The following is a 72089-nucleotide window of genomic DNA, read 5'->3' on the forward strand; positions in this document are numbered from 1 at the left end:
TCCGCAGCATGGGATCAATAAAATAAAAGGTCATAAGCAATTCTTATCTCACGCCAATATGCAGAGTTGATCAGTATGTGAACGGAGATTTGAGAATATTTCTTGAAGTAATTTCTTTCACCCTTGAGGTGGTCTCGTAAAAGGAAAGAAACAATGGTCCCGCACCAACTCTGTTGTCTAGAAAAGTTCGATGATGGAGTGATTCTTTATACTAATTCGATCTCATCTCCTTAAGATGATAATTTCATGCTCTGCTCTAGTCCTCGGCGGCCTCTGGTTGTCCTACAAACTCATACAATCTCCGAAACAATCACTCAAATTCATTCCAGCTGCTTGAGAATATGCATGGGGTAGAGTACTCTTCGCGAGTTCATCAAGATACATATTCGGGAAAACAAACAAGGTGCGACCTCTTAAGCTGCGTTTGGTCGTCGGGATTTCTGGTCAGAATAGGATTGGATAGGATATGATAAGAAATCTAGGGATTTGGCCATATCCTATCCTTTGTTTGGTGAATTGCGGATTTAAAGTCGGATATTCTCATATCCTATCATATCCCGCATTTGGTAAAATCTGTATATCAATATAAAGGACATATATGCCCCTACGTGATGCTCATGAAATATTCCGATCTTATTAGTATAAAAATAACGTTCTCATACACAAAAAAACTTGAAAATATACACATTTTATTAGATTTTCAAACCTCTTTGCAAAAAATAAAAAAATAAAATGAAAATAGAAACAAATGAAACAAGACAGTTGTCATCATTCTAAAAGTTAGCTTTTATATAATGGATAAGAGAAATCCTATCCGACTTTGTCCTACCCTCTTCCCTCGGATTTTTTTATCCGGATTATATCCCCTCTATATCCGACATTATACTATCGGGGACACCTACCAAACAAGGGATGCGATAAAACATATCATATCCCGAGTTTTATACGGATGACCAAACGCAATCTTAGAGATTTAGAAAGATCGTGGCCGGTGAAGATAAGGAGCTATCCAAAGGAGCATGTGGCGCTCTCCTCCGCCGGTCGGCGAGCATTTGCCACGGTTGATGGAGACAATGTAGTAGTGTTCAAAGTCCCAATTTCCGGAGCTCAAGTTTGCATCTAAATTCTTCTTAAAAAAATGACTACTTGACTTAAATCTAGATCTACAGTCATTTACAAATAAGGCAATTTTTCTAATTCCCTATCTACATTACCCCGCTAAATGTTAGAATCTGATGGACAATTCAGAGCATGGCTCTACTAATATGACGAAAAGAGTGATCTCGAATAATCAGCCTACTAATTCGTCATGAGCTAGACCTGATATTCTCGATGGGCCAAACCCATTTTAAGAAGGCGGGGACACAACAATGCTTTTAGGCCTGTCAATATAGGTAGATCGAGGTTCAATATGAGCATTTAATACACCAATGACAAAAAAGTTTATACGCATTTTGTTGCTTAATAGTAGGAAATTATAGAATGATTTCTTGTAACCCCAAATAGGATTAGCGAGTTATTTAGTCCTTCGAATTCATTAACCGATGTCTTTAACCATTATATGTAACCATCTGTAAATAGTTACAAAAACCTATACATTTCTTGTAAACTTCTCTCAATCAATTACAGAACTCAACGTCTTTTTATAATTTTATTTATCTTTACTTTGCTATGATTTATCTTTCCTTGCATTTACATGGCTAGCCACAATTGCGTCTAATCTCCGTATCTTTAAGTTTCTTGTCATTTACGTTCCTACCCCCTTTATAACCTTTGTCGATTCGTATTGATTCATCCATATTCTCGAAGGATCTAATAGAAGGAATTGAACAAGTTATCGGAATCTCAGTGGTGAGTAAGCTAGCCCACTTAGTCCCCATCGAAGTCAACTAGTTATTCTTGGTCTAATTTCGATCAACTCCCACGTCGTCCCACTTTTGATGCCTTCGATTCCCCATGCGTTCTTCTTAACGAGCTTTCTATATATCAATGACTTTTCTTCGTCGTAATGATGAGCTAATCTGGTTGTTGCCACTCGATTATTCTGAGCATGAAAAGCTTCCCGCAGGTAGTTGTCACGCAATCCCGAGGAACGAATGTCTTCTTCAAATAAATGCTTCATCTTATTAAATTGGCTCACATAAAGCCCCCACAGAACTATGCTATATTTAGATTGTTACACAACTTGTGCTCGAGGGATGACTTCTTGTCTCCGAAGAGACGATGAACAGCGCCGGCGAAGTTTTGCACCGGAGACACCTCATTTCTTCAAGATCATACTCTCTCACACACTTCGCACTTTAAGTTCTTTTCTTTAAGCGTTCTTTTGGATGTACCAAGGCTTGGAAAGCCGACGCGTTCTACGCGCTAGCCTTTTCTTTCGAGTCGGTTCGTGTTAAAACAGATCCAGCACCGCTTGTTTATGAGAAACTAGGGTATTCCGACTATGTTTATGAGAAACTGTGGCAAGTATCTTCCTGAAACGGTGCGTTTGAGGGTTACGAACGGCGGAAGTTGGAGTGTGGAATTGGAAAAATGGGATGATATGGATTGGTTATCAAAGGGATGGAAGGAATTTGCGGAGCATTTCTCAATTTGTGAGGGCCACTTCCTAGTCTTCGAGTACGTCGGGGACTTGGATTTTCACGTGCTCATAGTTGACAAAAGCGCAACAGAGATAGATTATTCGCTAATGAATGCTAATGACGGCAAGAAATCGAACCTCGACACTGTCGAATTTGTCCCGCCTAAAATGGGAGATGCTAATGATCACTGTAATCTCGGACTAGGTTCCAAATCGAAAGGCCTCCCAAGCGATTAAGAACCGAAGCTTTTAGCACGCGATTAAAAAGATGTGTGAATCTTAGCCTATTGGCAATGCATGTGCTTTGCCTCGTTTTTTTCTTACGTTCTCTGCTTGGGCGATTCAGATCGGATGGAAACTTCCAAACATAAGGTGTGCCCTTCTATGCTGGCTTCTTGTACCTTCACTTCTAAACGTTCGCGGGTAACTACGGCTCTCAAAGAAGCCAACAAATACGAGCTGCAGTATCCTTCCTTTACAGTAGTTATCCGGTCAAATAATCTAAAGCATGATGCAAGAAGAAAAGATCCCGAGATAATAGTTCTTACTTGCAAAATTTGTACGGGAATGAAATTTATTACCTCCTTGTAAGGGACCATCGTATTCCTATGTGGTTCGGGTTTTCCTATGAGATTATAAAATTATGGTCTGGTTAACATTTCTTGGGTTAGTCATCAATCATCATACGTTTAATGTTCTTACTTAAAGAACATTTGTTGATAAAAAACCAACTCTGCGGACTGTTCCGGGCGGTTTTTTGTAGGGACGCATCAATGGGAGCATGCAAATGGCAACTTTTAAGCATTTAGACAGATCATGGCCGGTGAAGCTCCTGTACTACCCACAGCATGGCTCGGGAAAGCTCTCTGCTGGTCGGGCCACATTTCAGAGAGGAACTTCCGTAAAGAAAGGAGATATCTGTGTGTTCGAGCTTGTTAGAAATGATGCTATTGAACTCAAAGTCTCCATTTTCAGAAAGAATGTCGAGACTCAAGCGTAAACTTTGGTATGCCTGCAGTAAAATCTCTGCTTCACTATGTTTTGTCTAGTTAATCAGATCAAAGAAAGCAAATCTTTATGCTGCAAGTAATGGAATGGTGATGTATTCCCTGATGTTTTTCTGGAGACTAGTGAAGTTGCGTCTTCCGAAATTCCTGGTACACATGCCTTGATCCGACAAAGTGTGAATCGAGCTCATACGTAGCGTGGAGAGTTGATCTAACAGAGATTTTAGTATATTCCTTCAAGTAGTATCTGTCACCATTGAGGTGGTCACAGAAAAGGAGAGAGAGAATGTCCTGCACCAAGCCAACTCTGTTTCCATGAAATATGCAAAAGACTCTAGATTAAGTATAAATTAGGTTCCTAATGTTTTCTAGTTAAAGTATAAATAGCCTTCCAAAAATGACTACTTGGTACTTTCTCGAGACATAATTGACTCCTGCAAAGGAACGATATTTTCATAGGGATCATAATAAGCAACGCTCATCTAGAAAATATTCTCTTCAAGCGGCTCCGATCGTTATTTTAGTGAAAGAATGGACAATATACTCAAATGTGAATGTGGATCAAGATCGCTTTTGGACAATCTTTCTCCGGCATATATTAGAATTTGATGGACGATAAAGAGCAATTCGCTACTAATATGAAGTAAAGATATGTGCAAAATCAGGAGATAGGGCTTCGCTTTTGAGTGGACGAGAGGCTGCGAACCAAGTCCAAATTGAAGATTGGTAGACTGATACAGTTTCACTTTGGGGCTTCGTCCGTGGACAAAGGCCCTGAAATCCGAAGCTTTCGAGCACTGCTTCCTTTGTGACACCCTAGGATTTCTATGAGCTCAAGACAAGGAATTCAGTGAGGTGGGGCCCATTCTTACCTCTTTCTTCTTGGTCAAAGGCGGCAGCAACTCTTTCCCTCTCTCTCTCTTCCACGTTTACTCCTCTGCTGCCTCTTCTTCATTTTGCTTCTTCCTCTCCTTCGCTTCTTCTGTAAAAAGCTAAGCGACGCCACTCCTGCTGCCACCGCCACTTTCTCTTCTTCCTCACCACTTCACCGCATCGCCAACCACCTCCCTTCACCACCTGCAACTACCACAACCCAGTCCCGAAGCCGAATCCCCTATTTTTGCTGCTGCTACGTGCTGCTACTTCTGCTTGGCTTTGGCTGCTATTGCAACCTCTGTTCTGCGTCGCCACTGCCCCGGCGACCTCCTTACACCTCCAGTTACCATCCCCTACCGCCTCAAGCCGGCTAAGCAGCCTTGGAGCCGTGAAACAGCTCTGCAAGCCCGACGCCCTTGTTTCGGCGTTCCTGAGCTGCAGCTTCTGTTCCGACCTTTCCAAGCCAACTCCGCCGTTCGCCAACCCCTTGCAGCGACCACCTCGACCCCCCGTCGTCGGCCAAGCTCGCGGGTGACCAGCCGCTGCACGTTGATCCCTGAAACAGATCCGAACTAGCTTCCCCTGCCTCCGATTCCCCTGTTTTTCGCCTACTGCAGTTTCTGTTGCTGCTGCCCGAGCTCCCTCCGGCCACCACAAACCACCTCCGACCATCCTCAGACTTCCCTTGATGTTATCCAGCCATCACCATGTCAGGCTGCCGCCATAGCATGCCAGAATAGCCACAAACAGCCCTGCACAGTCCTGGTTCCCCTGTTTTTCCTGCTCTGTTCCAGTTTCTGTTCGCCTACTGTTCAGCCGCCTTCCGGCCAACTCAGTCGACGTCCGACCACCACAGCCATTCTCGGACGTTGCCCAACCATTGACCTCCACCGCTCAGCCTTGCACCGCCTCCATCCAGCCACCACAGCAGCGAAACAGCACCGAATTAGCCTTATTCTGCCCTGTTCCCGTCGGGCGTGCCCTGTTTTGTGGGCCACCGACCTGGGCCGTGGCCGAGATTCTGGGCCGAGTGGGCCGAGAGCCTGGGCCGTGTGCCGGCTCCGTGGGCCAAGTTGGCCGAGTGTCCAGGTCCGTGTGCCGAGACCACAGGCCAAGTGGCTGAGAATTGGAGCCCAAGTGGCCTAATCCATGGGCAAAGTTTCCGGGCCAAGTCCAAAACTCGTGCGAAGGAATTTTCAAGGATCGCCAACATACTTGCCTCACGTAATTGACGGTGAGTCAATCTCTAATCCTTGGTTAGGTCGTTAATTATATTTGGATTAGTTTAATTAGATTATTAGGATGTTTAAGTAAATTAATTAGGGCCGGTTTAGGCTAGATACTCGGTTTAGGTTAAATGGCCCTAATTAGTTAAGTTAATCCGATCGTGGCTAGTTGGGATTGAATAATTGATTGATTGATTGGCCTTGCTTGATCGCGAGTGAACAATAGGTCAAGGATGAGCGTATGATTGATTGACGATTTGGATTTAATTACGTACGATTGAATTGAATGTTTGTCATTGAATTATTTATTTACACTCGATTATAATCTATATAGATTAATTGATGCAATGCCTTGGCGGATGGCTAGTCAAATTGATTGATTGGTTGGAGTTTGATCACTCGGTTTATGGATGCGAGGTCGCATGGATAACATGTGCATTTGTGTGATTACTCAAGAAGTCTTGCTATGTGAGCATATCGCATGAGCATTTGACTAAATGCGAATTATAAATTGGTTATTTGCTGAGTATGCTTGAGTGATCACACGATGGATTTATTCCTGGCAAGTTAAATGCTGTGCCGGTCGTACGGAATCATACGACTTGTCGGATGCCCGTTAGTCCGTGCCGTGCCGGTTGTACGGATCACATAGATTGTCGGATGCCGGTCGCAGCTTGTGACGGACTAAAGCCCCTACGGGGATTCCCGATAGTGCCGTATTGTGCCAGTCGTACGAATCACACGGGCTATCAGATGCCGTCATTGGAAGTAAAGAACGAAGCCTGGTCCCGCTAGTAGACACCGCCAATCGTAGTATAAAGTCACACCCGTCGTATGCAATTGGGCCATATGGCCGTTACTAATCGGACCACGTGTGGTGTCTGCGTATGCGATTGACATGATATCTATGGGTTGTTATGTGTGGCATATTATGTTGAGTATTGCATACCGTGTGATTTTCAGAAGGTGAGCTACATGTGATTGGGATATTTATATATCAATATGTGATTGATGGATAGGACCCTCTAAACGAATCAACGCCTTAGCCGGATTTAGGCGTTGACTCACCGAGATTTATATTTCACCCCATCGTTGTTAAACCATTTTCGGGTTCTAAGTGATGGAGCTAGTAATTCTTGAAAAGCTAATAAGGATGAAAGTGACATAGCCCTATTTGGAGTAGGTATGAAGTTGATCCTACCCCATCCCGAAGTATGAGACCAATTAGTGTGTCATTTCGGTTGACTCACGACGCGACCGCAAATAAGATCATGTTTTTGAATTAATGCTTTTTTCCTACTGATCTATCCCTATCTTATATTTTTGTCCGGAAATATTGTACGTTTTCGCATGTGTAGTTAATTTCATGAGTTGGTAGCGTGCCTGGGACGCTATCTTTTCAATCCGAGGGACGAGATGGCGGGGATGCCACGCGCTCGAAGATCGGGGCGTGACATCCTTAATATATGGGGAAATTACCGTGAGATGAGGCTTCCTGGCTATTGAGCTATCGGTTGTTATTACTGTCTTGCTTCGTCCATGATTCCTCAAACATCGCAGACGAAAGCATACAGAGTGTACTTCTGGGAATTATGGATAGAATGGAACTTTCATTAGCTGTTAACTCTAGTTTCACCATGTGTACGACCAGTTGCCTTGCAAAATAGGCAAAGTGTTTCATACTTTGGATTCTCGTTTTGACAATGGTGCTGATCCATCAAATGAGCGGCGGTACTCGGGGTCGCATTTCTTGCAGCGCTTTGGATAGCAATCCACGCAGCGACGAAGACATGTGAAATGCCTTTAAAAGCTGAAAAATTATAGCCATGATGTGATCCCGCAACTAAATTATAGCTATATAGAGGTTGATGACCTAGAAGGAGAATTTGAAGCAGAAGATTGGAATTGCAAATTCAACAGCAATGGACTAACTTAGTGAGGGGTGATATGTACAAATTTGTGCAAGTAGGGAATGATGTTGGAATTTCATTGCTGGTGTTGTACATGGCGAGGAAACAAGTCCTTATCGTTGGAGGAAGCTCGTCGATTTTGGTGACACCCCCATCTGCAACATTTCCAAAACGAGCATGACATTCGTGTCAATTTTATGTAAGTGCAAGTGCGAAATCTCGAGGAAATTAGGATACTATCGCGCACTAACCTCTCTATGAATATCGTCAATAGCTAAAGTTCTTCCCATTAGCCGAAAACGTCATCAACTTCGTCCATCATGCATGGTGCTCATCTCTCCGAAAGCTCCACATTGCGGTTCATAGACCATTAAAGCATTCAACAAGTAATGCTGCATCAGTTTATCTCGACAAAACTCTATTTTGCTCAACCCTAAATCCACCCACCACCTAAAAGAGATTGAAGAACATATTAGAATTCAAATTACTAAGCTTTTTATTGGTTGATCGCTCAAAGGACAGGCTTGGTACAAATAGTATTAAAACGTTAGTTCTTTTTTTTTTTTTTGGTCCAAACGTTAGTTCAATTACTTGAACTGAAGTCCGAAAAGGGTATCAAAAGAAAGTCACCCATGTAAATTATGGGTCATTAGAAAATACGAAGTAATAAAAGATAATGGGAATGGATCTGTTGGGCTCAAGAAGGCCCTCTGAGCCCACTAAATCTTTCAATTACAAGGCCCAATCTTGAAAGAATATTAACAAGACAGTAATTCGCTTCGCTTGACATAGTCATGTTGAAAAAATTCAGATCTAACAAGTTTTCTGAAAAATTAATCTCTATTTGAATCTTAAATTACGGGTCATTATAAATTTATAATAGCTCTCGTCCTCAAATTGTTCTCAACACTTGCAGCACCTCTCACAAGACCAGGCTTCGCTACCATTCGCTCGGTCCCTATTTCGCCTATGACAAGCATCCGTGAGAACAGTAAGCTGCTCATTTACCGGAATCTTTTAGGCAATGTGAAAAGAAATTGAAACACCCATTAGATGGTCCCGTAGTAACCTCAGCTTTTGTGACGATCCTCGAGCATACATCCGATCATATCGAGGGGCAATGCGCCTTGCTTGATAGCATTTGATCCTTTGGCATAGCCGACCCATACTTCAACTTCAAATGTTCCTCTAACGTCTTTGCAGAAAATTTAGAATGCCATACAAACATCGGTCGCTAATCTTTCACAATCCATTTCGTCGTGGCTCAACACGGTACCGATAGGCATCCTCTCCTTGTGGAGCAAGCCACCATAAACTGTCTGGGAGCATCCCTTTGACACTTGGCCTCCATAGTCTCTACAGTCCTGGGTCATTTGATGCCATACCCACTGTAAATTGCATACTTTTTTTTTTTACCTACCTGTTTAAAATTGAGATGGAGATTCAAAGTCTCATTACTCTTTCAAAATCAAGGTTCTCTCGATCAGAAACGGAAACGAAATCGAGCTCCATCATTCACATTCATTGCCTAAGGTCCTTCCCATTTTGCCGGACTCCTCTGTACATTAGCCTGGAGATCCAATTAATGATATTCTCAATATTATTATTAGTATTATTATTATTATTATTATTTTGGTTGCTTGCCTCTACTTTCGAATTGCTCGACGTCCGAAGCACCATTTCTATTTTTTTTTCTTTTTTGAATCTTTTTAAACTTGTCTAGTCATTGATGAAGGGAAGGGCAGATGCTACAAGTGGTGTAGAGATCTGGAAGTTACTGAGGCACCGCCAGAGGTAAGTGATTCTATTCCCAATTTCCCTCTTTCTCATTGACAATAGACCTTCCCGGAAAATGGTAGTCCGCATTAGCTAATAATTTAATGAAATTAGGCATAAACGACTTTTAAAATGATAACCGATTTCTAATTGATTGACCATTAATGTGCCAAATAAGCAAATCCTCTATCATTTGCCACGTCAGCATAACTACTTAGAACCCACCCTGAGCATCTCATTTGGTTTCTTTTTCCTTGTACTCTCTTATCGGTCGATATCCACTCTCTTCTTTTCTTTTCTTTTTTTTTTATTTTAGGAAATTGCATAAAAAAAATTCTTAATGATAGCTTAATGTACAATCAAGCTCTAAAATTTGAAAAAGTGCTATTAAGTCATAAACGATTTGAATCAGATGTAGTCGAGTCCTTCTCGATGACAACTCAACCAAATACGCTGACACCGCAAGCTTCAATTTTCTAACAGGTGTTGGTCTCTAGTGGCCGATACACAAGTAGATTTAGATTACACGTCGTTATAGCTGTTCTCAAAATTATTCTCGACACCTGCACCGGCTCTCCCAGTACCAGCCTCACTACCCATTCACTTCATCCCTTTTTGCCTATGCCAAGCAAGTATCAATCTGAACAGTGAGCTGCTCATCTACCAGTAACTTAAGCAGAATGAAAAGAAACGTAGATGTACGGCAGATGAACCTGCAACAACTTCGGCAGATTGATCAAAGAGCAACTAATGCACTTAAACTGCAACCAATTTCATAGTTTTCTTTTGAGTTGGGTTTTCACCATCATCGTTCTTAGCCTTTGGACGTGTTAGCATGTTTTCATCATCATAGTTTTCTTCCTGAGTTGGTTTTCTATGGCTCTGCAGTAAAGCCATCCTGCTGTTCTTGAATTAGCCAGCAAAATTTGAATTGGAACATCCCTTTTTTCAAGTTGGTGATGTAGCCGACTTGTATGAATAAACGCGTGCTAAGATCCGAAGCTTAACATATCACTGGCGTATCTCCAGTTCCATTACTGATGCCGAGATGATTTGGTCTGTGTAGGGAAGCATGTGATATCTTGCGCTTAATCCAAGATGCGCCTTTGCCTTGTTTCAGTAGCTTTCCTACGCCCAGAATAAGCCCTGCCCAATTCCCGCCTCTTCGGAAGACATATTAACGTCCAATTTCGGTAAGAAAGCTTGTGGCCGGTAACTAGATTAAGATCGATGGCTTTCATTAGCTAGTTTAAATTTGCTCCTTAAAACTACTCAAGTTAGCAATCTATATTGTTTGTGCTTCTCTCAGCAGCTTATACTAATGTCATATGGTTCAAAACATGCGCATTCCAAGGCTGTTGCTAACGGATTCATCAAAGCAAGAGAATCATGACACGTGTATTCAGGCGGATCATGGCTAGCATAGTTCAATAGCTATCCATGCGCCCCAACAGCTTTCTTCTCCATCTATTGGTCCGCATTTGTGAGAGAAAAACGTCTGTGTGTTTGAGCTAATTGATCGGGATGATATTGTGTCGTGTTCGAAGAGTCCCTGATCACCATTGATTGAGTTGAAAAATGAGAATTTTTCAATATCCTTAGTAAATTTTCTAGTAAATTTTATGTGGTTAGTGAATTTCATTATGCTTGGATGAGTGGCAGTGGCCATGAGTATTTGGAGTTAATTTTCGTAACTGATTTCCTCTATAGATTAGTCATCCATGGTTCAATTGTCTGGTTATCAACAGAAAAAAGTTGGGAACATCTTAATATGATGCTACAGGTGAGAGGTGACCTAAAATGAATTGGGCTGACCAACATTTTGAAGTTCGTAAAATGGATTGGGCTTTATCATGGAAGCTTAATTGAGATGACGGTCCAACTTTAGTTGTAAGGTATTTCATGCGACCCCTTTTGCTTTTCATTGATGCTTCTGGCCCACTTAGATTTCTGAGAAAAATATGTCCTCTTTCGTCTTCGTCTTCATGACTGATTTACCTTTATTTTATTGGGAACCAAAAGACGATGAACCCTTTTTTTTATATCATAATCCAGCTTGGTGCACATGGTCGCCCGACAATAAGTGAATCAGATCTCGTGCAAAGCATGTACCCTAGAGGAAAAGGTGTTGGCATTCGTGCGTTTTCACTAGGCAGTGGCGTTCCCACCAAAAACTAATCCATGGAATTGGGGAAACTAAGGTGCAAAAGGGAATCTTTCATTTAAGTATAATTATTTGAACCCCAAATCAAAGTTTAAGAAAAAGAAAATGGGCCTTAAAAGGCACAAAGAAACAAAGACCGAAGCTGGCTCGATAAACAACAAAAAAATTTAAGCAAAGTAAATGTCCTACCAAGTGAGAAGATCCGCATTTCACGGTCTAAAAAGATGGGACGCGATAATGCCAAAGGAAAAAAAATCATGTGACGAGCAAAGTCATTGGATATCACGTACACATTCACAATGATACCAAGATGTCCGTTTGTTGCATGAACTTTAGTTTTAATGTATTTTATCTTTGTTCCCTCGTCAAGTTAGTTATTCTTCTTTGTTTTTTAATTTTTTGAAGTTTGTTATATCATGATTATTTGTCAACACTTCTTTTTATTACGTACAAACTATAGAGGCATTCACGTTGAAATGGAGAAAAATCGACGATCTCATACTTTAACATCCCTATGACAAAAATTGGTACGAAATGAATTAGCGTGTGAGATATTGTGTCGAAATTACAATAAGGTTCGATGAAATATAAATTAAAACCATGCGGACTGTACTTTAAGTTTGATTTTTTTTTAGTGTAAAAATATGCGTTGGAATATTAATCTATACTATTGATTAAGAAAACCAATGACCACTTCAACCTCACATTAAAAAAAAAAACAAAAACCTCTGGGAGAAATCTGCACTTATATTTTAAAAGATTCTCAAGTTATCAGTAACTCCCTTACCTTCTAGCTCCTAATTCGAAATAATTGTCAAATATTCCATCAAATTCTCATCTATTCCAAATTAAAAAAAAAGTACATAATGCAAATACACTTATTCTTCGCAATGAAGATATTATACTTGCTTAGCATCTCTATCTTACAATTACTGAATATAAATGGTGATATGATAATCATACACTTCGTCATTATCTTAAGAAAGGATACACAGTGCAAAATTAACTTATTCTTTATGACAATAAAATTATGCTCTTAATCCCAGGATTGCGGGGCTGCAAAATTTGCAACTCAAGATTTAGAGGTTGCTCGTTCGAATCGCACAAAATACGTGCAAATTGGTTAAAGCACCTATACAAGCTAAAGACCTGAACTTAACCTATACATGGGACATAGATATTATGAACTTTTACTCATAAACTAGGAAGTTATTATGCAAAAGATCTTTATCAACTTAATTATAAGACAACACCCTTCGGGTATTTAATTAGTCAAAACATCTTTTTGTTAGAAATAGTCATAACTTTTCAAATAGTCATAATAAATATTCAGGTTTAGGAATAGTTTGACATTTTTTCTTGCAAATTGAGTTTTTCTTTCAACTTAAAGGGATGATTTGAACGATAATACAGGAAAGGTTAGGACTTATTTTCGAATATTGGACAACATTAATTCGATATAAGGTGTAAGTTAGCCCAAGTCTTAATATGTCAGTAAGTAGAACATTAACACAAAATGCTAGCCAATATATAGAACAAAAAACACAGATATTTTATGTTTTGGAGCTGTTTCGATATGTATAACATTTTAAAACTTACACTACAAAAAAACAAGGATTTACCGACGGAATTTGCCACGAAAATTTCGGCAAAATTAGTCGCTAAATGATTTTTGCAACGAATTTTTCCACGAAAACAAATTCGTAGCTAATTCGAGGTCGCACAATTTGGCGACGAAAAGTTTGAATTTTCATCGCTAAATTTAGCGACGAACGAAGAATTTTGTGGCTAATTTTAGCGACGAATTCAATGATTCGAAGCTAAATTTTAGTGACGAAATGACGATTTCGTGGCTAAATTTAGCAATGAATAGCTGAATTCGTCGCTAAAATTAGCGACGAATAGCTAAATTCGTCGCTAAATTTAGCGATGAAATTATGAGTCCGTTGCTAAAATGTAGCGACGAATAATTGATTTCGTCGCTAAATTTAGTGATCAATTGTTAATTTTGTCGATACATTTAGTGACAAATAGTTGATTTCTTGCTGATTTGCGACGAATAATTAATTTCATCGCTGATCTGCGACGAACGTTGCGACTATTTGCCACGAAAACTTTTTGTCGTTAATTTGCATTGTGATGAAAATAGCGCCAATGCAGCATTAGGAAATTTAGCGACGAAATTTTTTTTTGGCCACGAACATTGTTTAGGGATAAATATGGCGACGAACTTTGCAACGAAATTTGTTCAGCCATGACTTTTGCGACAACTAGGCATGAGACAAATTTTGCAACGAAATTTTATAATTTGTGATCGTATAATAAAATAATTTCTTTTAATTTTCAATTTTAAATATAATTAAAAACAAAATTAATTTCTAGAATTTATATTTAACATTGATAAAGCAAGATCTAAATATTATAATAATATGCAAACAAAATATATTCATCTACCATTCACTAAAAGTGAGTTTTCTAAATAAAAAAAAAATATCATTCATCTATCATTCATTTAACATAGATTTTTAAGTACCGTAACAACGCAGTCTCTAGCAGACAACACCAGATCTTCTGAAGAAACAACTCCGGGCCATGACATCATCTTCACGGGAAGAGAGAACTTCATGTGCCCAGTCAATAAATCTGAAGGTGAACATGGAAAGAAAATAAGCAGGGGCATATATACTAACAGACAAAAAAAAAAAACACAAAACAGAACATCGAGATATCTTTGAGCCAAATCACACTTAAAAATTGAAGTTTGACATATCAATGGACATTGGGACTAACAAGAGGGTCTAATAGTAGGATTTATGGACAAAAGTTAAAAAAAATAAAAACACCAGATTATTAAGGTTGCATCAGGAAGGGAAGCAAACTTGGAACCAGACTGATGAACAATCGTATATGTTAGTTCCAAAACATAAGTCAGCAGAAAGAAATGATCACAAGAGTTAACTTTCACTTAAGTGCTTCCCCTTCTCAGTCTGTCTAACACCACACTTTCTCCATGTTGTGGCTCAAAAGCCCCTTAACTAAAACAGTAGTGCGAGTTAAATTGCAACTTGTCAAGCTGAGAAAGAGAGAAGCATCCATTTGAAAATATGAGTACACTACACAACAACTTACAGCATTTCCTATATCATTCTTATAGGTTGAGTTCTATCACATGCTCACATTGAAGTTATTGGAATTTGTATTAAGGAAATCATACCCTGCGAGAGAAAAAAACGTTGTTAAAATTGTTGTACATATGGATAAATCAGCAAATGAAGCTAGAAATAAAGGCAGCAGCCATAGTTGCAACTATCTCATTAATTTGCCTTTCTGGATTCCCTTTCCGATAGCCCTTGTATAGCTAATCATTTACTAATAACGAACTGTTTCTCCACAAACGTAAACCTTGGGCACAAGTTACATATAAATGTACAACAAAAAGATGAACAGTTACTAAAGTGAAGGATTTTAATCCCTTGGTTTTGGAGAGGGAGGAGCAATAGGTATTGTCGGATGACCATGATTTATTAGGAAACTACTGAGTATTAGTTCAAGAAGGTGCATACATTGAACTCCATTAAAATAAAAGATGACTCTATTTGAAAGGAAATTACGTGATCCTTGGTGGCTTATACGGATACCCTAGAGGGAATTTGATCTTGCCATAATAATATCCACCTAGTCACAATGATAACAACAATTTCAAATAGGATTTTACTATATGACCTCCAAAGTCAAAATGAGCACTAATGGGGAAAAACAAAATCTACAGTACCTACAAAGGGTGTTCCTGAGCTTCCATCCAACACGTAATCTAGAAAACCAAAATTGAAGAATGCCAAGTCAAACTACGATAATAGATAACACTATGACATCAAATGCAGAAGGAAAGATGTCAAAACAATTTCCAACAGGTCAAAGCTTCATACTGATTCATATTCGCAGAAGCTTAGAGGTACATAAAAGTATAAAGAATGTTCTCAAAACTAGCCAACTCATGGAAGATCTTAACAGGATTCATTAATCATCTAATTCCACTCCCAACCCCAACAAAAACAGAAAAGACTCAATGTCCAGAGAGAACAAGGAACAAGCAATAACAGATGAAGCGCAACGGATTCATATTCACTTATTATCGATGCGCGACTATCTCCACAAACAGCATGTTCCAAAGCTGAATCTAGGCAATTAGTTCATACCCAGTTGTAATTCGATAAATGCAGCTCATTCAAAGAACAATTTTGGAGAGACTCTTACCAAGAAACAACAATTGAAAACACAACTTTTAATTTATGCTCTAGCTGAACTCACTTGGGAACATTCTCACTGGAAGAGACTCTCTCTGGCTTTCTGCAAAATCAAGCACAACACTCTTGAAACAACAACCCGGTCACCGAAAATTGCATTTTTCCTGAGACACCAACTCAGTCACCTAAAATTGCATTTTTAAAACTAAAAACCAAAATCAAGCAAGGAAAAAAAAAACAAAACATTGAAGTTGAAATCCTAAAAAGAAACGAGTAAAACAATGCTTTTGAGATGATTGGGGAATTAGACTCATGCCATCGGGAGGCTGAAGGCGACTATGGCGATGATTGGGCGCGGCTGAAGGCGACTGCGAGACAGGACTCGTTGAACGGAGCGAGAAATCGCTCGCATCGAGCCATGCGTTCGGCAATCTCAACGAGTTTGCGAGTCTCAATCAGTGAGGGCATTGAGCACGAGCCGGTGTTGAGGGCGAGAGCTTGGGGAAAGCGTGAGACGCTATTTCAACGCAGGTCAAAGAAAAGCTCAAGAGTTATTGCAAAGTCGCTGCTACACTATGGATAGAGTGTGAGAGAGAGAGGGGGGGAGCGAGAGGGTGAATAAAGAAACCTAGTAGGAGGATCCGCCCTTATTGAAATCGACGAAATTTTTTTTAGCTAATTAGCAACAAAAATAGGATTCGTTGCTAATTTAGCAAGGCAATTTTAGCGACGAAATACATTTTTATCGCTAAATTAGCGACGAAAAACACATTCGTCGCTAATTTAGCGGGGGAAATTTCGCGACGAAATCCAATTTCATCGCTAAATTAGCGACGAAATATACATTCGTTGCTAAATTAGCCATGAAAATAGGATTCGTTGCTAATTAGCGACGAAATCCGTTTTTGTTGCTAAATTAGCGACCAAAAACTCATTCGTCGCTAATTTAGCGAGGCAATTTCAGCGACGAAATAATTTTCGTCCATAAATTAGCAATGAAATAAATTTTCGTCTCTAAATTAGCGACGAAAAACACATTCATTGCTAATTTAGTGGGGGCAATTTCGTGATGAAATCCGATTTCGTCGCTAAATTAGAGACGAAATAAGCATTTGTTGCTAAATTAGCCATGAAAATAGGATTCGTCGCTAATTTAGCGAGGCAATTTTAGCTATGAAATACATTTTTGTCTCCAAATTAGCGACGAAATACATTTCTGTCACTAAATTAGCGACGAAATATGCATTTGTTGCTAAATTAGTCATGAAAATAGGATTCGATTAGCGCCGAAATTCGTTTCATTGCTAAATTAGCAACAAAAAACTCATTCGTCGCTAATTTGGCAAGGCAATTTTAGCGAAATTAGCAACGAAATACATTTTTGTCGCTAAATTAGTGACGAAAAACACATTCGTTGCTAATTTAGCAAGGCAAATTTAGCGACGAAAATGGATTTTGTCGCAAACAAATCCTTTTTCAATGGAAATTTAGCGACAAATCACTTTTTCGTCGCTAAATTAGCGACGAATTTTTGTTCATCGCTATTTGCGTCGCAAATTACCGACGAATACCTTTTTTGTCACTATTTTCGTGGCAAATTAGTGACGAATTTTTTCATCGCTAATTTTTCGTGGCTAAAACCTCGTTTTTTTGTAGTGTTACTTCAATATGTTTTCCTGTTCAATAAGCTTAAATATAGTGTTACTTCTACGTTTTTATTATGATCACATTGACTTGCAAAAGGAGAGGGGTTTAGAACTAGTACTTACCAGTGTTTTATCCATTACCCATGGAGGAAAGGATCCAGAGACTCGAACAGGTGATGGTGACTGTCAAGTAAAGGACTAATAAGACAATTACTACACAATCTAGCGAATCGTATTACTACAAATATCTTCGACTTTCAATTTGATACTATTGGGAGGCACCGAAAGGAGATCTTCCCCACTGTAGTGGTAATGTATTATTTGCTCATTTTATTAAACTCAAAATGGGGTTGAATATGGCTAACGTGGAGTTCGGTTTTGATGATTTAACATCATTTCAAAAGGTTTTTAAAGTGAAGTGTCTCATACACGACCGATCACACTAAAATTTGGAAAATGGGTTTCTATGCATATTGCCACCTCTAGATACACATGTCACGTGAATGTGGCCTGATCTTGCCCTTTTGTTTATTTTACTAATGACATTTGGTGTATCATTGACGGCGGACCGCATAAAGTACTTAGTACACGAGCACTGATTCAAAGTCGAATCATTTTACTAGTTACATCTTGCTTGAAGATGTCATAAACATTTCAAATTCTAATCGCCAGCCTGTGTTGATTCCCAGAAGCCCCCTCATACAAATACCGATGGAAATATTAATACTACGAAAAAGATTAAAGATGCTACTTATCACGTGCGTGTGTGGTCGTGGCCTGTCCTTGTCCATTTGTTCTCCTAATTAGGTTTTGCTATATGAATAATTATAGACAACTGGTGGTCATTTTTCATTCTATTTTTTAAGCCGCTCGATGGGATTGCAATTTAAATTTTACGAGGGGAAGAAATCAAGCAAAGAAATCTGAACCTTTGGATCGCTAGTACTAATGATGATGCTCAGCTAATAACTCATAGTTTATCAGGGTTAATCGCAAATTTTGTAACTGAGTTCCTCTATAGATTAGTCATCGTTGGTAATCTTGCAGCACCAGCTCATTGAAATTTGGATTTGATTGGGAACTGCCTGTCCTAAGAAATATTTGCATTGGATCGCTGGGAAGAGAATCTTACCTGATTAGATCAGCAAGTGATTCAATTTTTAAGTTCTCCCGCAGCGCAAACTCACGAAGCTTAGGCAACCTTGCGATGGAGCCATCATCACCCACCACCTCACAAAGAACTGCCACCGGTTCCATTTCAGCTAACATAGCAAGGTCAACAGAAGCCTCTGCATGCCCAGCTCTTTTCAGGACACCACCCTCCCTGTACTTCAACCGAAAAATGTGTCCCGGCCTATTGAAATCTTCGGATTTTGAATCTCTAGATGCAAGGGCCAAAACTGTCGCCCCCCTGTCACACGCTTATACGCCTGTAGTTGTCCCATGCTTTGCATCCTATAACAACATCTCTTAGTTGCCATCCGCTACGAGGTAAGAGGAGCCAATCAGATGTCGTGGCACAGAACAAAGCTGATTGAAGGCTTTTTGGACATCAAGAACTGGAGAAACTAAAATTGTTCTACTAAACTAAGAAAGAAAGTCCAAAGTCATCCGTCATTTTTTTTTTCCAATATTCATTTCCAAGAATACTTCACAAATCAAGAACTCTACGGACTGGGGACAAGAAACAATTCGAAGTGTCTTACTCTCCAAAGGGCCGTTTCTTTAGTACATGAACTTCTAAGAAAGCAAAACAGAATAATAACAAGTACCCGTGATAAAAAAAAAAAGAAGAAGAAAAAAAGGTTCCAACTACGCCTGCTTGTTACTTCATTTATCTATTTATTTTTTTTCTTTTTAGAAAATTAAAAAAGCTCAAAGTTCAAAAAAGAAAAAAGGAAAAAAAAGAAATACAGGCAGTAGGCCTGCTTATGTCCGATTCCCCCATTAATAATCGAATCGGAGGAGGCCCATCTAAATTTATGCCAAATGATTTGTATGATCCCTAAAATGGTTTCATCGTCGAAGCGCGACGGGAATTCGCGAAAAGACAAAAGGAAAAGAGCTCGAGTATTGTCACAAGCACTCCGGCCCCTCAGCTCCAGTGCTTTTTTCAAGAACACCAAAGAAAGCTTCCTCTCAATTGCGTCACTAACTTCACCTTTCTTGCTTCCCCTTCTTATTTCAAGAGCTTCTTCGTGTTTCCACACTGCTGGAAAGTTGTAAATTAACCATTCGATCATCTATCCCTTTCGGCGATACTTCCATATCCCTTTGAAGTACCAAGGAGAAACTTCCTAGGACTCTGAACCGTGCCACCAGATCATCGAGGCGAATCGGTGTTTCTTTACGGTTCAATATCTGTATGACCGACTTAGGTTTGAAATAGCCTCCGTAAATATAATCATTTTCTAACTTAATGAGGTAAGCTAGCCTTCATTCCTAACTTGATGGCTCCTCCTAAAATATAAAAATCATCCATCCACGGTGACATGAAAGCAACAGATGACAATATAACTAAGCAAGTTGGGCTACTCTGTTTTGATTGAGGTGGTCGACAGCTGTCTTTCTCTATCTTTATAATGGACTTGTAATGGGGTTTAAGTACACTACAAGTGCTAAAACTTGTATACAACACTCACTTTAGTATCAAAACTTTCAAAACAATCACTTAAGTATCAATTTTTTTAAAAGACGATCACTTCAATACCAAAACTTTCAAAAAGATCACTTAAGTGCCCAATTTTTTGAAAAATGCTCGTTTTAGTGCTAACTCTGACGAGCCACGTTAGTTTAAATATTAATAATAAAAAATAGGATACGTCGGATTTTCGGCAAAACACATCAACTCAAATTGGAGTAGATATTGAAATGAACATTTTTCAAAAAATTTGGTGCTTAATTGATGGTTTTGAACTTTACCAAAAAAAAAAATCGATTGCTTTAAAAGTTTTGGCACTAAAGTAAGCATAGTATGCAAATTTTGGCACTTGTAATATACTTTAGCCTATAGTGGTGTATTACCAAGTTTTCATATTCCCAAAAAATTGATTGGCATTTAGTTAAGGCCTTAACTCCTTAACTAAGGTTAGATGACTGATATCCATAGTTCACACCCAAGGAATTCACTGGCATTTTCATTTGAATCGTTCCAAAGCATGGGAACTTAGAAGATAATACAACCTTATCGCTTGCCGCGTCAGATAATTTTTTCCCTTTCTCTTTCTCCTTTCCCCTAACCTATAAGACTATAACAAATCAAACGAGTAATCTACTATCCCCCTACGTTTATATCGTTCACATTATGCTTGTGTGCACCCCCATTAATTTCCCCCATTAATTTTGAGAGAGCACGAAACAATGCTAGTCATGGCTCGCAATCATTTCCCACATTAATTTTGTCACGTAAAAAGCAGCTGTATCCAATAAAGGCAACATAGTTTAAAATGTTAATAAAGAATGGCAGAAGTATAATTTCCTTGGAGGTTCTAACCTAACAATTATAATTTTAGTTACATCTAACCTAACAATCATTATTGACATTCTAATTCTAACTTTTAGTATAATTTCATGGGCTTCACTTTCAAATAAGAGTTTAAAGTAGGGCTAGTTTCTCAAAAGATTGTCCATAAGATAGAATAGACCTTATTTCAAATAAGGTTTTGAAATGACCGACTAAATCTTAAATAAGTGCTTGAGCTCCATGGCCGGTGAAATGCTCACTGGCCAGCCAGCAAGCAAGTTATGTTCCGGCAATCGGAACATGGCACTTTTGTTGAAAAAAAAAATGTGAATAAGACACTGTAATCCCTAAAAATAAAAACCTCCAAATTACTTCTTTTCTTTTTCTTCGAGATAATTGCCCAAAAAGTCCTCAACCTGTTGCAACTAGTCAATTCAATTATAAACCTTTTTCTTTTGCCAGTTCAAGCCTAAGATACAAGGCAAGCAAATTTGAAGACATGCCACTTATGAATTTAAGCTTGTGTTTGGGTTTGCGGGTGGAGCGTTTGCATACGGGGTTGGGGGGTGATTCCCATCGCTTCGCTTTATTCCTTCATCTGTGCAGTTTTCACTCCCTAGTATCCTCTGATCTGGTAATTGTCTCTGTTAAGGTGGATTGATTTATGGGTCCGGGTACATCTACGAGGAGATGCGTGGTAATACCCCAAGCTTAAATTCATAAGTGGCATATCTTCAAATTGGTGAACAGTAAAAACCCAAGTTCAGAGTTACATGGAAAAGTTGATGCCAAGGCAAGTCGTAAGAGTTAAAACCCAGGAGAAATTCGACAATTGCAGTTGAGGTTATTTAGGCAATTTGATTTGAAAAACTGGAAAACCAATTATCTAAACTGCACTTTCATCCGTATTCTGTTGGAGAAAAGACAAAGGAAAAGAGCTCAAGTCTTGTTTAGACCTATCAAAATGGATCTAAAAATAATTTAAAAACTCACAAGCATTTAAATGGGTTATAAAAAACTTAACAGACTAGTATTTAAAAAAACTCATTTAAAAAGCCGAAATAAGTTGGTTGTAAATAGGTCCATTATGAACCCATTATAACCCCTTCAAGACAACTCACTTTTCGACCAAAAAAAAAAAAAAAGGAGGCAACCCACTTGATGCCCACTACCTCGTTTTTTTTACTTTTTTTTTTTCGCTTGAACTTGGATCTCATCTACCGTCTTCGCCTGCTCCGTCTCCTTTGTCGGAGACGGTGGTGGCGACGAGTAGGAAGCGCTCCGGTGGGCCACCCTCGAGCAGCTCACCACCTAATGGAAGGTGAACTAGCCAAAGGAAAGCACACGACTAGCCGCGTGAGCTCCACAGCATAGATCGGTCATCGCGGTTATGGAAAAGGGAGCTCTATGGTAGAACTGAGTTTTTGTGGCCATGGACGCGAGAGCTCTGCCACAACGGTCAGGCATCATCGCGGAATAAGAAGCACAACAAGGGAATGAAGAAAAGTTGCAGATAAAGATGAAGGATGATTCGAGGGAGCGTAATAGAGAGAGAGAGAGATTCTTGGCAATGAAAAGGATAAAAGAGGAGACAGGGTCGTGCAGCTCCTCAGTTGTTTTCACTTTTTTACACAAAAAACTATTATTTTCACTTCGACCAAAAAAAATACTTTCACATGAAGATAACATGTTGCGATAAACCACGGGAGCAAAGCATGTTAAATCAGGTCAAATTCATAAAAAAAAAAATAAAAAAAACAAAAAAATCATATTTCTAAAAGAAATAAAAAATAATATTTTTTTCAAAATTATAAATAATAAAAAATTCACAATGATTTAGTAAAATAATTTCTTCAAAATTTTATAAGCAGTAACTTTCCTTGGATTGGATTAAACATAGGAGTGTTTTAGAAATATGGATTGGATCGGGTATATGTTAGATATGGGTCGGGTCGGGTATGGATCGAAAAATTGACACTACGCATAAATGGGTCTAAACGGGTTAATGGGTCCATTTGGGTCGGACAATTTATGACCAAATCCGATTCACCCGTTTGACTGATCTAGTCTTGTCCAACTACTCAAGAACAAAGAAGCGTCCTCTCAATTGCAACGCTATTTCATTTTTCTTGCTTAGAATTCTTGTTTCAAGGATTTCTTCAATTACAAATCCACACTGTGATGAAGCTAGAAATTAACCAATTCGATCATCGGAGACTTTGATTGAAACTTTCGTGTTGCTCTAAAGTACAAAGGAGAAATTTCCTATGGCTCCGCACCATGCCACTAAGTCATCGAATTAGTATTTTTATTTGGCTTAAGTACACCCCAAGTGCCATAAATTGTGTACGGCGCTCACTTTAGTGCCAAAACTTTCAAATCGATCACTTTAGTGCCAAGTTTTTGTAACTTCGATCACTTCGGTGCCAAAACTTTCAAAACGATCACTTAAGTGCCAACTTTTTTTAAAAACGATCATTTAAGTGCCAATATTTTTAAAAAACGATCACTTTAGTGTCAAATTCACCGAGCCACTTCATCTCAAATATTAATAAAAAATACCACGTGTCGAATTTTCGGCAAGCCACGCTAGCTTTGGCACTAAAGTGATCATTTTTAAAAGAAGTTGGCACTGAAGTGATCGAAGTTACAAAAACTTAGCACCGAAGTGATCGATTTGAAAGTTTTGGCACTAAAGTGAGCGCCGTACACAACTTATGGCACTTGGGGTGTACTTAAGCCATTTTTATTTACAACTCAATATATGTATTATCGATTTAGGGTTGAAATAGCCTTTTCAAACATTATCGGTTTTTCTAATTTAATGAACTTAACTAACCTTCACTCCTAACATGATGCTTCCTTCAATATAAATATCACCCATCCACGTTAGGATGAAAGCAACAGAAATGACACTATAATTAAGCAAGTTGGCGGACTCTTTCTTTTATAATAGTCGATTGTTTAGAAGTCACTGTTATTATCTTGATTGAGGCGGCCGACAGCTGTTTTTTACAATCTTTATATTGGACATTTTGGACTTGTAGCAATATATTTTCAAGTTTTCAGATTCCCGAGCAGTTGACGGGGGTTTAGTTGAGGCCTTAACTAAGGTTAGATGACCGAGATCCATAGTCCATACCCTAGGAATTCATTGGCATTTTCACTTGGATCATCCTGGGCATCACATAATTTTGTCCCTTTCTCTTTCTCCTTTTCCTTACCTGTTACAAATGTAACGAGTAATTTAATATTCCCATTCCTTTATATCGCTTTTATTATGCTTGCGTCTATCTGGACCGCACTATCATTAAGATATAGCCAAAACGTGATTGGCTCTATTCAAGATTATTGCAATGGGGTTCCCAACCCATCCACATCAACCATATGCAAATCAATCATCAAAAGAAGCAAAATCATCCCATTTAACTGGGGTTCATACTTTCTTAAGAAATTATGTTGAATGCGGCATACACTTGTTCTTTATGATAATATAAGCATGTTTACTTAGGGCGCGCATGGTAATACTTGTAGAAATAGATTTATGCTCCAGAAGTACATTCATTTGGTAATTTAACTTCTAAAGCAGAAATTCGTTTAGTAAAATTTTTTACTTTTGAAAGAAATTTCTACTTTTGAAGTGAATTTTCACTTCTAAAATTATTTTTCCCCCGATTAGAGATTAAAAAAATTGCTTCTTAACTCAAGAAGTGTTTCTCGCCCCCACCCTCTTTTTATTAATTCCTCACTCTCTTTTCGACCACGCCGGCCTCCACCCTCTGTCTACCTCCGCCACTATACACCGCCGACCATCGCCCACTACCGCCAGCGATCGCCGTCACCCGCCGTCCCCCTTCGCCAACCTCCACCTCCAACCTTCGCCGGCCGCCGTTTGTGACCACAGCCAACCACTGACCATTGGTTGCCGCCACCCATTGCAAACCTCCAACCGCCGACCATTAGTTGCCGCTCGCAACCCCCCCTCTCGCCGGCCCCCGTCGATTCCGCTAGCTGCTCCCATCAATGCTCGCGACCATTGCCACCTGCCGCTTGCCGCCGCCCATCATTGCCCGCAACCACCGCCACTCGCCGACCACCACCGTCGCCGCCCATCTCTGCTCGCGACCTTCACCCACCGCCAACCATCGACTACTGCACCTTCGGCCGCCGTCGACAACCACCGCCAGCCATTGACATCACCGATCACCGCCACCTGTTGCGTTTGAGGCCGGTGAAGTAAAATGTAAATAATAGTTTTTTTTAAAACATAAATAATATTTTTAATGGTAAAAATTATTTTTTAAAAGAAATTTAAAATGTTTAAAAATGAAGTAGAAATTTTTACCTACCGGAAATAATTTTTCAAAAAAGATTTTGTATTAATAATGTTTCAGAAGTAGAAATTTTCAATCATTTCCAAATGCAATTCTCTTATTAGAAATCAACTTTTGGAATAGAAATAGAAAAATCAACTTCTTGCTAGAAGTTAACATCTAAAGCAGAAGTTTTGCCATGCGCCCCTTAAATTATTGAACATCAACAATATGACAAATTTTGTTAAGATCGTCGTTTTCTTGAAGAATGATAAGTGGTGCAATTATCTTTATAAAAAAAATAATATGCTTACTTAACCCCAGATTTGTAAGTGCTCGAGGATTTAAAGAAATTGCTCTCTAACATCATTTTCTAATACATGTTGTTGATGAATTTTGTTCCGGTAATCTATTGGATGCAAGTCCTCATAAATAAAATAAAATGAAAAATTGATTCGTAATATCACATCGGTATATTATGATTAGATTACTTGTCATAATCTATACCGTTGGATAGTTAAAGGGGACGTGTCAGGACAAATGGAAAGAAAATTTGAAGAAATCTCTTCGTTGTGATGAGAAAACAAGAGATGGGTTCTTTCCTGCTTTTGTCTCGTTTTGAATTTGTCCATGTTGGTGTCCAAATAAGGATGACTTCGGAGCTTTAACTTCGGCACATTTGCCGGATTTTACCGCGGAAGTTTCGCTTGTGATTTTGACTTTGGGATTTAATCAAGGCTATAACTAATCAGAGGAGCTGTGTGCAACAGGGTGTGGGTTATCATACCATGTTTTAAAAGCCTCAAATCATTGCAATTTTGTCATTTGTGAAATGCCCACTTTTAACGAGATTCACGTGGGGACAATGGCATTCCGCATAAGATGGACAACTTTCTTCAAGATTATGGTCATGAATTAAGAATATTCGTAAAAAAGATCCACACGATATTACCACATCCCCCTTCTAGATTTGTAGTTCGATTTCCTTAACGTATGCCATGGTGTATACTCATCTAGATATTACTCAAACAGTGGGAGTATTGAGCAGTTATATGTCCAATCCAGGAAAAGAGCGTTGGATAGCTGCAAAGAAGGTGCTTCATTATCTTTGCAGTACGTCGGACTACTATGAAGGCCTGAAAAGCCCAAAGGGACAAGGAGCGTTAGAACTAAGTGTTTTCTTGATGCTGATTTGGGAGGTGACATTGATAGCAGGAGGTCGACCATCGATTATGTTATTTCCTTATTCGGCGGAGTTGTGAGTTGCATGAGCAAGAGATAGAGCACATTTGCTTTATCAAGTACTAAGGTAGAGTACATGGTTCTTACTCATGCTGCTAACGAAGTGATCTAGATGAGCAGATTGTGTAAAGAGCTTGGCTTTACACAATGAGGAGTGAAGATTGGGTGTGATAGCCAGAGTGCTATATTCTTAGCTTAAATTCTGATTTTCATACAAAAACAAAACATATTGACATACAATATCACTTCATACAAGAGAAATTAAAGCAAAAAGTTGTAGTGCTGGAAATAGTTGGCACACAGGTGAATAGTGCAAATTTTTTTACTAAGACAGTAAGTGGGAAAAAGTATGAATGATGTATAACCGAGTTGCATTTAAAGAAGCATGTGAAGTATTCATCAAGCGGGAGAATATTGGGCTGTTGTTCATACTCTCCAAAGATAGGAAAGCATGTGGGATCATCTTATACGAAGATATGCGTGGTAATGTCCCAAGCTTAAATTCATAAGTGGCATGTCTTCAAATTTTCTTGTCTCGTGTTTTAGTTTGTTTTTAGCTGAATTGGTGAACAGTCAAAACCCAAGTTCAGAGTTACATGGAAAAGTAGACGCCAAGGAAATTCGTAAGAGTTAAATTGCGGAGAAATTCGACAATTACAATTGAGGTTATTTAGGCAATTTGATTTGAAAAACTAGAAAATCAGCAAATGAATGGAAAGATTATCTAAACTGCACTTTCATCCCTATGTTGTCGGGCAAAAGACAAACGAAAAGAGCTCAAGCCTTGTCCGACTACTCAAGAACAAAGAAGCTTCCTCTCAATTGCAACGCTATTTTATCTTTTTTGCTAAGAATTCTTGTTTCAAGCGTTTCTTCAATCACATATCCACACTGTTTGAAGCTAGAGATTAACCATTCGATCATCAAAGACTTTGGTTGATACTTTTGTGTTGCTTCCGCTCCATGCCACCAAGTCATCGAATCAGTATTTATTTATTTTTTTTTGGTAAGGATCGAATCAATATTTATTTATAACTCAGTATCTATATAATCAATTTAGGGTTGAAATAGCCTTTGTAAACATTATCGGTTTTTCTAATTTAACGAAGTTAACTAACCTTCACTCCCAACATCATGCTTCCTTCAATATAAAAATCACCCATCCACGTTAACATGAAAGCAACAGAAACGACAATATTACTAAGCAAGCTGGCAGACTCTTTTCTTTTCTAATAGTCGATTGTTTCTAAGTCACCGTTCTTGTCTTGATTGAGGCGGCCGACGGCTGTCTTTTTCTATCTTTATATTGGACATTTTGGACTTGTAGTAGTGTGTTTTCAAATTTTCAGATTCCCAAGCAGTTGACTGGGGTTTAGTTAAGGCCTTAACTAAGGTTAGATTTAAGGAATTCACTGGCATTTTAACTTGAATCATTCCAAAGCATGAGAAGAAAATGTAACCTTATCACTTGTTGCGTCAGATAATTTTGTCCTTAGCCCTTTCTCCTTTCCCCAACCCGTTACAAATGAAACGAGTAATCTAATATTCGCCTTCCTTTATATCGCTTTTCTTATGTTAGTGTCTATCCGGACCGCACCATCATTAAGATATAGCGAATACGTGATTGGCTCTATTTAAGAATACTGCAATGGGTTTCCCATCCCATCCACATCAAGCATATGCAAATCAATCATCAAAAGAAGCAAAACCATCCCATTTAACTAGGGTTTATATTATCTTATGAAATTCTGTTGAATGCGACATACACTTGTTCTTTATGATAAAATAATCGAGTTTACTTAACATCCTATCTTGCAATTATTGAACATCAATAATATGACAATTTTTTGTTAACATTGTCTTTTTTTTAGAGTATAATAAGTGATGCAACGAATACCTATCTTTACACACACAACAAAAAAAAAAAATTATGCTTGCTAAAACCCAGATTTGTATCTGACCAACAACAAAAACAAAAAAAGAAAAAAAGAAAAAGAAACTCAGATTTGTAAGTGTTTGAGGATCAAAGACATGTCGATGAGTTTTGTTCCGGTAATCTCCTGGATGCAAGTCTCCACAAGTGGACATCAATAGCTTAAAGACCCCCTCATAAAAATAAAAATAAAAAATCGATTCGTAATATCACATCAGTATATCATGCTTAGATTGCTTGTAATAATCTTTACAGTTGAATAGTTAAAGGTGACGTTTCAGGACAAATGTAAAGAAAAATTGAAGAATCTGTTCCTTAGGGTGAGAAAACAAGAGATGGGTTCTTTCTACCTTTTGTCTCGTTTTGAATTTGCCCATTTTGGTGTCAAAATGAGGACAATCTCGGAGTTGTAATTTCGACACATTTGCCGGATTTTACCGCAGAAGTTTTGCTTGTGGTTTTGACTTTGGGGTTTTATTCAGATAGGCTATAACTAATTAGAGGAGCTGAGTGCAACACAGAGTGCCCGGTGTGGGTGACGATACCGTGTTTTAAAAGCCTCAAATCATTGCGATTTTGTGACTTGTGAAATGTCCACCGTTCGTCGTGGTTCGCAATCGTTTCCCATATTGATTTTGTCTTGTTAAGGGTAGTAGAAAGTAAACTAGTTTAAAATATTAATGGAGAATGACAAAAGATTAACCTCCTAGAAGTCCTAATCTGACTATCATGATTGAAGTTACGTCTAACTTTACAATCATAACTGATATTCTAATGTAGCAGTTAAGTTTTTTATAATATTAGTCTCTGTTTTTAATGTGATATCATGGACCATCAAAAGGAGCGGATTTAGGAATTGTAGCACCTAATCAATGGTTGTCCGTTAGTCATGGAGGAAAGGGTGGATACTTAATTTATGTTTGTCTAATCACTCTTTGTCTATAGCGGTGGAGAAAAGGATGGATACCTAATCCATATTTATCAATTATTAGTGGAGGAAAAGATGGGGACCCAGACATTGGTCCACATTGTTGACTTGATTGAGGCGACCGATAACGGTCAGTTATATGTCATCCAGTTTTCAACTACCAAGAAATTAACTGATGTTCAGTTAAGGCCCTAACCAAGGTTAGGTGAGCTCTTTTATACTTATATGGAATTCTCTGTTATCAATATATCTTTGTACAATGTGGAAATAAACCCAATAGATCGATAATAAACCCCATCGGTTATTGTTATAAACAATGTGGAAACTAAAGGATCTTGCAATTCAATTCATATGCGAGAGTCCAAGATTACTAAAGAAAGTAAAGACGAAGGAATTAGTCAAACAGAGCCAGAAAGCAAACACAAAACAAAGCAAAAGACGGAGGACATTTTTCACGGTCCCACTCATGTTCATTTTCTCCTATATGATCTCTACAACATCTTCACTCATCGCTCCTCTATTGCTACACTCTTGTTTCCGTCTCCGGAGCGTCTGAATCGTCAGTTCTCGGGCTAATGAACTGCTGTTATTTTCTTTAGAAAATTTCGTCGATCACTCGGATAGTGTCTCTTGAGTCCCTGCAATTTCTCCTTGAGCCGAAGGCAGAGAAGCTCTCTGCCCTCCACTTAGCAAGATTAAGCGGTTAAGTTTAGGGGCAAAACCGTTTTAGGGTGTCATAATCAGTTGAATGGCCGTTGTGGTTTCAAATTGGAGTCTCTCTTTCAATTTGGTGATAGGGTTCTTATTTGGAGGAAAGCTAGTAGACGGCATTTAGGGATTTGATGCTGACTGGACACACGGCAAGTCACGTCGGCTTAAGAATTTAATAAAAAAGAGCTACGGCAAATTTCTGATTACCAATACCAGAGGTGGCACTTAAAAGCTCATTATTTTTTTTTTCAAAAAGTTGGCAGTTAAGTAATTTATAGAAAATTTTCTACACTAAATTAAGCATCGTATATAACTTTTGAAACTTTCTGTGTCCTTTTGCAGCTCTTTATCTATACTTTTGTATTCTATCACCTTCTTGTTAAAGTTATTATTTCCGAAATAGCAGCCTTGCATTGCTAACCCACTTCCATGATTGAACCATTCATGCTAAAATGTGGTCGACATGTAGTCTTTTGTATGATAGAGCTGTGTCACTAGAAAAAGATGCAATAATTCGAATAGATATTAGATAGCGCGGGGGTCCCATCTCCATCTCAAGTCTTACCTTTCACAAGGATGCTTTATGTAAAAAAGCTGAACAGCCGAAAGCGGCGGGGAAATGTCTTAGCATGTGGAGCATTGCATACAAGATATTTTTGCTATAACGTGGGAATAAACCAATAGATTAATATTTAGCCAAATTGGTTATTGTTGTAAAATTACGTGGAAACCAAATGATCTTGCAATTTAAATCCTATGCGATCGAATGATATTACTAGAGAAATTAATTATGAACAACAAATAGTACGAGAGATTTATGTAGTTCAGTCGGTCGGTATTTACTCCACAAGAAGAGTGAATCGCAAATAATCTATTAATTAAAAATGATACAAGATAAGCAGCAATTTCCTTCATAGTGAGGGGGAGGGAGAGAGATTGAAGCTATAGGTAAAAATGGGATGAACATCTTATGGTGCAAAAAGAGTAGCCGTAGAAGAAAATCGCTACATTTATTTCACTTATATTTTTATCTGTATCTTCTTACTAGGGAGTGATGTTTCAGGATAAGTACGTTCCAAACCAAGAACTTGCAACCTACACTATCAAATCTGGTTCCCTATTTGATATCATAAATTGAACTAGTCACCCCTTTAACAGCCTAAAACAGCATTGGCCAATTTTAGGGTCGACCCCAAACTGGCCTACCTCTTTTGAATTTCAATTGTATTATACTCTTGAATTTTAATCGTGCGAGCAGGAATCTAGGCCCAACCTACTACCGTCATTGCAAAACATGTATTGATTCTAATACTCCGTTTGTTTCGCGAAAATTGAATGACTCGAAAATATTTTTTAAAATATAATTTCTTGTATCGCTTAAAATTATTAGCTAATTACAATTTTTTTTATCGGCAACAATTTATTTCTAAATATGCGAATCATAACTTTTTTTCGATCATTAAGTACCATAATTTATGTATGGTGCCACTTGAGAGCCTTGGCTTTTTTTTTTTTTTTCCTGACCATTTGAGTGTCATCTAACATTTTCAAAGATCACTTTAGTGCCGTAACATTTTAAAACAGGAAGTGCTATGACATGTTGAATTTTTCGAACTTTGGTGGACATTTGTAAAAAAAAAAAATTGACGTTTAATTTGTCGATTGAAAATTATTACACTCATATATATATATATATATAGATGTGGCTTGATTGAGAAGACAGACAGCGAACTTTTTTTTCTAATTTTAAATCGTTGGATCTCCAGTCTTGAAGCTCACCCATTGATTCGTCATCCTTTTCTGCACTCAAACCTCGGCCAATATGATGAATACCCATCATATACTACTATTTCTTTAACGTTATACTTATTGAGCATCTCTCTCGTACAATTATTGAATATCTACAGTATGATTAATCATTTTTTTAAGGAGTGTTACGGAATGCAAAATAAACTTGCTCGTTACTTAAAAACAAAGTCATGCTTGCTTAACTCTAGGATTGGTGCAGTTGGTCCGGGCATTGTGAAATTTTCAGCTTAGAACAGGGGAATCATCCGTTTGAATCCCATAAGTTGCGTGCAAGTTGTTAGAGCCACCAACACAAGCCAAGGCCTGAGCTTAACCGGTTTTGTAGGATATTTCATTGGCATAAACTCCACACCTGTAGACCGTGGCGAAAGCAATTGCTTACTCTAAGAAAATTCTAACTTCATATGGTAATTTTTTGTTTCTAGTATGTGCACTTATTCTCCATATATTAGGTAGTTACTATGCAAAAGGTCCTTACCAACTTAATTCAAAGAGAACATGCCTGATGACTTTAACTAGTCATAACATTATTTTTAAAAGTAGGCGCAACCTTTTCAAAGTCATAATAGATATATAGATTAAGGAGTAATTTCACAAATTCTAATCTAAAACTTATGGTTGGAAAAATAATTAAACAACTTCAAATATTTCTTTCTGAACTGAGTTTTTTGTTTTCACTTAGAGGATTGATTTGAGGGGCTTTTTGTTAATAAACTTGAGAAAGTTCGGAATATGATACATGAAAAGTCAAGATATGTTGCCATCTGACGGTCAACACTAATTAGATATTAGTACACGACCACTTAACAGTGGAGGAAAGAAAGAAGACTTAGACATTGGTGCTCGTCATCAGTCAAGCAGAAAAATAATCAAATGGGGGATAAGAGACATAATAATTTTCGTTAGTAGCATTTGCGATAACTGGACTCAAAATGAGGGACTACGAAGCAATGTCGATTGTGGCTCACTATCATTTCCCAGATTAATTTTGTCTTGTACAGAGTATTAGTATTTAAAAAGCAAACTAGTTTAAAATGTTAATAAAGAGCGGAAGAGATTTCATTCATTAGAAGTTATGCTCTTAACAATTCTAATTAAAATTACGTCTAATGTGACAATCACAATTGACTAGTACCTAGTCAATGTTTGTCCCTTGATGGTGGAAGAAACCATGAGGAAGAGTTAGGACTATTACATTAGCAGTGGAAAAGGATGAAAGGACCATTTGTAGTTAGAAAGGATGAAAAGATGGATACATTATCAATGCCAGTCTACTAGAGGTGGAGGAAAGGATGAAAACGTGGACAAAGATAATGGTGACTGGTTCACTAAAAGAACAATAATACAGAAAATCTTCCATTTCTATACGTAATGAATCGATTGGTGTTTAATTAAGGCCTAAACTAAGACTAGGTTACCAAGCCCCATAGTCCATATCGGTCTCATCTTTCTTCCTCGTGGTATGCATCCAATATGTCAGTAAGCTATTCGATATAAATAAATAACATGACTATGTTACATTTTAGAGCTATTTCCATCTTTATATCATTTTGAAAACTAAACTTCAATTTTTTTTCCTATTCAAGTAGCTTAATTATAATGCTACTTTTATTGTGTTAACGTGATTTCATTGATCCGCACAAGGAGGGAGTTTTGGACTGGTATCTAATCAATGTTTGTCCTTTAACGGTGGAGAAAGGATGAAAATACTAGTAGACAATCAATGTTTGTCCATCAATGATGAAGAAAAGGATGGAGACTAGACATTGTCGATGGTGATCAGTTAAGCAAAGGAGTAATAATGCAAAAAATAATCCATTTCAACGAGATTCATTTTTTCCCTTAAGATTTATGTTCATATTGACAATGTTGTTTAGAATGATTGTCAAGAACTCGGAATATGCAAGAGTGATTCCAAAAAGATTCCACTATCATTTTTGTCTAACTTCTATAGTTAAATTGTTCCATATGCTTGGACTTTTTAGGTACATTTTTCTGTGTTTTGCTTTCCCTAAAAAAACTTGAAAAATACAATAATTAGGTTTTATAGATTATGAAAAAAAACAAATAACTCTACTTGTGAATAATTGTATAGTTTTGAAAGCAAAAAAAATTGCAACATTTGGAGCATGAATGTTAGAACTAAAGACTCCAAACGGACCCAAGCGTTTGTGATAGCGAGAATTAGAATGAAGGACCACAAAGCAATGTCACTTGTGGTTCACAATTGTTTTCCTTATTAACTTTATCAAGCATAGAGTATCAGTATTCAATAAAAATTATGATCTATCAATTCTAGTTGAAGTTACATCTAATGTGGCAGTTACAATTGACATTCTAATCTAACAGTTAGCTTAATTATGATGTTGCCTCTATATTTTAAATATGATCTCATCGACTTGCGCAATGTGCAAGTCTAGGATTGGTACCTAGTCAATATTTTTCTATTAACCGTGGAAGAAAGGATGAAAGGATGGATTAGGACTAGTACATTAACGGTGGGAAAGGAAGAAAGAACGGATATCTAATCAATGTCCGTCCATTAGTGATGAATGAAAGGACGGAGACATGAACTTTGATGATGGTGACATATCCATTAAAGGAACAATGATATAGAAAACCATCCATTCCTATACTCGAGAAATTGACTGGTGTATAATTAAGCCCTATACTAAACTTCATAGTCTGCATCAGTTTTCTTTTTCTTCCTCGTGGTCTGACTCTTTGGTAAGGCTTTAAATTGTTGGATATATGATACTAGTCATCAATAAAAAGTTGTGTTTCTATCACCAAAATCTGAAAATTATGGACATTTCAAGAGACAACATCTGACTCACTGAGGAAAGAATAATATTTATCTATACAGACTCATCATATATTTCTTTCTATCACCCGTATTATAAATAACACACATTATTGGGGCCCTTTTATTCCAATGAACCTGGAGTCAGACCCCTTAGTGAAGGTGAAGGCTTGGGGTTCTGAGAAAAGTCATGGTACTGTCCCGCCATTACAAGGCACTGCAGAGCAGGAGTGTAAAAAAGACTTCAAGTCACCGCTAATGCAACTGGCATCTGACAAAAAAAAAATTGTACAAGTATACTAATTTAAAATTTTTATGGTCAAAATAATAATTTGAAATAAATTTATTACAGATATATCAAATTAGAATTTTTTGTGGTATTAACCTTTTTTTAAAAAAGTAGACCTCATGTAAATTTTTACTAAATTATTATATTTTTGTGGGAAAAAATAAAATATTATTTTTGCAATTATTCATAGATTATTATATAAACAATTCTTTTCAAGAAAAACTACTTTTTCTTTATATGAGAGAGAGAAAGAGAGAAGAATAAAATCAACTTTTTATCGGCCTAATTGCGTAAAAACTCCCAACTTTAAGTTCGACTTTAATTTTACCTTGAACTTTTTTTTTTGTCTTAGAAAAAATTTCTAACTTTGGGTGCAATTTCAAATCTGCCCCAAACTTAATTTTCTCTAAAAAAAAAAAAAAACTTTAGGTACAATCTCAAATCTGTCTCGAATTTTGTTTTGTCTAAAAAATCACAAGTTTGCAATTATACCTAGCGGTCTAGTCCTAGCATGACGTGACATTTTTCACATCGATAAAAAAACTCACATTAGCAAAGTACTAGGATGATAGGTACGAACCCAAATGGCATTTTCATGTGGATAACAATTTTACTCCAATAAAGATGTCCTCCAAAATGAAGCCGTTCTAGGTTATAAAAATTAGAGACGATTAACGATAATTTTTGGATAAAAGGCTAATGGGGCAGAATTGAGATTATAATAAAAATCGTTGATTTTTTTTAAATAAGAAAAGTTCGGGATAGTTTTGGGACTTTGTATAAAGTTTAGGATATTTTTTGAGATAAAAAATGTTTCGAAACAGATTTAAAACTGAACCTTTAAAGTTGGGATTTTTTTTTAGATAAAAAAAAAACGTTCGGAATAAATTTAGGACTTAATCTAAAATTGAGAGCTTTTTTTAAGGGAATTAGGCTATTTTCTATCACACAAAAAAGGGCAGTTGTCAAAGAAAATCGTGACATCCAAATTTCGAAGAGGAGACGTCGTGCGGGACTTGAAAGAGTGAATAAATATTGCTAATTTAAACCATACTACAGGGAAGATACAAATATGATATGGGGACATGTGGGTTCTAGACTAAAGTCACATCACATCAAAGTCACGGCTATTGCAATCGCCCCCCAGCTCTCTGCTCAAAAAAATCGCCCCCCAGCTGGCATGCACAAGAAAAATCAAGACTTATTTTCAAGTAATAGTCAGCATTTATTGAAAGATAACGATCTACCGACCGACCGAGGCAGCCATCTTTCTTTAAATTTTATTTTTGGCCCAGTGACGACGTGGAGCAGTCTGCTACCATTCGACCTCCTCTTTCTTCCTCGGCGTGGCATTGGGGTCGTTCTCAAGGTTCTAGATCGTTTGGATCGCTGGTACTAAATCTTAGCCGTTGATCCCTCATCCTTTGTTGGGCGCAACCATTCTGCCTCCAACTCTCTCTTCTTCTCCGGTATCCATGTCATCATTCTCTCTGTCTCTCCGTTTTCTCGCTCTTTGCTTCTGGTATTGAGAGATATGCTGTCAACAGAAACGAGTTAGGTTGTGCTAACATAACAGTTTTTGAGTATTTTTGAGAATAAAAGTACACGTGAGATATAAATTCTTAAAAGAGTAAACCTCAAAATAATACTTAATTAATCGTTATTTTTTTTGTGATCCAAAACATACTAATAATTTTACAATCATCCAAAAATTATTACATAATGAATTCTCAAATGAAATCCACTTTTTGTCCTGTAAAAATGACAGCTATCAAAGAGAATCACCATATGTAAGTTTCGCCTCGTTTGCATTGTACATGAACGAGTGACTCGCCCCAGCTTGTATACACTTTAGTAAACCTTTTTGAACTTCAACTGTATTCTTCTCCTGAATTTTAATTGTCCGGGTAGAAATCTAAGCCTAACCTATCGCCTTCATTGGTTTGAGTCGTTTGACCATTAAAACCGCCCCAAAATATGTTTTTCGACATGAGGCTCCTTTTATTTCGCAGAAAATGAAAGATTCGAAAAATATTTTTTAAAATATGATTGCTTGTAGGGATTGAAATAATTAGTTAATTAAAAATATTCTTATTATGGACGATAATTTATATATGGATATTTTCGTGAAAGATCAAATGTATTCTTTATTCATTCATTTTTATAAGCGATATAAGTGTTCATTTTAAGGAAAATATTTTTCAAATCATTCATTGATTTTTGTTGATATTGCTATGATAAAACAAAAATAGCACTAAAAATAACATGTTTTTGCCATTAACAAATGTCTCTACAACATATGAAAGTTTTATCATATATGAAAGTCATTTACCCCTATAATAGATACATTTACCAAGTACAAGTAGCACACATTTAGAGTAATACGCAATCTTATCAACATATTAGAAATTGATCGGTACGGATTGCTTTTCAACGGCAAACATCTAATTTTATGGTTAGATTAGTTGATGATGGAAGCCCCTCTTAAAATATAAAAAAAGTACTAGAGGATGTACTGGCCAACTACAAAGGGGTTTTTGGTTTTCCTCGATACGACGAGAAAATTGCATTTTATACACTACTAACTAGGATATACTTATCAAGCTAATTACAAAGAAATGTGTGCCTCATGACTTTTGTTGTTTTGACTTAGTCAAAATACTTTCGAACGATGATAATGCATCTACCCAATTGAGGGTAAATTGACCTTTCCAACCTAACAATTTTGTTTGGACCAAAAAAACATAACAATTTTGATGGGCATGTTTGTCATGTGAGACTAATAGGCGCATAGAAATTTGGCCAGCTAACATTCAACTATATCCGAGGCCAATATGATGAATACCCATCATATGCTACTATTACTTTAACATTATACTTACTGAGCATCTCTCTCGTACAATTATTGAATATCTGTAGTACGGTAATTTTTATGTAGACATAATCATTTTCTTAAGAAGTGTTACGGAATGTAAAGTAAAATTGCTCATTACTAAAAAAATGTCATGCTTACTTAACTCCAGGATTGGTGCATTTGGTTGAGGCATAGCAAAAGTTTCAGCTCGAAATTGGGGAATCGTTCGTTCGAATCCCACAAATTGCGTGCATGCTATTCGAGTTAGAGTCGGCTATGCGGGGCCTAAGCTTAACCGATTTTGTAGGATATTTCATTGGCTTAACCTTCACACCTATGGCCCTAGATTGTAGCGAAAACAATTGCGTACTTTAGGAGAATGCTAACTTCATATGGTAATTTTTTTTCCTAGTATGTGCACTTATTCTCCATATATTAGGTAGTTACTATGCAAAAGGTCCTTATCACCTTAATTACAAAGTGAACGTCCCTGATGACTTTAATTAGTCAAAACATTATTTTTAAAAATTAGGTGTAACCTTTTCGAATTGTCATAATGGACATACAGATTAAGGAGTAATTTCACATATTCTAATCGAACACTTATGGTTGGCAAAATAATTAAACAACTTCAATATTTCCTTATGAACCGAGTGTTTTTTTTTTTTTTCCACTCAAAGGATTGATTTGAGGTTCTTTCTGTCAATAAACCTCTAAAAGTTTGGAATATGATAAATGAAAAGTCAAGACATATTGTCACCTAACAGTCAACATTAATTAGATATTAGTACATGACCACTTAACAGTGGAGGAAAGGGAAGAGACTTAGACATTGGTGCTCGTGATCGGTCAAGCAGAGAAATAATCAAATGGGAGATACAAACATCATAATTTTTATACGGCGATCACTTAAATATTATAATCTTTTTTGGATCACTAAGTGTCATGATTTATATATGATGCTCACTTGAGAATCATGATTAGTATATAACTTTTTCAAAGATCATTTGAGCGCCATAAGATTTTGAAATAACAAGTACCATGCCATGTCAAATTTCCGAGATTCTTGAATGAATGTTCCTAAAACAGTTTGGCCCTTCAGCTGTGATTTGAAAATTACAGCACCCACGGCAACGTTTAACATATGGTTTGCAAGTCCACGTTGGTGGCTTGACAGATGGGACCCACTGCGGTCTTTCTTTATTTTAAATCGTTGGATCTCCAGAACTGAAGCTCACCCGTTGATTCGTCATCCATTTCTGCGCTCAAATCTTATTCCCCTCTTCTTCTCTCAATCATTCTTGCTCTGTTTCGCTCTTTCTTCTCCTCGGCCAAACCATCCTTCTTATTCTTCTTCACTGTCTCCCCGTTTTATCGCTCTTTCTTTCTCGATAAGAAAAAATCAAAGCAAAATGTCGATCGATCCTGCCATTCCTGCTGCATCTTTTGCATGGGATGTCTTGAAGTGGGTAGTTGTTCCTGTCAAGCGCCAATTTGGATACGTGATCTCCTCCAAGAGCTACGCCCAGGATCTTCAGAAGGAAGTCGGGAAGCTGACGTACGAGGCTGAGAGGATCCACAATGCCGTCGAAGTGGCCAGAAACAATATTCGGACGGTCTACAGTCTAGTCACCGATTGGCACGAGAGTGCAGAGAAGGCCTTGAAGGAGGCGAGAGAGCTGTTGGAAGAGTTCGAAAAAGCGAGTAAGAGTTGCTGCTACGGGACTCTTCCCGACCCCAATTGTCGCTATCAGTTCAGCAGAAAGGCCAAGGATAAGATCGAGCTCCTTCAGCGACTCGCTCGAGAATGCAGTGAATTCAGGGACATCTCCTCCATTGATCCTGCTCCGGGGAATGTCACTGTGGTCTCCGCTCCTTCTGCCAAGGACGATGGCGTCTTTGAATCCAGAGCTTCGATCAAACGTAAAATCATGGCCGCTCTTGCTGATAACCGCAACAGTGTGGTTGGGGTTTATGGGATGGGCGGGATCGGCAAGTCCACCCTTTTGGAAGAGGTTGAAAGAAGAATAAGGGAAGAGAGGTCTTTCGATCTGGTCGCTAAGGCCGACGTGTCGGAAAATCCAGACATCACGAGGATTCAAGGAGAGATCGCGCACGGGTTGGGCCTTAGTGACATAAAGAAGGAAGAGAATGTCAGCTTGCGAGCGAAGCTTCTGCACGAGAGGTTGGAAGATGAGGAGAGGACGAAACAAGAAAATGATGAGGAGAGGCAGAAGAAGAAGAAGAAGGTGCTCATAATACTGGACAACTTGTGGGAGCCGCTGGACTTGAAATCAGTCGGCATTCCTTGCGGTCATGATAACAAAGTCATAGGATGCAAGTTGCTGTTGACGTCGAGATATCGAGATGTCTTGCAAGCGGAAATGGGCTGCGACGACCCCTTACTTCTTGGGGAGCTGCAGGAGGAAGAGGCAAGAAGATTGTTTGAGAGTTATGTCGGAGACAAAGTTCGCGATGAAGAGTTCAAACCCTTGGTGGAGGAAGCACTCCATAAATGTGCAGGTTTGCCTTTCCTAATTGTCCAAATGGCCAAACTTCTTAAACACGCTAATTTATCCGGATGGAAGAATGTTTTAAAACAACTCAAGCTGTCTAAAAACGAGGGGATTGGTGAGAAAGTAAATAAGATGTTGCAATTGAGTTACGACCATTTAAAAGGCGAGGATGTGAAGTCACTGTTACGGCTCTGTGTTGTGTGTGGCGTCTCTAAGCCATCTCTTGAAAACTTGGTGAGGTATGGCGTGGGTTTGGGGTTATTTCGAGAAGACAAGAGCATGGAAGAAGCTAGAGAAAGTTTGGCATCATCCATCCGCACTCTTCAAGACTCCTCCCTCTTGTTAGAGGATAGAGATGTTCATGGTTTCAAAATACATGACTTGGTTCGTGAGTTTGTTGCCTCGGTTGCTTCCAGAGATAACCCTTTTCTTGTGTTGAAAGAGAAAGATAGGTTGATAACAGAGTGGTCAAAGGACGAGCTCAAAAGTTGTAGGGCAACATGCTTTCCCTACGTTGACATGGAGGAGCTTCCTGAAGAAATAGATTGCCCCGAAATGCAGATGTTTTTGTTGTTCAGGAACAATAAACCTCTTGATGTTCCGGATTCATATTTCAATTCTATGAGGAAACTCGCGGTCCTAAATCTCACGGGGATACATCTCATTCATTCGCCATTGTCGTTTCAACTCTTGGAGAACTTACACACCTTATGTTTGGATGACTGTTCGGTAGATGATGTAGCCAGTCTTGGCAACCTAAAAGGGCTACAAATTCTCAGCTTTGCGAACTCCGAAATTCCTCTATTGCCGAAAGAAATCGGGCAATTGGTAGAGCTAAGGCTATTAGACTTGAACCATTGCTCGAGGCTTCAGGTAATCAAACCAGGTGTGCTAGGAAGCTTGATCAAATTGGAGGAGTTATATGTGGAGAATAGCTTTGATCAATGGAATGCCATGGAGCAAACTCCACCAAGTAATGCCTGCCTTATTGAGTTGAATAACATGAAGAATCTCTACTCTCTACACGTATCAATTCCTGATCCGAATGTCCTGCCCAAGGATTTAAACCTAGAAAAATTAACCAAATACAGAATCCAGATAGGCAAGACATGGCACTCGTCAAGCGAGTACAAAACATCAACAGCATTGAAGCTCAAGTTGAATCCAGCGAATGATATTCTCCACAAAGGATGTGTACGAACTATCTTGGACAAAACTGATGATCTGTATTTGGATGGATTGAACAAACCTCAAAGTATTTGCGAGTTATCCCTAGAAAGTTTTCCAAAATTGAAGCATCTACATGTCGAGAATGGTCCCTCCGTCCATTACATCCTCCAATGCCCTTCCTCCACTGCTTTTAAGAGGTTGGAGTCATTAGTTCTCGAAGATCTGATCAACATGGAGAAGATATGCCACAGCCATGTCTTGTCCACGTCCTTCCGTACATTGAAAAAAGTACGAGTCAAGCTTTGTTTCAAAATGGAAGTTTTGTTTCCTTGTTCATTACTGAGAGAACTTCCACAGCTTGAAGAGATCGGAGTTATCGAGTGCGACTTGATGCGGGAGATTGGAGAAGCTGATGAAGGTGGCAAAGTTGAGTTGCGTAATTTGCGTGCATTGGAGTTGCGTGACTTGCCAAGTATGAAAAACTTTTTATCCGCCGGGAGTGCTCCTTTGAGTAGTTCATCAGAAACCCAAGCTGCCACTCAAGCTGTATTTTTCAACGGGCAACAGGTAACTTTCTATCAAAAGAAAATAGTATTTATTAATTGCCAATTAGATGTAACATAGATCATAATGCATATTCATATTGTTATTTTCAGTTCATTTGGTTCCAATTTACCTTATCCATTGGTGCCTTCGTTGTCCATTAGATAAACCAATCTTCTGTTTCTCTTCATTTTGTAGAAATCCAATTGATTGTGTGAATTCCACATAAACTTAGTTTGGGATGGGTCATGAGTTACTTTTTACTTACATCCTGCAAGTATACTTATGTTAATAGGGTTCATGAAGCAAAACTGAAAGGAATTTTGGCAATAAAGTATTCAATGATAAAGCAATTTCATAGATTTGTTAAATGGATTCCGCTAGATTCAGTTAGCTAAAACTTTGTTATTATATGAAAGATAAGCACGCCAACCTGAGATATTTTTTTTAAAATTCAAATTACTCTTTTTCCCCGCAGATTAAATTAGTAAAATTTGCTAAATGAATATAGCAAAGTTGAGTAAAGGCATTGTTACTATTGTTATTAATACAATTAATATTAGAATTCTGTTAAAGAGTGCCTCAGGGCCCTGGGAGCAGTTGTTGAGAAACTAATTAAGGAAACTCTGTAGCTTCTAATACATTGATTATCTTCATGTCATACGCAATATGTACCTTGAAAATTGAAATATTCAGAATAAAGTGTACTAAACAATGTCTCATAAGCAGTCTTTCACAAAACTGTTATTGTTGTTCTTCTTAACGTTTCTATTACATGTCAGCATTAATTTTTGTTAGATCATTACCTCCTTTTGATGCTAGGAAAAGAACACATGATGAAAAAAAAAAATAGCAATGAAAAGATTACAAGGACGATGGCGATGATAACAATAGTCATATATCTTTTGTTTTACATCTTTTCGTTGATTATAATTAGTTTCCTTTAATCTTAGAACCAGTTATCTTGTTTTGCATTTTCTAATAGTCCAATGAACGAACCACAGAGAAGTTAAATTTGTTGCACAGATGGGGGTTTCGCGCAACTTGACATAACCTGCTAATTGCACGTATAAAATCCAGCTTGTCTTTCCTAATGTTATCGTTGATGGGTTTGTCCGCCAGGTTTCAATCCCATCCTTGCAGACCTTGACTATGTATGGACTTCCCAATCTGGAAACTCTATGGAGCGAAGAATCTGCAGTGGAACTGAGCAATCTTCAATCTCTTGAGCTGTTGGGGTGCAAATCTCTCTCGAAGGTTTTCAACTTCAGGTCGCTGGTAAATTCACATAAGCTGCACTCTTTAACTATCAAAAATTGCGTTTCGGTGCAAGAAGTTTTTGACCTTGATGGACCAAGCGCCAGCGGAAATGTTGAGACTCCCTCCGAGCTAACCACCTTGGAGTTATGGGACTTGCCGAGCTTGAGGTGCCTATGGAACAAGAATCCTTGCGGACTAGTGAGATTCCATCGTTTAACAAAGCTAAAGGTGATTGACTGTGACAGCCTCAGGTTTCTGTTTTTGGCATCAATGGTAAAACCTCTAGCACAATTGAAAGAACTAGAAGTGATGTATTGCAAGAAGATGGAGGCGATCATTATGGAGGAAGAAGGGTTGGAAACGGAAACATCAGGAATTCTAGCATTCCCGATGTTGACTTATTTGCGATTAGCTTTGGAAAGTTTGACGTGCTTCTCTCGCAAAAAGTGTAAGATTGATTTGTTATTTTCATCTATGAAGATCTTCTTGGCATCTTTTGAAATACAAATAATGACATTCTTTCCATCGTATAAAAAATTGATGGCAGGTTCACGAGAAGCTAGGTATCGGGATCACGTTAAATCACGCGCCACTGCCCTCTTCAATCATGAGGTACGTAATTCTAGTTAGGTCAAAATATTAAATATGACAAGAACTGTCGGAGTAAAATACTTGGCATCACTTGTATGTGCTAATTGTATTGCGGAAGTTTGCATGCTGAGCATTGCAAGTTCCCATATGCCACTACAAACAATTAGCAAGTTTCAATTCACGCCAATCCCGAGAAAGCAAGAGTTGGATCAATCACACGAACTATTGAAAAAAAATTACGAAGAAATATATAGGCGTAAAAATCATTGTCAGGCCCACGTAATTACTAATTACGCTAAGCAAATAAATAGTTATACAGCAGGCAAAGCATAACAAGAGCAAAAACTTACTAAATGACTTACGAAGTTAAGTTTGGTTAAAATTGATTGCATTCTGGATAAGTCAAAGTAAAGTTACAATCCAAATTGCCTTCTAAGTTGAATTGAGAGAATTTAAAGAAAATCACTACAGATATAAAAGTCGGATATCTAATCTTCAAGGAGTTCGGTTGTTAATTCTCAAATTACGGGGTTGAATTCAGTCATTGTAACTAAATAGTAATGGATTTTGTAACTTAAACTACAATTTTTAATAACCCAGGTAATAAATTTCATTTCTTTATAAGTTATGCACTTTGACCAAACATTCAAAATTTTCTGGCCAACTATTGTTGTGACAAACAGTATGGCCAATTTTCTGAACGTTATACTGTTGTCGGGTCGTCATCGAATGAGAATGTCATTGAAAAACTTATATAATTATATTGTTATGAAGTGCTCCCCGAAAAGTCCTTAATGAATATCACTGTAGACTTTCAATTACAAGATGTTGATCATCCTCCTTGCAAGGAAAACTATTTTTGGGCCCCATACTCAACATTAGCATAATATTATCAGTTATGTGTACAATGTCCCCTAACTACGACAATGTGGATTTTATACTATTATCGAGTCTCTACGTTTTACATAACAGTAACTAAGAATTTAACCTCTTTTTAATTTAAAAAAAAAAAAAAGAGAGAGAGATTCATACGATTCTAATCATTTATACTAAAGTACAAATACCTATATTTCAGAAAACAAAAAATCCACGTCCGCACAATGCATGAGGATGCTGCTAATTACCCAGTAATGAGAGAAAGAATAATCAGTTAATTAATGATCTGCGTCCGTTATCAGTTAGCAACATCAAAAAGAAAATATCGTAAATTAAGTATTGTTGTTAATCTAAATAACTGATAAATCGTGCTAGATGAACGGTTTTCCGATTTTGACAAAGAATGTAATTGTCTCGGCGATTTTGCATGTACGGCTGGCTTGGCACTGCAAGCATGAATAAGTGGGTTCACTCTGAATTAACGTTGACAAATAACATTGTTATGCAGCCAAATAGGCTGTAAAATTGGATTAATACGTCGATTTTCTTAGATATTTTTAACCACCTATGATGAGGGATTTATGACTATCTTTGATAATTTGATTCAAGTATATGCCAAGGTTGAGGAATATCGTCCTTTTTGTTTTCAAATATTTCTTACTGCATTTATATGTCAAAACATATACAGAAAAGCCTCTCTTTTCATTTTCGTGTGGTGTGTCTCCAATACAAAATATGGGCATAGCCAAATTACCATCTTGCCCATTGTAAAAAGAATATGCTTAGCTCACATTAATAGCGTTTGTTTTATTACATTTGGTTTGACTTCTCCATGTGCTTAATTTTTTTTCTCTTTTTTCTTTCCTTTTATGCAACTTAATAATTCCCCCTCTCCCCTTGGCAACTCATTTATATTAACATCTTGGAAGTTCATGAATTTGTAATTTAAATGGATCACCAATTTTGTGAGTGAATATCATAGGTTGCGTTTCCTCGCTTGGAGACATTAGAGATCTGGAACATGGATAATATCGAAATGATATGGGACAATCAAGCTGCTGCGGATTCTTTCCACAATGTAAAATCACTTGATGTGCGGGCATGCAATAAGCTAGTGAACATTGTTCCTTCTTGCATTGTTGGACGGCTTTGGAGCCTGGAACGTTTGCGTGTATCTTATTGTGGTTCGCTTGAAGTTGTTTTTGAACTTCAGTCACTGAATCCTCTAGATGGGAATCCTGGTGTTCGTTCTCAATTAAAAAGGCTGATGTTATATGAATTGCCACAGTTGAAGTGTGTATGGGATAAGGAACTCCACCATCAAGTCAAATTCCAGTGTCTCCATTCTGTTACTGTTTCCAATTGCAAGAGCCTCACCTCTCTATTTCCAGCCTCAGTAGCGACAGATCTTATCCAACTTGAGGAGTTGGAGATCAATGCATGTGGCATTACAGAACTCATCGGGATGGAAGGACCAGTTCTTGGGGTTGTCTTCCCAAAGTTAAACTCCCTCAAGCTCAAGCATCTGACAGAGTTGAAGTGCATCTACACGGGAACACATGCTTTAGGTTGGCCAGCATTGAAGACTTTGGAGGTGCATGGCTGTAACAAAGTGGAGATACTCGCTTCCCAAATTGAGAATGAGACGCCACTACAGAAACAGCCTCTCTTCTTGTTGGAAAAGGTACGACTTAGGATTATTTGTTTTGCTTCGATTGTGAATATTTGAATTGAAGATTATGGTCACAGCCAAGCATATCATACAAGTAATTCCACATATGGAGATGTAAACTATATGACCCTCTTTGAATCCACAGAAATAGTATAACATGGAAACATCATACGTTCTTCAAGTATTGACAGAATGTATAGCCATTATCCCCCTTAAAAAAATGGTTTTGGCTAATTCTGATAGTTTAGTCTCTTAAGTACCATAAAGATTGAAAACACGTGGCATGCGGTTTGATCTTACCAGGCGCAAGAGTGTTTTCTAATTTGAGCCCTATTAGTCTCTTAACTGATGTAATGCTAAAAAGGGAAAGACGTGACATTTTTGTTTGCATTGATATCTGAAGTTATTGGAATTGTGATTATAATTGATCGAGATGTTATTTTCACAACAGATGTTTCTTATAGAAACGAGAATGTACACATCTGATTAAGTTCAAATACGGATACAAGTAAAATATAAAAAATCAACGATAGTGTCTATTGCATGAGGGCACATTTTCTTTTGTTGAATCACCGACTCAACATATTAAAAAATGTAGATATTATGCACGATGTGCAGGACTTATACCATGACACATGAGTACTCATTTAACTAAGCTGACTTCAAACTCTGATTTGACTATCTTCTCAGGGTGCCTTCCCAAATCTACAAGAGCTAAGATTGGATTTATCTGGACATATGGAGATATGGCATGGGGATTTTTATTGTGAAGAATTCTTCCGAACGCTTAGGGTTCTTGAGCTTTGTCATCTCTCGGAGGAATATGCAATATCCATGTGTCTTTTTATTCAGAGTTTAACCAACTTGGAAAAGCTCGTTCTATGCGAATCTCATCTAGAGAAGCTGAGCAGAAATGTGGAAGCCATAGAAGACCCAAGTCATGAGCTATTACCCTCGTCGAGATACTTTCAACACCTGAAGACTCTAGATGTGTCACATTGTGATGGTCTATCAAGTATGTTCACACCGACCATGGCTAAAAACTTGACGGAACTCATAGAGTTGAGGATAAGAAATTGTAAAATGTTGAAAGAAGTTATTAGTGACGATGGGGGTAAGGAGGGGTATGCAGTGACTTTCAATCAGTTGAAGCACATACAACTTGATGGGTTGACGAGGTTGAGTTGTTTTAGCTCAAGTGAATACACTTTGGTGTTCCCTCTCTTGGAAGATGTCATAGTGAGTGGATGTCCCAACATGCAGTCCTTCTCTAAAGGACCAATAGTTGCGCCAAAGCTGGAGCGAATACAAGTAGAAACACAAGCAGATCCAAAGCCTCAACATGAAGTGTGGTTTTGGAAGGAAAACCTCAACACCACTATCCAAAATATGTTTGAAGAAATGGTATGCATCAATTATCAAATTTTGTGCAATTGGATAGTCTTAATAACCTATAGAGTAATTACTTTTTGCTAACTATAAGTTTACCTTTAATGATGCATTTCTAACAGGCTACGATTGCTAGAGTAAAGTTTATGTGGCTATCTGAGTTCCCTGAGTTGATTGGAAAGTGGCATAGTGAACTCAATCCCATCAAGTCATCTTGGCAATTAGAAAGATTGGCAGTGGATAATTGTCCATCATTTATTAACGCTATTCCATCCAAATTGATGCTTGTTTTAGAGAAAATGACAAGGTTGCAAGTGTGCAATTGCGAGTCTTTGGAAGAAATATTCGATCTTGAAGGGCTTGAGCCTATGGAAATCACTCGGGTGCTACCTCAGCTACGAAATTTGGGCTTGGTCAATCTACCGAAGTTGAGGCAACTATGGAACAAAGATCTTCAAGGAACGATGCGCTTCAGTTCTCTATTTTCTCTGACCCTTTATAATTGCAGCAACTTGAGATATGCTTTCACTCCATCGATGGCTCGATGCCTTGCAAATCTACACGGCATTGAAATAAAGGAGTGTGGTGAAATGGAAGAAGTGATCGCAGAGGAAGAAGGGCACATAAGCGTGGTTGAGAAGATCACATTCCCGATGCTCTATACGATGACGCTGGAATGCTTGCCCAATTTGACGAGTTTCCTCTCGGGAAAGAGTCATATGCTGGATTGTCCTCGCCTAATAGTGTTGACCATTGCCCACTGTCCCAAGATGAGAAGTTTGACATGGCATTCTTGGATGCAGATTGATCAGGATACCCCTTCCCTCTTCACTCCACAGGTTAGCCTTCTTTTTCTTAACCCAATGCTTTTGGTGTTTTGATTAATTATCTTGTCAAATCGAAGTGTGGATGGAACTGGTAAGTGGAATTTGGAAATAGAATGGCGCGCGTTGCACTCGTCACATGAAACAAACAATTTCAGTTCCAGTGCAAATGCAACATCCACTTTGTTTTCGTTTTCGTTTTGCCTCCACACACCCAAATAAAACTCCAAAATCCTCGACACATGGCACAGTCAAGGATAAGAAGTTGGTTACGTATTGCAGGCTTTAAGATATTGTAGTTAAGTGTCAACACCAAGTTTTGCCCCCCACCCCAAAAAAAAAAAAAAAAACAAGAAAGTGTGACAGCACCAACTAAAACTTCATAATTGTATACCGACTTCAGTAATTGGTTACCAATTATAAATCAATGAATCACAAATGAAGAATTAGTTTTCTCCAAGAAGGTCAACTGAAACATCTTCAACTTGAAGCAAATAAATCCAAGAATTCTTACCATATACTTTGTTGCATTATCGAAAATAGGGGATATATATATTTGTATATGTGCGCACACTGAAGTTAAACAGTGCATTTATGTGTGATCGGCGAATTGGAGAGTCCGAGAAGTTGTCATAGGAACTTTCAAAAATTTGGACGGAGAAAGCGTTGCCAGTAATAAATTTCGGGTAAGCCAATTAAAAGTCAATGTTCCATGTACTATTGACTATAAATTGAAACAAGATACATTTCTAAATTTCAAAGAATTGCAAAATTCATTCGATAGAATTTAAGAGAGGTTGCCGTCTTGCGGAACCGAAAGCAATTTTCAAATTTGTTTTCATTGAATTAATGAACAAGCTAATTTCTTTACGGAGTTTGTTGTGATACGCATCATTGCTTCAAAAGGCAATTAACACGTACCAGCTGATCGAGTCACTACACTTTTTCCCTTTTTTGGGGCCTTTTTTCTTACAGATTCTTTTGCCTAATTATTGTTTTTTCTGTTATTTGTAAATAGAAAGCATCTACGACCCTCCCTCTATGTGTAACTAACAAGCTGTAGAATTCTCATGATTTGTGAGAGCTCGGGTAGTTTGGAAATTTCGTCTTTGAGATCATAAGTCGGTGTAATCATTTCATCGCGCCGTTTTTCTCAATATGGCAGGTACAATTTCCCACGCTTAAATCGATAGTTCTCTCCCACATGGACAAATTAAGCAAAATATGGACCTGCGGCCCTCAAGGAACTTTCACTTTTAAATACTTGCAGAAAGTGAAGGCTCGTAACTGTAAGAACCTTGAAATTTTGTTTCCACATTGGGTGGCTACAAGTCTAAGCCAACTTGAGGAACTTCGAGTGGAGTCTTGTGGGCTCGAGGAAATAGTCTGGAGTGCGAGTGGAGATGACAGTCAACACTCTATTGCTGCTCAATTTCTTTTCCCAGTATTGACTTCTCTGGTATTACATGATATGCCACAACTCAAGAGCTTCTGCCCTAACTTGCTCACTTTGAACTGGCCATTCTTGAAGGAATTGCGAGTGACCCATTGTGAAAAAATGAATATGTTGTCCTTTCCAGTTCAGAAGGTATTATTAAAACTTCTCTTCCTCTGTTTCTTTTTATTCTTTAATTCACCCACTATGTCTTATGTGCTCTCATACACACTTTTCATTCGTGGGCACCCAAAATGTTTTAGTGGCACTATCAGCGCATCTCGGTCACCCGAAATTCAAAGGAACTGCAGATTCTTGTCGACAAGATAAGACATTCCTCATAAAGGATGAATTTGGTCAGGATGGTTCTTGAACTAACCGCACCGACCTTAAAGGTTTTTATATGGATTAGATGTGAATTTCCTACCGACTAAATCGCGAAGCGGGCACACACATTTAGCAATTTCTTTTCAAATAACGGCAGGATGACCATCTTTCTTTTGATGTTTTCTGGGTGAAATGGATTTTGGTGTTCTTTCCCTTTCTATCTAATTATACGAGCATTTGGTTGCAGTTCGTATATGTATGACGACTTTAGAAGCTTGATACTTTTATGCAGGCTCTAGAGATTAACGAATTGTAAGGAAAAGGCCACGTTCCATGGGAATAAACCGACTTAATATGCCTTATAGTGCAATGATTTATTTTGTCGAACATTGTTGAACTTACTTGCTCTCATTATATTTACAATTTGCAGGACATTCCCACCTTAGAGAGACATTTATTAGTCGATAAAGATATTCAGAGGATACAGAATGAAAATCTTTTTGATGACATTGGCAAGCGAGAAGCACTAACATTGGCATGCTTTCATGATGAAAGGGCAGGTTTTCCTTCCGACTTCCTCCTCCAGATATTTCCCAATTTAAAAAGACTTGAGGTTTTTTGTAGTTCCTTTGAAGATATATTCCCTGATGGAGGACTCGGGGATGAGGGAAAACATCCAGTGCTTGAAAACTTAAAAGAACTTAAGTTGAGCAAGCTACACAACCTAAAGCGAGTCTGGAAAGAAGACTATTTAATCACAAAAGTTCTTCCAAATATTGACAAATTTGAGGTTTGGGATTGTCCCAGTTTGAAAATACTATTTCCAGCCATGACAACCTTCCATAATTTGACGGAGTTGGTGGTGAAAAATTCCTCTGGATTGGTACATCTAGCAATAGCTTCCGCGATCGCAAGTTTAGTGCATCTTAGGAAGATGACTATAATAGGATGTGAAAGAATGAGAGAAGTAATGGCGGACGATGAAAACGGAGAAGGAAAAATGATTTCTTTTGGGATGCTAAAGTCGTTGACACTCCAAGATCTGCAATGCCTAGAATGCTTCTCCTCCACCACAAGTTGCATCTTGAGGTTTCCATCCTTGCGGAGGATTGTAGTGGAAGAGTGCCCGAAAATGAAGATCTTTTCCAATGGTACGCTGAGCACGCCACAACTACAATATGGGAGATTGTTCGGATACATATTGGATAAGAACTGGGATGGTGATCTCAATACAGCCATACAAAAGTTATCAACATAAAAAAAATGCACATAAAATTGGTGAGATCCAATTAATGATATTCTCAATATTATTATTATTATTATTTTGGTCGTTTGCCTCTGCTTTCGAATTGCCCGACGTCTAAAGCACCATTTCTATTTTTTTTTTCTTTTTTGAATCTTTTTAAACTTGTCTAGTCACCGATGAAGGGAAGGGCAGATGCTACGAGTGGCGTAGAGATATGGAAGTTACTGAGGCACAGCCAAAGGTAAGTGATTCTATTTCCAATTTCCCTCCTTCTCATTGACAATAGACCTTCCCAGAAAATGGTAGTTCGCATTAGCTAATAATTTAATGAAATTAGGCATAAATGACTTTGAAAATGATAACCGGTTTCTAATTGATTGACCATTAATGTGCCAAATAAGCAAATCCTCTATCATTTGCCACGTCAGCATAACTACTTAGAGCCCACCCTGAGCATCTCATTTGGTTTCTTTTTCCTTGAACTCTCTTATTGTTCGATATCCACTCTCTTCTTTTCTTTTCTTTTTTTTTATTTTAGGAAATTGCGTAAAAAATTCTTAGCGATAGCTTAATGTACAATCAAGCTCTAAAATTTGGAAAAGTGCGATTAAGTCATAAACGATTTGAATCAGATGTAACCAAGTCCTCCTCGATGACAACTCAACGAGATATGCTGACACCGCAAGCTTCAATTTTCTAATAGGTGTTGGTCTCTAGTGACCGATACACAAGTAGATTTAGATTAAACTCTATTGATCATTTACGGAAATAATCAAGGATGAATATTAAAAGCCAGCATCGACAATGACGGTGGAAGATCCATAAACAGAACGATCATTTAAGGAAATAATCAAGGACGAAATAATCATTTTACCTTAATATTAGCTGCAAAAACTTATATTCCATCGCCTTAAAAATGCCGGGCTCACGACTAAGGAATTTTTAAAGGCTAAAGATGTTTAGTTTGTAGTAGGTACCCAATGTTTAACTTTCAATTCTTAGTTACAGGAATTTAAGTTAAATACTAATCTGGACTCGACAAAGGAAATAAAGATTGACTAGCTTAAACATGATGGATTGGACCTGTTGAGTTTGAGTGAATAATCTTTTCTTTTGCCCTAACTGTCTATAACGACTAGAGGGGGTGTTCAGAACCCATCATTTTGTTGGGAAAAGTTCATTAGCTACTTTGCACATCACTTTGTGAATTAATTCTATCGATTTCAGTCTCCGTACCTCCGACGTTATTCTTGATGCAATTTCGATCAACTAACAGACTGTCCAAACTGATGAAGGAGCAAATCTTCAGTGACAGGATTCGGAAGGTCTGTGAATCTTATCCTATAAGCAATGCATACACTTTCGTATCGCTTTTTCTTATGCTCTCTGCCTGACTAATTTAGGCCGTATGGAAAATTCCAAATGCGAGGTGAGCCCCGGCATGGTGGCTCCTGGTAGTTCTACTTCTCAATGTTCGCGGGCAACTATGCTCTCGAACCGGCCAACAAGTCCAAGCTGCAGAATCCTTTCTTCTCAGTAGTCAATCGGTCACATAATCTATTGAAGCAAAATGTGGTAAGAAAAGATCGTGACATAATAGTACTCATGTGCAAAATTTGGTCTGGTCAACGTTACTTTAGTTATCATACCTTTGGTGTTCTTACTCGTAGATCATTTGCTGATCGAAAATCAACTCTGCAGACTATCCCAGGCTGTTTTCTTGAGGGGCGCATCAATGGAAGCATGCAAGCCGCAACTCTTAAATGTTCGGACGGGTCATGACCTCAGAGTCTCCCTTTTCAGAAGGAATGTTAAGAATTAGGCGTAAACTTTGGTATGCCTAAACAAAAAAAAAGTTCATGGTTTGCTACGTTTTGTTTAGTTAATCAGATCAAAGAAAGCAAACCTTTCTGCTGCAGCTAATTGAATGGTGATGCATTTCCTGATGCTCTCTGGCGAGCAGCGAACATTACACAGGGCACATTGCATATTTCGGGTACATGTGTGCCTAATTTCAAATCTCTTTGCATATTTGCGTCTTTGTTCGACAATGTATAAATCGAACTCATCCGCAGCATGGGTTCGATAAAACAGAAGGTCATAAGCAATCCTTATCTCACGCCAATATGCAGAGTTGGTCAGTAACAGAGATTTTAGTATAATACTTCAAGTAATTTCCTTCGCCCTTGAGGTGGTTAGAAAAGGAAAGAAAGAATGTCCTGCACCAACTCTGTTATCTAGGAAAGTTCGGTGATGGAGTGATTCTTTATACTGATTAGATCTCATCTCTTTAAGATGATAATTTCATGCTCTGCTCTAGTCACCAGCATCCTCTGGTAGTCCTACAACCTCTATGCAGTCTCCGAAGCAATCACTGAAATTCGTACTGGCTGTTTGAAAAATATGCATTGGGCAGAGTACTCCATATGGATTCAACAAGATACACATTCAGGAAAACAAACAAGTTGCGACCGGTGAAGTGAAGACGAGGAGATATCCGAACGAGCTTGTGGTGCTCTGCTCTGCCTGCCGCGAGCATGGAGACGATCTTGTGTTAAAAGTCTCAATTTTTCAGCTGGAGTTGAGTACCAGAGTTCATTGATTTGAAAAATCAATACGATTCAAAATCTTACGACTTCCTTCATTTGGTAAGGAAACAGAAAATCTAATGATTTAAAGTTAGATTTGAAAAAATCATTGACAAACAAGGCAATTTATATAATTCCCTATCTAAATTACTCTACTAAATATTAGAATCTGATGGAAGATTCAGAGCATTGCTGTACTAATATGACTAAAAGCATGATCTCGAGTAACTAGTTTACTAATTCGTCATGAGCTAGACCTGATATTCTCGATGGGCCAAACCCATTGTAAGAAGGCAGTGACACAACAATATAAGCTTGAACTGTTTATAGATAGCTATAAATATCACAAGCCTATTCATTCGTAGAATCCCTTCAATTAATTACAGAACTCAATATTTTTTTCTTTTTTTTTAATCGTTGTCTTTATTTTCCCGTTTTTTTTTAAATCTTTTTCTGCATTTACATGGCTGGCCCCTGCAGTTTATCTTTTTGCTGGATTTACATGGCTGGTCCCGATTGCCTCCCTTTAAATTTCTCGTCATTTACTTTCTTGTCCAAAATCAATTCATCTGTGCTCTCATAGGATTTTCCGTCACTTTTTTTTTTTCCTAAAACAATGATGCTCTCTAGTGATCAATACGCAAGTAGATTCAGATTGAAGTGTAGTAATCACTTAACTGAAATAATAAGACCGGATTTTAAAAGCCAGCATTGACGTTGAGTGAGGAAGTTCCATAAGAGGACAGTCTTACACCTTGTCAACTTACCTAACGAAGAGTGAAATTGAACAAAATAGTCATGAATGTTACATAAATATTAGCCGAAAAAAAAAATTGAGTATGATTGCTGCGGACTCACGGCTAAGGAATTTTCAAAGGCTAAAGTTCTTCGGTTGATAGCAGGTATACAATTTGTAATTTCCAATTCTTGGTTATTGGAATTACTAGTAGGACTCTCTCAGCAATAATATTCAGTCCGCAGAGGATATGATAGGCTGACTACCTTAAACATGATGGATACCAGTGGAGTTTGAGTGGACTCTTTTCTTTGGCCTCACGGGATAGTCTGCCGAGATCCACCGAGAAAAGCAATTCCCTTCTTTAGTTCGGCATCCAAAGCTAAACCTCCTTAGGCCCTAAGAACAATATGAGTGTCATAACTTTCATGCAACACTCGTTTTGACTGTTATAAATGACCAAATGAAAATTCCATACGGGCTTTTAAATGAACAATTCATAGCAGCTCATACAATCGTTTCATTTTTATTTTTTTTTTGTATTAGAATCTATTTTTGCATGACATGTCTTATTTGTTCACGGAGACTAGTTGCATTTTCCCAGAGATCCTTGTTAGTGTTAGAAACTTGCCTTAAAATTTCTTGTCACACGAAATTTTTAGGAAAATTGCAAAAGTATTCATGTGGTATTTGAGGTCGTAATTGTGTTCTTTGGATCGTAATTCAATGAAATTTTCTCGCATCTTTTTTGTGAATGAGTATTGACGGGTGTTAAAGACCATGAGGTAATTTATTTTGTCGCGCCTCATTTCATGCTTGTTCCAATGCAATATACTCGGCCTTAGTCATGAGTCCATTAAAATGAAAGCATCAAACAACCCCTCCTTGATTGTTTCACTAACAAGTTCTAGAATGTTGTGATTTTTGAGAGGAAAGTAAGTTCATAATTCAATGTCATCAAATTTATGGTGTCATTTTTTCAAATATGGCAGGTACAATTTCCTAAGCTTTAGTCGATATTTCTCTCTCACATGGAAAATTTGAGCAAAATATGGACAGACAGTCCTCAAGATACTCTCACTTTTGAACATTTACGGGAAGTAGATGTCACGACCCGAACCCTACGAGCCGTTGACATCCCACTTGGCCACGACCGTGTGCAGTTCTCTAGGATCCAAAGGCCAACAAACTTAAAATTTTGCGGAAGCAACAATAATCTCTGTATAGAAATCAATAACACTACGATAACTTGGGATGGTAAAAACACACATATGTACATATATACATAGTTGTTACAAACTGTTAAACCTAGGGCTTCAGGGGGCCACCGTACAAGCCCGTGACTACCTATAACAAAAAGACACGTGGTCGAAATCCGCTACACAACCAAAATACAACACGCTACAAAAACTATGAGGCCAACTATCATAATCCTCTTCCTCGATGCCCAGCACAAACCCGTATCGGGCTGCCAGCTCGGCCTCATCCAACTCTAGAGACTACTCGGCATCCGAAGGCTCCACAACTTCGCCATCTTCTTCTGCAGGTACCGTAGTTATAGGATCGGGCACCAAAACTTCAGGCGCAACATCGGGATTCACCACCTCTCCACCTGGAGGTGCAGCATTCGCAGGATCGTACTCCCTGACTCCATTAAAGGGAACTTCGAAACCACTTAATGGTCCCACAGTCAGGTCTCCGTGGCGATATGTCCATGCCACGTATGTCCGGGGCTTCCAGTAGAGCTCCCCGGTGTCTACCCAAACTGTGGTACCGTACCTATAATAAACTTGATTCTCCCCGACAGGATACTCTGTCACTTGTGTATCCATGTCCCGGGGAATACCGAACTTCGGGGGCGGAACACTCATGGCTGAGGCAAAGGGTCCGAAAAACAACGAACCCACGACGGGGTGAGATAAAATCTCAGTAGGAAAATCTCTAACCCTAGATCGGGTCACTAGTGCCTTCGGACACAACCTAGGCGAACAATAATTTCCGACAACTCTTTCCTTTCTACCAAAAATTCCACAATTAAATTCCAGAAAATTCCATTCTTTCTCCGAAAATTCTCACAACTTCTCAAATATTCTACGTTACTCCCGTTTCGGCGTTCCACGCCTCAGTCCGACAATAAAATATTCTACGTGCTCGGAACCCCTGTTTAACGCATCCGGCCTTACTATAAATATCCACGTTACTCCAAAAATTTCCACGTTACTCCGAAAATATTCCACGCTACTCCAGAATATTCCACGTTGCTCCAGAAATATTTCACGTTACTCCAGAATATTCCACGTTACTCCAGAAATATTCCACGTTACTCCAAAATATTCCACGTTACTCCACTGCCATCAAATAAGTTCATAACATTGAGCCTCGGACCTTTATGGAACACGGCTCTATATATATACCAGGGTCTCGGACACAAAGGAATACGATCCACAAATCTCGGTCTCGGACACATAGGAACACGACCGGATCAAGTCTCGGACAATTAGTCGAACACGACTCACTTTAGTCTTGGACGACTTAATTGAACACGACTTTCATACTTTCTCGGTCTCGCATAATCAGACGAATACGGCTCACTTTGGCCTCTGACGACTTGATTGAATACGACCCTCACATTTTCTCCGAATAGTTCGGGACCACGTGATTCACTCACGTTAGAGAATTAATAATTCGGGATCACCCGATTAATTCACACTAATCCAAAAATTAATCCAGACTACCCGATCAATTAATACTACCATAGTATCCAATCCATGCCATGCGATCATATTATGCTAACGTAGCAATATATGAATAACGTGCAATTAAAATTATACTAACGTGGGAATTTATCAGGGCCGAACAATAATAATTTTCTAACGTATAATTAATTTACGACTATAGTACTAAACTATAGTAATGCCATATTTAATTAGCACCATGTCATAACAACATTGTGTCACATAAAATTAACTATAGTTAAAATATAAACTAACCAGGTTCAAAAATTAACTAGAGTCAAATACTAACCTAACCATGATTAATTAATAGCATAAAGTAACTATAGTTAGACATAAAGTAACTATAGTTAGACATAAAGTAACCATGGTCAAACTTTAACCAAACAATTATCCTCTTGACTTCACTATTCACCTCAAGAACATGTTTCTCTCTCCTCCATTCTGCAAATTTTCGGCCAGCACCCTTCCAAGCTCAATTCCAAATATTTCTTCATCAAAATTTTGCAAATACAAGGTCTATTAGCAACCTAACCGCCTAATTTAGGTTTAGAAATAATCCTACCTCAAAAACTCGCAAAAACCTCCGTTGAACGGTTGCGAAAAGCTCGAATCAAGCGGCGATTCCAGTGGTCCTTGTACGGGTGGCGACTCAACGACGATCTAGCAACTCCAAGCGATCCAAAGCGACACCGGTGAAAGCTTGAAGAAGGTTTCAGCAATGGAGGTGAGAGAGAGAATTCGGCCAAGTGAGGGAGTATGAGGTAGAGAGAGAAAGTGAGCTAGAGAGAGAGTGGGTTCTTGAAAAATGAAGAAGAAGAGGGCCAAAATAATAAATAATATCGGTTAAGATAATTATTGGGTGGAATATTCTTGGTGTCTTGAAAGTCAAGAGGGGTAAAATGGTGATTTTCTCTACCAAAAATAGTCAAAATTCGGCCAAGGGGAACAATGACCAAAATACCCTTCGTTTCAAGTGAAAAATGGGGTATTTTTCGAGGGCAAATGGGTCATTTCCCATTTCCAGTCCAAATCTATTTTTCCTGAACCTCTTTGAGGCAAACCGCGAAGAAATTACACATAGGATGAGGAAATGTCCAAAATTTTATTTATTGAAACCCCTGAAGGTTCGACGTCAAATTCTGAAGCTTGATTCGAGATCAATCTCGATCAATAGAATTTTTAGCATATCTCAAACTAACGGGCGGCTTTTAGGAATTACGCATATCGACCCGTGATTAAAATCACGTTTAAGAATTACTCGAGCCATGGCGATCTTGGTTATCATTCAATTGCGAGGGTCAATCACTAGTCCCGATGGTCACGATCGTTAGAAAATAATTTAGGGACGTTTGGAACCCACACGAGGTTAAACGGAATCACCCGTGATTCAAGCGTAGGGTATTACCCAAATCGTTCCTTAATTATTCTAGGATCTGCCTATATTTGTCCAAAATATTCCCTCGACAATTTTCATGGCCAAAAAGTCAGTCCATGACCAAGTTCTTAGGTCCACATACTCGATTTTCCTAGTTAGCCATTCCCATTTGGTTAGTCTACTCGAGAGGGATCAATTCCGAGTGAGATTCGACTGAAATACATCGATGAGACTTTTCATTTATTCAAGGCTTAAAAACGAGCCGGATTACTGGATGTCACAATTCTTCCCCCCTTACAAAAATTTCGTCCTCGAAATTTACGACAAACTTATCTATTCAAACAAATGGGGGTGCAGTTGTCTCATCGTTTCTTCATTTTCCCAGGTTGCCCCTTCCGTTCCATGGTGTTCCCATACGACCTTCACTAGTGGAATTGTCTTGTTCCTCAGAACTTGTTCCTTTTTGTCTTCTATTCGCACCGGCCTCTCCTCGTAGGATACTCTTTCATCAACTTCCATGACTTCATGATCCAGGATTTGAGTTAGGTCCGGCTCGTACTTCCTCAACATAGACACGTAGAAAACATTATGGACTTGGGACAAGTTTGGCGGCAAGGCAAGTTGATAAGCCAACGTCCCAATCCGTTCCAGGATTTCAAATGGACCTACGTACCTCGGACTTAATTTTCCCTTCTTCCCAAACCGAGATAAGCCTCGCATCGGCGACACCTTAAGGAAGACGTGATCTCCCACCCGGAATTCCAACGGTCTACACCGTCTATCCGCATAACTCTTCTGACGACTCTGGGCGGTCTTTAGCCTTTCTCTGATCACTTTCACCGCCTCAACGGATTGCTGAACCAGTTCTGGTCCCGTTATGCTTCTCTCACCAACTTCATCCCAACAAACCGGAGTTCCGCAAGCTCTGCCGTACAACGCTTCAAATGGTTCCATTCCAATACTCTACTGGAAGCTATTGTTGTAGGCAAACTCTACTAAATGTAGCTGTTCTTCCTAGCCCCCTTTAAAATCTATCACGCATGCCCTCAACATATCCTCAAGTGTCTCGTATAGTTCTTTCGACCGTCTGTCTGTCTGAAGGTGATAGGCAGTGCTAAACCGCACTTGGGTCCCCATGGCATTATGAAGACTTTTCCCGAAAGTCGCGGTAAACTTAGGATCTCTATCTGACGTAATTGTTACCGGCACTCCATGTAGTCGAACTATTTGGCGCATATACAACTCAGCATACTTTTCCATTGCGAAATCCTTTCGCACCGCCAGAAAATGTGCGGACTTAGTCAATCTGTCCATAACTACCCAAATTGAATCGTGCCCTCTCTGGCTCCTCGGTAGTCCCATGACGAAATCCATGGTAACATGTTCCCATTTCCACTCGGGAATCTCTAACGGTCGAAGTAGCCCTCCAGGCTTACAATGTTGTGCCTTCACTTGTTGGCACGTCAGACACTTAGCCACACGCTTGGCCACGTCCACTTTCCTTCCATTCCACCAGTAATGTTGGCGCAGATTATGATACATTTTAGTACCGCCTGGATGCACACTATAACTACTCCGATGAGCTTCTGACAAAATCTTTTCCTTGAGCTCCTCATCGTTAGGGACACACAGACGTCCACGGAATTTCAAGATTCCGTCCTCGGCCACTTGAAACTCAGGTTTCCTCTTGGTGGCATTCATCTCTAAAATTTTCTGAATGTCGGGATCCACCGACTACAACGCCTTAATCCTCGCCCGAATCTCTGACTCAATCTTCAGAGTTGCTAGTAGACTTGAGCGATTGCAAACTTCCAACTTAAACTCCGAATCTCTCAACTCTTCCAATAAAGTCCACTCTTTAACCAATAAATGCGCCATGCTCGACTTTCGACTAAGAGCATCCGCTACTTTATTAGCTTTCCCTGGGTGATATAAAATATCACAATCATAGTCCTTTAATAACTCCATCCAACGGCGTTGCCTCATATTCAGCTCTTTCTGGAAGAACAAATACTTTAAACTCTGATGATCCGTATAAATCTGAAACTTTTCTCCCCACAAATAATGCCTCCAAGTCTTCAACGCAAAAACAATTGCCGCAAATTCTAGATCATGCATTGGATAGTTCTATTCATGAGGCCTCAACTGTCGCGACGCATACGCGACCACCCCGCCCTGCCATGTTGCATTAATACACATCTGAGTCCCTTTAACGAAGCATCGCTATAAATTTCAAATCCTCCTGGACCCGATAGTATCGTCGAACTCGGTGCTGTCGTCAACCTATGTTTTAGTTCTTGGAAACTCCTCTCGCACTTATCTGTCCATTCGAAGCGAGTTTCCGTCTTCGTTAGCTGCGTCAACGGTATAGCTATCGAAGAGAACTTTTCTACGAACGGTCTATAATATCCCGCCGCACCTAGAAAACTTCGAACCTCCGTGACCGACATCAGTCTTGGCCAATTCACCACGATTTCAATTTTCGCCGAGTCTACCGAGATCCCATTACCCGAGACGATGTGTCCAAGAAATGCTACTCGATCGAGCCAAAATTCACACTTGCTAAATTTGGCATAAAGAGCATGTTCCCTTAAGGTCCGTAGAATGATGCTCGGGTGATGTTCATGTTCCTCCAAGCTCCTCGAGTACACTAAAATATCATCGATAAACACGATGACAAACCGATCCAAGAATTCTCTGAACACATGATGCATCATATCCATAAAGGCAGCCAGGGCATTGGTCAATCCAAAAGGCATGACCGTAAACTCATAATGCCAATATCCGGTGCAAAAAGCGGTCTTCGGTATGTCCTCCTTCTTGATCCTCAACCGGTGGTAGCCCGTTCTCAAGTCAATCTTAGAAAATGCTGAAGCGTCTTGCAGTTGATCGAACAAGTCATCTATCCTTGGCAATGGATACTTGTTCTTAATGGTCACTTGATTCAACTACCGGTAGTCAATGCATAATCGCAATGACCCGTCCTTTTTCCTTACAAACAACACCGGCGCTCCCCAAGGCGATGCACCGGGGCAAATAAATCCTTTATTCAGCAATTCTTGCATATGAACCTTCAATTCCTTCAACTCTGAGAGGGACATTCTGTAGGGCGCCTTGGAAATCGGTTTTGTCTCGGGTGCTAACTCAATCACAAATTCCACTTCTCTTTCAGGTGGCAATTCCGACAATTCTTGAGGAAAGACATCGGGATAATTACACACCACGGCTATATCCTCTAGCCTCGGTCCTTCAATCGACGAATTCACCACCGCACCCAAATATCATTGGCATCCTTCCTTTAATAACTTAGTCACTTCCAAAGGATGAGATCGGGGAATCGAGATTCCTCCTCGACTTCCCACAAACTCAAATCTAGGATGTCCAATCAGATTGAATTGGATCACCCCGCTACCACAATCGAAAACAGCTCTTTGCTTTCCTAACCAATCCATCCCAATTATCACATCATAGTCATGCATAGTCAAAACTGCTAGGTCTATGATTCTTCTCTACCGCCAATGACTATCTTACATCCAGTACACCCTAGTGTAACCAATACTTTATCCTTTAAGGGTGTAGTTACGTGCAACATTACTTCTAGCGCTTTTAACTCAATCCCAACTAATTCCACAAATTGAGCAGATACAAATGAATGGGACGCTCCAGAATCAAATAAAGCATATGCAGCATGATCACATAAGGAAACCGTACACGTGATCACGCCGGGCGCATTCTCTGCCTCCTTGCGCGCCACTACATACACTCTCCCTTGCGCCGGCGGTCTGCTCTGGTTATTTTGTGGAGCAACTCTAATCTGAGGTCTCGCCTAGGGTCTTTGGGACTGAAATCGCTGTTCTGGGGCTAGCTCCGGGCAACTCCTTATATGATGATCAAATTTTCCACATTTGAAGCACGCCCCCGTCCTACTCAGGCAAGGCCCATTACCGTGCCTCCCGCCACAAAATCGACAGTTCCGGTTGGACCGATACACCGGTTTCCCATTATTTCTTCCGATTGGAGGGACAAAACGCATATTTCCCATCATTGGCCTCTTGCCAAACCGGCGGTTGTCCCTAATCGGCATGAACCGCGATCCAGATGCGGTAGCCCTCTCTTTCATGTCTCGCTCCACCATCCGACCCCGCTCATATAGCTCATCATAATCCCTTAGATTCAACGAGATCAACCGATCGCGAAGCTCCGACCTCAACCCATCCCAAAACCTTCTCGCTCTATCCAATGGATTTTCTACCATCCTCGGTGCATATTTCGACAATTTAGAAAATTCAGCCTCATACCGATCTATCGTCATATGGTTCTAGCGAAGTCGCTGAAATTCTAACATCTTCTGCTCCTGAGCGGTCTCCGAAAAATATTTCCCATTAAAGATTTTCTTGAAGACAGTCCAATTCAAAGCGGTACCCTCCGGGAAAACTCTTCCCTTGGTGGCCTTCCACCAATCATTGGCCGTATCTTGAAGCCGATACACTGTCGGGGTCACTTTCTCCTCTTCGGTGCAACCCAATACCTCGAATGCTTTCTCCGGATCCTTTATCCAACGAGGTACAGCTTTTGGGTCACCTTTCCCGGTAAACTTTACCGATTTCAACTTCAAGAACTGCTCTACTAGCTGATGCATCTGCCTATTCCCATTATCATTTCTCTGATTAACATTGCCCCCATGGGCAGCAGCAAAAGCAGCCTCAACGGCTTGGGCAATAGCGGCAGCTCGTTCCCGAGTCTGCCTACCCATGAGATTTCCTATCTCCTCAAGAGCCCTAAGGACTCCATCCACTCTCGGATCTTCTCTAAATGTAGTTCTCGAACTAGAGGCTCCCTTAGAACCTCCTCTAGATGCTCCTCTAGAACTTCCTCCGGAACCTCTACCTTGATTTTCCATTTCCATCAACTTTCTTCGCAACACCTGAACCAAAATAATTCCGCCAAGGAATTAGAGACCTAAAGCATCTACTCGGTCTAGCAGTCTCACATTGCTTAACACAGCAATTAGCTCAAAGCTAATAATCGTTTCTGGAAGAACGATTCAACAAACAAAACCGAGCACTCAACACGACAGCAATCAATCAAGTAGATCACAGGCGCAAATTCAAATGCCCCGCATAACGCGATTAGCTCGCGTAAACACCTAAGGTCTCTTTGCCTAACCATCCCAAAGTCATCGCTCCTTATTATTCCACAACTCTTTCAAACTTGGATCGAGCTGACCTTGCTCTGATACCACTCCAAACGGGGATGTCACGACCCGAACCCTACGAGCCGTCAACATCCCACCCGGCCACGACCGTGTATAGTTCTCCAGGATCCAAAGGCCAACAAACTTAAAATTTCGCGGAAGCAACAACAATCTCCGTACAGAACCCAATAACACTACGATAACTTGGGATGGTAAAAACACACATATGTACATATATACATAGTTGTTACAAACTCTTAAACCTAGGGCTTCGGGGGCCATTGTACAAGCCTGTGACCACCTATAACAAAAAGACACGTGGTCGAAACCCGCTATACAACCAAAATACAACACGCTACAAAAACTATGAGGCCAACTATCCTAATCCTCGTCCTCGCTACCCAACACAAATCCATATTGGGCTGCCAACTCGGCCTCATCCAACTCTGGAGACTGCTCGGCATCCGAAGGCTCCACAACTTCGCCATCTTCTTATGCAGGTACCGTAGTTACGGGATCGGGCACTAAAACTTCAGGCGCAGCATCGGGATTCACCACCTCTCCATCCGGAGGTGCAACATTCGCAAGATCGTACTCCCCGACTCCATTAAAGGGAACTTCGAAACCACTTAATGGTCCCACGGTCAGGTCTCCGTGGCGATATGTCCATGCCATGTATGTCCGGGGCTTCCAGCAGAACTCCCCGGTGTCTACCCAAACCGTGGTACCGTACCTATAATAAACTTGATTCTCCCCGACAGGATACTCTGTCACTTGTGTATCCATGTCCCGGGGAATACCGAACTTCCGGGGCGGAACACTCATGGCCGAGGCGGAGGGTCCGAAAAACAACGAACCCACGACGGGGTGAGATAAAATCTCAGTAGGAAAATCTCTAACCCTAGATCAAGTCGCTAGTGCCTCCAGACACAACCTAGGCGAACAACAATTTCCGACAACTCTTTCCTTTCTACCAAAAATTCCACAATTAAATTTCAGAAAATCTCATTCTTTCTCCGAAAATTCTCACAACTTCTCAAATATTCTACGTTACTCCCATTTTAGCGTTCCACGCCTCATTCTGATAATAAAATATTCTACGTGCTTCGGAACCCGTGTTTAACGCATCGGGCCTTACTATAAATATCCACATTACTCCGAAATTTCCACGTTACTCCGAAAATATTCCACACTACTCCAGAATATTCCACATTACGCCAGAAATATTCCACGTTGCTCCAGAAATATTCCATGTTGCTCCAGAATATTCCACGTTACTCCAGAAATATTCCACGTACTCCACCGCCATCAAATAAGCTCATAACATTGAGCCTCGGACCTTTATAAAACACGGCTCTATATATATACCAGGGTCTCGGACACAAAGGAATATGACCCACAAATCTCGGTCTCGGACACATAGGAACACGACCGGATCAAGTCTCGGACAATTAGTCGAACACGACTCACTTTGGTCTCGGACGACTTAATTGAACACAACTTTCATACTTTCTCGGTCTCGGACAATCGGACGAATACGGCTCACTTTGGCCTCGGACGACTTGATTGAATACGACCCTCACATTTTCTCGTAATAGTTCGGGACCACGTGATTCACTCAAGTTAGAGAATTAATAATTCGGGATCACCCGATTAATTCACACTAATCCAAAAATTAATCCAGACTACCCGATCAATTAATACTACCATAGTATCCAATCCACGCCATGCGACCATATTATGCTAACATAGCAATATATGAATAACGTGCAATTAAAATTATACTAACGTGGGAATTTATCAGGGCCGAACAATAATAATTTTCTAACGTATAATTAATTTACGACTATAGTACTAAACTATAGTAATGCCATATTTAATTAGCACCATGGCATAACAACATTGTGTCACATAAAATTAACTATAGTTAAAATATAAACTAACCAGGTTCAAAAATTAGCTAGAGTCAAATACTAACCTAACCATGATTAATCAATAGCATAAAGTAACTATAGTTAGACATAAAGTAACCATGGTCAAACTTTGACCAAACAATTATCCTCTTGACTTCACCATTCACCTCAAGAACATGTTTCTCTCTCCTCCATTCTGCAAATTTTCGGCCAGCACCCTTCCAAGCTCAATTCCAAATATTTCTTCATCAAAATTTTGCAAATACAAGGTCTATTAGCAACCTAACCGCCTAATTTAGGTTTAGAAATAATCCTACCTCAAAAACTCGTAAAGACCTCCGTTGAACGGTTGCGAAAAGCTCGAATCAAGCGGCGATTCCGGCGGTCCTTACACAGCCAGCGACTCGACAATGATCTAGCAACTCTGGGCGATCCAAAGCGACACCGGTGAAAGCTTGAAGAAGGTTTCGGCAATGGAGGGTGAGAGAGAGAATTCGGCCAAGTGAGGGAGTATGAGGTAGAGAGAGAAAGTGAGCTAGAGAGAGAGTGGATTCTTGAAAAATGAAGAAGAAGAGGGCCAAAATAATAAATAATATATGTTAAGATAATTATTGGGTGGAATATTCTTGGTGTCTTGAAAGTCAAGAGGGGTAAAATGGTGATTTTCTCTACCAAAAATAGTCAAAATTCGGCCAAGGGGAAAAATGACCAAAATACCCTTCGTTTCAAGTGAAAAATGGGGTATTTTTCGAGGGCAAATGGGTCATTTTCCATTTCCAGTCCAAATCTATTTTTCCCGAACCTCTTTGGGGCGAACCGCGAAGGAATTGCACACAGGATGAGGAAATGTCCAAAATTTTATTTATTGAAACCCCCGAAGGTTCGACGTCAAATTCTGAAGCTTGATTCGCGATCAATCTCGATCAATAGAATTTTCGGCGTATCTCAAACTAACGAGCGGCTTTTAGGAGTTACGCGTATTGACCCCCGATTAAAATCACGTTTAAAAATTACTCGAGCCATGGCAACCTTGGTTGTCATTCAATTGCGAGGGTCAATCACTAGTCCCGATGGTCACGATCCTTAGAAAATAATTTAGGGATGTTTGGAACCCACACGAGGTCAAACGGAATCACCCGTGTTCCAAGCGTAGGGTATTACCCAAATCGTTCCTTAATTATTCTAGGATCTGCTTATATTGGTCCAAAATATTCCCTCGACAATTTTCATGGCCAAAGAGTCAATCCATGGCCAAGTTCTTAGGTCCACATACTCGATTTTCCTAGTTAGCCATTCCCATTTGGTTAGTCTGCTCGAGAGGGATCAATTCCGAGTGAGATTCGACTGAAATACATCGATGAGACTTTTCATTTATTCAAGACTTCAAAACAAGCCGGATTACATGATGTCACAAGAGAGGTTGAGAATTGTAAGAGCCTTGAAAATATGTTTCCACATTGGGTGGCTACAAGTCTAAACCAATTTGAAAAACTTAGAGTGGAGTTTTGTGCAATCAAGGAAATAGTTGCAAGTGGGAATGGCACTTCACACTCCACTACTGCTCAAATACTTTTCCCGCAATTAATCTCTCTGGTATTTCATGATATGCCACAACTCAAGAGTTTCTGCCCTAACTTGCCTACTTTGAACTGGCCATTCTTGAAGGAATTGCGAGTGACACATTTTGACAAACTAAACATGTTTCCTTTTGTGGCAACCAAGAACAAGTGGCCTAAGAGAGATGATGATCGGGACATTTCAGACCAAGAAACACACTCTTCGTGTGAAAGGGTATGACTACAACTATTCTCTCTCAATTTCTACTTTGTTATTTAAAGCACTTAGTTTTCTTTATGTTCTCTACATATTAATCATATCATGATACTATATATACAGATTGTTTTTTACAACATAAGATATTCCTTATCTAATACTTGGGAAAGTCAATGAGAACTTGACACATGGTCCTCTCCATTGTTCTCACATTTCTCACCATTGAACTTTTTTTCTCTTTTCTTATTTTGTACAATCTCTAAAAAAAAAATACTCTAATTTGATTTTAGAAATAAAAACATTGGAACCTTAATTCACTATATTCTTCTTTATTCTTTAATTCTCCCGTTATGTTCCACGTCCACTGCATTCTAAGGAAAACTCGAAACCCCCTTACTTATAATTTTTAGACAATGCAAGGAATCCCATATGTTTTAGTAGCATTATGAGTGCATCCCATGATTTAGGCTTGCCTTTTACAGCACATGATTTATTGCCGAACCTTGTTGAATTTACTTCTCTCATTGTATTGGCAATTTTGCAGGGCATTTCACCTTAAAGAGACTTTCATTAATCGATAAGGATATTCGGATGATACATAATGGAAAATTTTCTGATGACATCTTTGGCAAGCCAAAAGCACTAACATTGGCATGTTTTCATGATGAAAATGCCATCTTTCCTTCCAGCTTCCTCATACAGGGATTTCCCCATCTAAAAAGCCTTGAGGTTTTTCATTCTGCCTTTGAAGATATATTCTCCGATGAAGGACTTGTGGACAAGGGAAAACATCCGGTGCTTGATAATTTAAGAGAACTTAAGTTGAGTAAGCTACCCAACCTAAAGCGTGTCTGTGGAGAAGACTATTTAATCACTAAAATTCTTCAAAGCATCGACAAATTTGAGGTTTGCAATTGTCCTGGTTTGACAACATTATTTCCGGCCATGGCATATTTTCGGAATTTGATGGAGTTAGTGGTGAAGAGTTCCTCTGGATTGGTATATCTAGGAACAGTTTCAGCGGTCACAAATTTGGTGCATCTCACCAAGATGACTATAATAGGATGTGATAGAATGAAAGAAGTAGTGGCAAACAATGAAAACGAAGAAAGAAAAGCGATTTCTCTTGAGAAGCTAGAAGGTTTGACTCTCCAAAATCTGCCCAGCCTAGAATGCTTCTCCTCCGCCGCAAGTTGTAGCTTCAGGTTTCCATCCTTGTTGTGGATTGAAGTGGAAGAGTGTCCGAAAATGAAGATCTTTTCTAAGGGTAGGCTAAGCATGCCAAAGCTAAATTGGGGGACACTGTTTAGATATGACATGGATGAGAATTGGGAGGGTGATCTTAATACAACCATACAAAAGTTATCAGCATAAACAATGCACATAAAATTGGTGAGATCAAATTACTTTGTTGTTTTTTTTTATTTCGCTCGCCTCTGCTTCTCAAATAGCCCGATGCCCGAAGCACCATAAGTTCTAAACTTTTTTGACCTTTTTAAACTTGTCTAGTCCCTGCCAAGTGGAAGGGCAGATGCTACTGGTGGCATAGAGATTTGGAAGTTACTGAGGCACAAAGGTTGAGATGAGGAAGATTTTTATGGAGGTAAGTGATTCTATTTCCAATTTCCCTCTTTCTCATTGACTGACGGTTTTGAAAAAGAAGAGGGAGCTGCTGATAAGAACTGAAAATCAGGGGTAGAATAGCCTCTTCACCTAAAACAAGTTACATAACCCTCCCATAAAATATTACCGTATATGGTAAAAAGGTAATTCGCATTAGCTAATAAACCAATAAAGTTAGGCGTAAATGACTTTTAAAATGATAACCTATTTGTAATTGATTGACCATTAATGTGCCAAATAAGCAAATCCTCTATCATTTGCCACGTCAGCATAACTACTTAGAGCCCACCATCCTCAATTTCATAAGTCACCTAAGCATCCCATTTGGTTTCTTTTTCCTTCAACTCCCTTATCGTTCGATATCCATTCTTTTCTTTTGTTTTTATTGCAGGAAATTGCATACAAAAATCCTAACATTTTCCTTAATGTACAGTCAAGCTCTTAGATTCGAAAAGTGCGATTAAATCATAAGCAAAGCTTCAGCGACAAGATTGGGAATTAATTCTATGGATTTCAATCTCAGTACCTCTTAACACTATTCTTGATACATTTTCGATCGACTAACAGGCTGTCCAAACTGATGAAGGAGCAAAGCTTCAGCGACAAGATTGGGAAGGTCTGTGAATCTTATCCTGTAAGTAATGCATACACTTTTGTATCGCCTTTTCTTATGCTCTCTGTCTGACTAATTTAGGTAGCATGGAAAATTCCAAATGCGAGGTGAGCCCCGGCATGGTGGCTCCTGGTAGCTCTACTTCTTAATGTTCGCGGGCAACTACATCTCTCGAACCAGCCAGCAAGTCCAAGCTGCAGAATCATTTCTTCTTAGTAGTCAACCGGTCACATAACCTATTGAAGCAAAATGTGGTAAGAAAAGATCATGACATAATAGTACTCATGTGCAAAATTTGGTCTGGTCAACATTACTTGTGTTAGTTACCATACCTTTTGGGTTCTTACTCATAGATCACTTGCTGATCAAAACTCAACTCCGCAGACTGTCGCAGGCCGTTTTCTTAAGGGGCACATCAATGGAAGCATGCAAGCTGCAACTCTAATGTTTGGACGGTTCATGACCAGTGAAGCTCCTGCACTACGCACAACATGGCTCGGGAACTTCTCTAAAGAAAGGAGATGTCTGCACGTTCGATCTTTTAGAATTGATAATATTGAACTCAAAGTCTCCCTTTTCAGAAGGAATGTTAAGAATTAGGCGTAAACTTTGGTATGCCTATAAAAAAATCTACGGTTTGCCATGTTCTGTTTGGTTAATCAGATCAACTGCTGCAACTAATTGAATGGTGATGCATTTCCTGATGTTCTTTGGAGAGCAGCGAACGTTACACAGGGACATTGCATCTTCCAAAATTTCGGGAACGTGTTTGCCTAATTTCCAACCTCTTTGCATATTTGCGTCTTTGTTCGGCAATATATAAATCCAACTCGTCCGCAGCATGGGATCGATGAAATATAAGATCATAAGCAATCCTTATCTGACGCCAAATATTTCTGGAAGTAATTTCTTTCACCCTTGAGATGATCACAGAAAAAGGAAAGAAAGAATGTCCTGCACCAACTCTGTTATCTTGAAACATGCAATGGTCTTTGGAGATCAATACACATAGATTCCAAGCAAAGTCGAATTAGGGATACATCTTGCGAGCCATCGATAACACAAAAGGAACTGTCCAGCGGCGACTCCAATGAGTCAGGCACAGCCAGATCAGAAGAGACATTATTGCTTGGCTTGCCCTGTTTGCTGATGAGATTGCTCAAGCGGCCATTGACTTCCGCACCGTAGATGTGCCCCATCTTAGAACGTTTCGTCTCCAAGTATCTTCTGTTATCCATTGTTACTGGAGTTACTAGAGGGACTCTCCCCAGCAATAGTCAAGCCATAACCTTTTAAGCCCCACATACTTCGCGGGGTTGTCGTCATCAGCTTCGTTGTTCTGATCATCTGCAGTATTAACTGTGTAAGTCAAAATGTTAAATACCAATACAAAAGGGGTCAAACGCCATGAAAAGCTTGATGACGGAGTGATTCTTTATACCCATATAGATCTCATCGCTTTAAGATGATAATTTGATGCTCTGCTCTAGTAACCAGCTTCCTCTGGTAGTCCTACGAACTCTATACAATCTCTGAAACAATCATTAAATTCATACTGGTTGTTTGAAAATATGGGCGGAGCAGAGTACTCCTAGTGGATTCATCAAGATACATATTCAGGCAAACAAACAAGTTGCTACCGGTGAAGATGAGGAGCTGTCCGAACGAGCATGTGGCGCTCTGCTCTGCCTGTCGGCGAGCATTTGCCGCCATTGACGGAGACGATCTTGTGTTTAAAGTCTCAATTTTCGGTGCTGGAGTTGAGTACCAGGGGCAAACCTGATATTCTCGATGGGCCAACCCATCGTAAGAAGGCAGGGACACAACAGATATCACTAGTGTATTGATTGTAGAATCCCTTCAATTAATTACGAAACTCAATATTTTTTTTTTATTGTTATCTTTACTTTCC

General features: G+C 38.9%; 1 protein-coding gene and 2 long non-coding RNA genes across 4 annotated transcripts in view; 2 read left to right on the forward strand and 1 right to left on the reverse strand.

The window, feature by feature from the left end:
- Positions 1-9458: 9458 nt before the first annotated feature.
- Positions 9459-29788, reverse strand: LOC115727729. Its single transcript, XR_004013729.2, has 3 exons — positions 29777-29788; positions 12052-12055; positions 9459-9605 (listed from the first exon to the last, which is right to left on the reverse strand). It is a non-coding gene; the product is annotated as an uncharacterized LOC115727729 (long non-coding RNA).
- Positions 29789-39190: 9402 nt separating this feature from the next.
- On the forward strand, positions 39191-55740 carry LOC115727725. The gene is made up of 10 exons (XM_048279755.1): positions 39191-39819; positions 39910-42031; positions 43130-43715; positions 43815-43879; positions 45717-46418; positions 47097-47810; positions 47918-48634; positions 49785-50198; positions 54509-54511; positions 55729-55740. The coding sequence occupies exons 1-10, from the start codon at positions 39191-39193 to the stop codon at positions 55738-55740; spliced, it is 5964 nt and encodes a 1987-aa protein (XP_048135712.1).
- A 12954-nt stretch (positions 55741-68694) lies between these two features.
- Positions 68695-72089, forward strand: part of LOC115727728 — a 5265-nt gene continuing 1870 nt past the window's right edge. Inside the window, exons 1-5 of one of the 2 annotated variants that reach the window (XR_007198497.1) lie at positions 68695-69333; positions 69451-69544; positions 70132-70180; positions 70259-70431; positions 70562-70573. This is a non-coding gene — a long non-coding RNA (uncharacterized LOC115727728). Of the gene's footprint in view, positions 69334-69450; positions 69545-70131; positions 70181-70258; positions 70432-70561; positions 70574-72089 lie in introns of those variants that run through there. The other variant, XR_007198496.1, reaches the window with a different exon arrangement.

This window comes from Rhodamnia argentea, chromosome 5, assembly GCF_020921035.1.
Source record: "Rhodamnia argentea isolate NSW1041297 chromosome 5, ASM2092103v1, whole genome shotgun sequence".
NCBI classification, from domain to species: Eukaryota; Viridiplantae; Streptophyta; class Magnoliopsida; order Myrtales; family Myrtaceae; genus Rhodamnia; species Rhodamnia argentea.

Coding starts and splice junctions, on each gene's coding strand:
- LOC115727725 (XM_048279755.1), top strand. CDS start 39,191: ATGTCGATCGATCCTGCCATTCCTGCTGCATCTTTTGCATGGGATGTC. Junction 43,716..43,814: donor GTGCTTCTCTCGCAAAAAGT/GTAAGATTGATT, acceptor AATTGATGGCAG/GTTCACGAGAAGCTAGGTAT. Junction 46,419..47,096: donor CTCTCTTCTTGTTGGAAAAG/GTACGACTTAGG, acceptor CTATCTTCTCAG/GGTGCCTTCCCAAATCTACA.